General features: G+C 52.8%; 1 protein-coding gene and 1 pseudogene across 1 annotated transcript; one reads left to right on the top strand and one right to left on the bottom strand.

The window, feature by feature from the left end:
* Positions 1-14594: 14594 nt before the first annotated feature.
* LOC136570420 (serine/threonine-protein kinase pim-1-like) lies at positions 14595-18388 on the bottom strand (annotated as a pseudogene).
* Positions 18389-42398: 24010 nt separating this feature from the next.
* Positions 42399-43448, top strand: LOC136570419 (olfactory receptor 14J1-like). The gene has a single exon (XM_066570896.1). The coding sequence runs from the start codon at positions 42399-42401 to the stop codon at positions 43446-43448; it is 1050 nt and encodes a 349-aa protein (XP_066426993.1).
* Positions 43449-70738: the final 27290 nt, after the last annotated feature.

Below are 70738 nucleotides of genomic sequence, written 5' to 3'. Positions count from 1 at the left end.
CTCCAGCTCTCAGTATCTCCAGGCCTTCTGGAAGGGCCCTGGCTCTGCTGCCTCCGGTGCCCGTTCACCTGTGAGGCTGCCTGCGTGTCACTCACGCTCTTACAGCTACGGCCCCCTCACACACCGGGGAACACTGGTCTGGTTTGCAGGTCACACACACTCTTTCTACTGCCCCCTTCCTACCTGCCCGGGAAGTTGAGGCTGACTTTGTTTGTGACTCACTCTCACACACACAACAGACAACAATAAGGTACCTTTGACTTTCACATCACTTATTACAAGTTTAGTGCTACTGTCCAGTCCTAATGCTATTGGATATCCTTCTACCTAGCTGTTTTTGTCTCACCTCAGATGTTTTTGGGTATTTTACTCTACTTTTTGGTACTTTGTTGAGACAGGACTTATCTGCTCCTGTATCCAACCAAAAATTCAAATTCTTCACTTAGGGGTCCCACCTCAATGTTTACCAAGGGCTTTTCTAGATGTTGCATCGGGTCCCCTAAAGTGTAAAGCCCCTGTCACCCTTAATCATCACCTCTAAGAACCCTCTCCAAGGCTTCTTGTTCCCTGGCTATTGCCTCATCGAGACTGAGCTTTCTACAAAACTTCCTGACGTGTCCTGCCTCTCCACAATAATAGCAGTGTCATTCACTCAAAGGGACTTGAGGTCTCTCTATCTCTCTTGTACCTGACAGTCCTGGCCTATCTTTGCCTCCTCCTGGTGGTGGACCCACCCACCCCACACTTTCTTTAGCTATGGCAACCATGATCTTGGCCTTGGCCTTTGCTTTTTCTCAGTCTCTCCTTAAATACACTTTCAATGCTTCTCTTAATAACTCATTTCTGTCCTTCTCTTGCCAATCTTCATTTTTTTCTAGTTTTCTCCATATATCTGGCCAAGATTTGGTAACAAATTGGACTTTTAGTAGCACTTGACCTTCTGTGGTGTCTGGGTCTATTCTAGAGTACAATTGGAAGTTCTGCTTTGGGCGATTAAGCCAAGCAGCAGGAGCTTCATCCTTCTCTTGTGCCCCCTCAAATTCAGTATTAGTTCTAATACTAATTTGGTATTAGTTCCTTTGGGAAATGACTCTTTGATCCCTCGTATTATCAAAGACCTATATTCCATCATGGCCTTCCTCCTTTCCTCCTGGTTAGGGTTCCAGCTGGGATCTGTCAGTGGCAATTTCTGTTCACCTGATGGCACTTGGGACAGTTCTCTTTCTCCCAAATTCTTATGCCAGCCACCCTAATCATCTGGACCTCTTCTGGGGAAAATGATATCTTTAGAATGGAATTCATCTCCCCCCCAAGTGTAGATATTTGGGCCTAAGAATTGATCCACTTGGTTGGCTATGCCCACTGGGTCCTCAACTAAATGCCCTAACTCTTTCTTGAATCTTCTCACCTCAGAAGCTGTTAGAGGAGCATTCACAAAGCCAACACCTCCCACTACTTCTCCTATAGGAACTTCTCTGAGGGGAAAAAGTCTCTTTGCCTTGGAGGTCTTGGATCTGGTACTACAGTACGGCCCATCTTCAGACACCATGCTACTAGTTTGAGGGATATCAGGGTTACCCTGAACTTTCTGCAGATCAGCAGGTGTATTTGGTGATAGCTGTTTACCGGGCAAGGAGACATTTGTGTCCCAACTAGGAGGAGGTAAAGGGACAGCAATAGGAGGGGGAGAAGAGCTTGGGTACATTTTAAGTGGAGCTGGAGAAGGGGTGGAGAATGCAGCAGGTGGAGTAGGCAGGCACTTGTGGTGGTGCAGAAGGAACTGGAGGAGCCAAAGGGGGTGGTGAGGGAGTGGTTACTAGGGGAGATACTGGGTCTACCATAGGGGAAGCCTAAGAGGTGGAAGGAGGAATTTGAGCAGGCGGTAATGAGATGGCAGCCGGGGGAAGAACCGGACCTGCCATTTGAGGTGCCCAAGGAAGAGGATTATAAAGTGGAGGGGCAGAAGGAGGCAAATAATCCAGGGGGTCCCATCTTTTAACAATTCCAGCATCCTCTCCTTCATTCCCCTCTTTCTTCTTCTGTACCTTACAAATATGCACCCCTTCATCCCCAATAGCGTTCTTTAACCAGCAAGCTACATACAATAATTGCTCAGGATCGGTATCTCCTCGAGCTGTCAGACAATGACTCAGTTGTTGGCACATCCACTTGTCCCTTGCCCCACACCAAGGCCATCCTCCTTGCACGTCTAATTCTGGCCAGACTTCTACACAATACTGGATCATATTCACCTTATCTAATCCCTCTGTGGCCTCTATAGAATGCCATTTCTCTAAAAGTTCCCCCAAGGGGCTATTGGGAGGTATATTCCTCAGTCTCTTGCCTGTCTTTTTACTATTACACCCTCCAAATTTTTTGGGTCTCAACAGAAAAAAATCCCAAAGGTGCCTCTATTGACAGGTAATCTCAAGAAAAATTTATTTGCCTGATGCTCAGGACTTTACACTGAAACAACTGCCTGATCTCTAGATTGCCTAACTTTACTAATGTCAGGTCTTATATCTATCAGGACTTGAAAACATGAAACCCTGGCGTAAGAAACCAGTTCATGCCTGACTCCCCTCTGTCAGGAAAAACAACTGCTGATTTCTAGTTTGCCTAACCTTCCAAATGTCAGGCCTCACCGTATCAGGACTTAAAAACAAACCCCAGCTTCCTTCGCTGGGATTTGTGCCTGACCCCTTTGTCAGGACTGAATTTGCCTGCAGGGCTTCTGAGCTTGCCCGAACCCTCCTCGGGACTTGCAATCTGCCTGACTTCCCTCTGTCAGGACTTTTGGGGGTGCGTGGCACTCATACAACTATTTCCTCCGCACGCCCGGAGGGGGGGCCCTCTCTCCCCCTTAGGGGACGACTCACTCACGCTGATTCCATGCGCTTCCCCCTGTTCCCGGCCGGGCCCTTCGCAGGAGTCCGGAAACGCGGCACTGCGGGGTCCACTCTCGCTCCGAGGGCCCGGTCCTCGTCTCACTCACACACACACTCGCTCCTCTCCTACTCCCGCCACCGGATTTCTCACCAGTCCAGAGCTCCTCAGCGTCACTGGCCCCAAGCCGATCTCTCTGGTCCTGATGGCCAGCTGTCCTCGAGGTCCAAGATGGCCAGTCCCGGTGTCCTCTTCTGGCATGGCTATCCCGGACGAGCGCCCCAGCTGAAATAAACAGCACAGGAGACTTTTTCTGCTTTTAATGCCTTTATTAAAAGTGATCAGCTCAAGATTGGAAAGCTCAACAGGTCTGCAGTCTCCATCATCTCTCCCAGGGTGACTCAGAGGAGGAGGATCTGTGCAGCTTTGTCCATTAGGGGCAGAGCTGGGGGTCCAGTCCTCGTGGGAGCCTTTCAGGCACCAATCAGATGTTGATCTCTAAAGCTTCTTTCTCTCTCTGGGTCCCGGTTTGAGAGGATTTTCTGCTCAGGGTGAGGGGCAATGAAGGTTTTCAGCATCTCTGCAGGCTCAGCACTCTGTTCCTCACATCCAAACATCACTCCAATTATCCCAGCTCTATATTGGCTCGTTGTTTTGGGGGTCTTTTCAGTAAGTTTGGAGTAGTAGCTTCTCATGGCATGCTGGTCCTGAGGTTATTTTGCATGCCCCCTTCCTACCTCTCGTCCCTTCTCCTCACTGTCTGGGGAGGTCCCCTCCCTTCACTGTCTCGGGAGAGGAGCCATAAACTTAGCCCTAGCCAGGGCCTTTACTGATACAGAAAAAAGAACCATTAATGACAAGGACTTGTAATTATCATAACAAACAGGTAGCACTTTAGCAGCAACACTGGTCTGACTAGTTTTTGTAACTTTTTTCGCCCCAAAAAAATTGGCAGAGTTTTTGTTTATAACACTCCTGAGCCTCTTCTCCAGACTGAAGAAACCCAGCTCCCTCAGCTACTCCTCATGGGCCATGTTTTCTAGAGCCTTCGTGAGCCTTGCTGCCCTTCTCTGGCCACACTCAGCCCCTCAATGTCCTTTTCCCCGAGGGGCCCAGAGCTGGACACAGCACTCGAGGTGTGGCCTCAGCAGTGCCCAGCACAGAGGGGCAGGCGCTGCCTGCTCCTGCTGCCCACACTGCTGCTGATCCAGGCCAGGTGCCATTGGCCTCTTGCCCCCTTGGGCACACTTTGGCTCACCCTGAGGCGGCTGGTGACCTGCAGGATGTGCCACTTGGCCTTGTGGAACCTCACGCCCTTGTCCTTGGCCCATTGATCGAGTCTGTCCAAGTCTCACTGCAGAGCCTTCCCGTCCTCCAGCAGATCCACACTCCCACCCAACTGGGCATCTGCAAATTTACTGAGGGTGCTCTCAAAGCCCTCCTCCAGATCATCAATAAAGATGTTAACCAGGACCAGCCCCAAAACGGAGCCCTGGAGAACACATTTCAATGCAGCTCAGTTTGCATGGTCTGCAGTTGGAGGCTGCAATGCCCCCACAACAGAAAGAGCTGCCATCCCTTGGCATTGGCCACACACACAGGTGCAGGAAAAAAACCTTTTACTAGGTGAATATGGCTGACAGAACTGAGCTCTCAGGCACACCCTCCCTTTCCCTAATGACCCTGAACTCAAGAAAAGGGATTTCACCTTCCAGCTCTTTGCACCATTGGATCCTCACACCATCAGAGCTCCACCAGCCTCTCTCATCCTTTTGCGCCTTCTCTGCACTCAAGCTGATGAGCAGCTTTGATAAGAAAAAATGCAGTTCTGCTGCCAACAAGCTGAGCCAATTTGCAAATGCAACTTACCCTGCCAAAAACAGCTACTGCCTTTTTCTTTCAGAGGTGAGTCATCAGAAGGAATGAAAATGAGTTGCATTTTAAACCAAAGAGGAAAAGAAACGAAAGCACTCACAGAGGATTTGGTAAAGCCAAGAGATGCCAGTGTGGCTTATCCTGTTGGCTGCTCAGTTATTGCAGCCCTTTGCTACTTTACCATTTGTCTTGTTTGGAGATTGTGCTCAGATCATTCAATTATGGGTGTAGGAGAAATTTAAAAAATCATAGCTGATTGCAAAAGAATACAACTTAGGAAAATTTAAATAGATTGTGAAGTATTTACATCAGGGTGATGACAGTTACCCAATAGAGACCAAAATAAGCCCTTTTAACAAAACTTCATTTCTATCCTTGTTCCTCAAGCCCTACTATCCATTTCTTTGGCTGATGTAGTGTAATGTCAAAATACTGTTCAATATCTTTTATTGTTTATACTTTGCAACACTTCTGTTGTGTTTTCTAAAAGCCCTGGGTATTTTTTAGTTTGAATAAAAGATCTATTATTTTGGTAGCAACATTGCAGTTCTGTGTTTCCTTTTGGTACTCAGCTGAAGAAATAAAGAAAAAAAAGAGCAGAAAAAATTGCAGAGGTGGATAGTAGATCACAAGGAGCAAAGTTACAGGAGATGAGTACATTAATGCTGCCACTGCTTAAGAGCATCTCTCACAAAAAGCAGACTGGCTACACTGTCCCAAATCCATCATTTCAACTCTCCGTGACTTGTTTCTTGCTTTGCAAAGCTGAGCTGATCCATTTTTACCTAATATGAATAACAACTAGTAATACACACTTACAGTTCTCTTGTATTACTGCAACAGCACTAGGTGCCCTTCGAATTTTTTAGGGCAATTGTAATGCCACCCCTGAATTTTAACAGGTTCAAGATATTATTTGTAGCTTATTCTTGAAGGTAATTTGTAGCAAAAGTCAAAAAATTCTTGCAGATGGTCAGTAACCGGACTGTTATGTGTATGGGATGCACACGATGATTTAAGTACTGCTTCATTCTGTGTGACTCCAGGCTTTGAGAAAGAGTAATCCCACTTGGCATTTGGGCTCCCTTTGGTCTCAGGAATTATGGATCCAGAGTAACTTGTTAGAAGCTTGTGAAAAAATGTCTCTGAAGTTTACAGCAGAGCTGAAGTGTACAGAAGGATGAGAATTCAATGAATAATTCAATGAATACTAAGTTTGAAAAGCATATCCAGTTATCCTACTGGCTATGTCCAGTTACTATCCACTGTTACAGTACAGTGCACAATATCACCAGGAAAATTGTGAATGTCATCTTCAGACCGATCTATAAACACATTTTATTTTTGATCAAAGTTATTTCTACAAATTACCAAGCTGTTTTGCCTTTTTGAGGCTCTTGCTTTTTTTGTGTTAAGTATTTACATGTATAACACAGGTGGCTCCTCTGTCTTGGTTTGGAAAGACAGGTGTTTGCTAAGGAAGGCAGGAGCCTTTCTTGAAATGGAAAAATGTAAATCCCTTCCTTCTGAATTGCCATAAATTTTAAATTAAGGGGGGGGGGTCTCAGGAAAAAATATGGGAGCAGGAATAACAGTTCTTTATTAGGAAAGAAAAAAAAAAGATAAAATAAACAATGCAGTAAACCAAAACAGCACTGACAGAGTCAGAATACAACCTGACACCCTGTGGGTCAGGGTGTTGGTAGCAGTCCAATTGGAATTGTGGCTGCAGCCCTCCTGGAGTGTCAGGTGTGGTTCTCTTGGAGCAGGGATCCTGTAGAAAGGTGTAGTCTTCCTCTGAAGATCCAGTGGAAGAGGCTGCTGTTCCTCTGGGAAATCCAGTGGAGAAGCTGTGCTGGTGTTCCAGAATTTCAAGATTATATCTGGGTAGGAATGCTTGGCTCCTCCCTCTGGGCGGAGCATCTCCCAATGGGATGCTGTAGTTCTTATCAGCCATGCAGTGACATTCCATAGCTTATTATCAGCAGATGTCTCCCCTGGAGGGAGGATTGGCTGTGGAAGAGATAAGGAAAACTGCCCAATTAACAGAAGACAACTGGCATACAGGTGGCAAATAGAATCCAAACTGCTTGGCAATCTAGTATATCCTGAATCTGATCAAGGAACCGAAAAGGAGCTTTTAGATTTTCGAAGCTGAGGTCTGTTTTGCCTGTTTCTGAAGCTGCAGTCCAAGAGCAGTGACAGAAAGGTTGCTGCTCTGGGAGCATGCTTCTAGCTTGAATTTAGGCCTGAAGGCATTGTACCAATTTACAGCTCTTACAAGAGCTCTGTCACTGCACAGAATTTCCATAGGCATTACAACACAAAGAACTCCCTTTCCCCCCACAAGCTCTTGATGCAGCTTTCTGTCCCACCCTGGTTATGTCCTCGGTGAGGGGCCTTTCTGCAAAAGGAGAAGGATACTCTTTAGCATAATTGTGTTTTCTGTCGAGTGTTTTATCATAGTCTATTAATATTCCCTTTTCCTCAGTTCCATAGCTGCTTACTACTTTCTATATCATTGATTTTAACAAACCAACTAAGCATGCTGCTGTATTCTATTCTACTCTCCCTGTATTTTTTTCTACTCTCCCTATGGAGGAAAAAAAATTGCCCATAAAACCTATATGCAACAACTGCCTCAATCCAATGAAATGCAAGAGGAAACAAATGCCCAAAGAGCAGAAATCCCCAAACATGTCACATCCAGTCACGGAGAAGCTGATGGGACAGAGCCATGTGGCTGGAGAATGTGTATTGCACTCTGTATTGTTAATTGACTGATGCTGAGTATTTCAGCAGGTAACTTCCAGGGCTTCCAGGACTGTCCTGGTGGCTGTGATCCCAAATTACTCATCGGTAGCAAGTGAACAAGAACAGCCTCTAGGAACAAGGGCGTTTCTGAGGCTCTTGCTTGCTGTGGCGGCAGGGTGGCCGTGGTAAGGGTGTCACAACCTTCCTGAAGAGCCTCCTAAGAAGGACAGCTCAGGGGCACAGGCACATCCTCCTCCCAGAGCAGCGTGTGATGTTCAGCTTCCTTCTTCAGGTGACACGGAGAAAAAAGGCTGGAGCTCTGCATGGCATTCCACAGAGAAGAAGCCTTTATTAAGAGCAGGGCACTCTGCATAGGGAGCCAGGGACAGAAACTCTCCGAACCAGGGAAAAACGGGATTATATAGGGAAGGCAAGGGGCAGGACAAAACTGGTAACCAATGGGATAAGGGCTCAGGGGCAGAACACAAAGGGAAGGACCAATGAGTACTGGGGGATCAACATAAAGTTGCAAAGGCAGCTGCGGGTCATATTTGCTCGCCCAAACTACAAAGTCAGTGGGTCAGGAGTTGGCCCTCCAGGGGAGCACAGCAAGCTCTTCTCTGGCTGGATCTCTGGCCCCCACAACTCCCCCTTCTTTATTTAATAAAAAATCTTCTCCTAGAGACCTTGCAAGGAACTTCTTAGAACAGCTGAACATGTATAAGAAAATAACAACATTTAAAAGGACCCAAAAAATATTTCTTAGGAGATCTTGGGATCTCTAGCTGGTCAGAGTGACACTGATATACGTTAGAAAGTCTCTTTTCCCAGCCCGGCACTCAAAGAAGGAGTCAGAGCTCTTCCGTTCTTGGTCTCAAGGTTGTTTATTGTATCTTATCTATAAAATTCTTTCTCCTGTCCTGGTGAGGTCCACTCAGCAAGACAGTCAGAGGCATTCTGCCTGCCCCGAGGCGGTGTTATCTTTTTATACTAAAATCTACATGTATGATATTTACAATTATTTTCCAATACCTATCACTTATGTTAGACAGTGAGCTTCTACTCTAGACCAATCTAAAAGGGCAAACATCACAGCAGAAGATGGAGGCCAAGAAGAAGAAGAAGGAGAAAGGCTGGACACACCCCGATTGCTCCATCTTGCCCCCTGAATCCCCATTCTAGAAACCCCAAAAATCTATTTTTCACCCCACGATAAATTCATTTTCATCCTACTTAAAACTTTCAAGGCTCGCAATTCTTCATATAAGGTTGGTAATCGTTTTTTCCAAGGGCTAAATCAAAGGCACAGGTGTTGCCTTCTTGTGAAGGCCGTGATGACCTGGTTTCAGAGTCCAGCATGGCGATCTTCTCCTTGGGATCCTTCGGGGCCAATAACGGATGCTAACACCAATGTGGTGGACGGTTAAAGGCGTTTATTGAGGGGTCTCAAGGGTATTTATGGACTAAGGGGTTTCTCTACGTCAGACAGGGGTTTGGCTATACTTTCTAGGGTTAGTATGGAGTGGAAAGTTACTGGCATGCATAGGTTAGGGGGGCTACACGTTTGGCTACATTCCAAGGGTGATCCTTATCTATGGGGAGAAGGGCAAAAGGATTCCTGTAATTTTCCGTCACAGCCCGAAATCTTCCGAACGCCTGTCCCTATGCCTACTACACTTCCCCCCCCTCTTTCACAAATGAACGAGGTAGTCTTATACATAGGCACTGAAATGAGGTAGGAGGTTGAGATCTGACTAGGGAAAAGGGTCTTGGGAAACCTGAGTAAGTTTCTGCCAGGCAAGTCTCTCGTGACTGGCAGTGTTCCCTGTTGAATTCACAGTAAGTGTTGCTGTCCCACGAACAGGATGCTAGCCCGTTCTAGGCGGGCCTGAACGAATGAGACTAGCTTGTTCAGCAGGCATGGCCCGAAGGTAATAGCTAAAAGCAGCATTGCCAATGGACCTATTAGGGTAGAAATTAGGGTGGTTAGCCATGGTGATCGATTGAACCAGGATTCGAACCAGCTCTGTTGGGCTTCCCTGTCTTTCTGTCTCTGAGCCAGTCTGTTTTGGAGTTCTGCCATGGAGTCTCTAACGACTCCTGTGTGGTCAGCGTAGAAACAACATTCTTCTTTCAAGGCAGCACACAGGCCTCCTTGCTGCATGAACAGGAGGTCCAGTCCTCGCCTGTTCTGCAGGACCACTTCTGAGAGCGAGGAGACTGACTTTTCTAGAAAGGAAATGGATTTCTCGATCCTCTGCAGGTCCTCATCGATGGTCATCTGCAGCTGGGACAGTCCTTGGTGTTGAGTTGCTAGGGCTGAGACACCTGTTGCCATTCCAGCTGCCCCTAGGCCGAGCAGCATTGCGATAGTTATACCTGTTAGTATTTCTCTCTTGTGGAGCCAGCTGTTTTCTTCGAAAAGGTGGTACACCTCTTCGTCTGAGTGGTACAGGACTCTAGGGAAGATCAGAACTTGAACACAAAAGTCATTAGAGTTATCGAATTTGGCAAGAAACACGCAGGGACTCACTCCAGATCTCTGGCAAACCCACATTCCAGATGCGGATGGGACTACCCACTTATTATCCTTCCTGTCAGGCTCAACTACTTCGGTGCAGACGTCACCTTTCCGCTTAGCTAAGGTTGCATTGCCAAAGCATCTGCCCTGACCTGTGACTTGACTCAGGGTAATTCCTTTGCGGGGTGTGTCCCATCTGCACTGGCGAGGGGCATCGGCTGTGGAATAGCTGAAGGGGGTATCTAAAGCGACTCCTTCGTAAAAGAGGGGTTTAACATCGTAGCAAAGCCAGAAGGAGTCGGTTAGGTTAGGGTTAGATTCATTCAGGGATAGAAAGGTAGCTTCTAACATGCGAAGGATTGGGTCCGAGCCTGACCTGGCTGAGCGGCCTATCTGGAAGGCTTCCTCATCGCCAGTCGGGACGTCGGTGACCCTTGTGGGTAAGGGTTTGGGGTGGGTCATGTTTCTCCCTTTCTGTGTGCTTTTGCCTGTGGGAGCATAGGGTATGAAGATCCCCTGCCCCACTATGGGTTGGCATAGATGGGCCGTCTCGCATCCATAGCGGGAGGGGGCTGAATCCCGCACCTCCCCTCCCTCTCAAAAAGCATACGGCTTATTTGCACTATATCAAAAGGGAGTAAATCATCATTGCTAAAAAGACCGTCCACGAGAGTGGAAACCACCCCTGAGTTAATTCCTTTTTCTGAAATAGCTTTTACTATTGTCTGAATATCTTTGGAATTAACGGGAGTATACGTTCTTTGCTGGTTCCCCTGGGGTCCTGTAATTCTCACCGGGAAGGCATGCACCGACGCTGCGGGCGCCCACCCCGCGCATTCGATTTTGATTTTGCCCCAATCGGTGAGTTCGTATTGGGGCTGGTTCCCGACTGTGTTAAAAGTTTTATTTGGTTTCGTCCGGAACCACATTGATTCTGTTTTCTCAGCTTCCGAGTCGCTGCTGGACTCGGTGGGCTCCGCAGAGCGGTCTGGGGAGATGTGATTCCCTTCAGAGTCGGAAGTCGACTGCCAATATACTTCCGGTTTCTGCTGCCGTTTTGTTCGGCTTCGGCCCTGCTCCTCCCCTCGGGGGCGGTGCCACTCCCGCCCCCTGGGCTCGCCCTGCCTCCTGCAGGGAGGGATCTCTCCCATATATGGTGGCATCAGTGGGCGCGGCTCCCGGGCGAGTGCCCGCCCTCTGTTGCACCCCCACGCATGCGTGTCTGCTGGGATCCACGGCTCCCGGCCGGGCATGGGCTCAGCGCTAGTTTCCCGCGCATGCATGTCCGCGGCTGGCCACGTTTCCGGGTTCTTCCCGCCGCGGGCCGACGGGCTCCACCCCTCTTCCCAGCCACCCGTGCCATATTCGAACAGGAAAGGCAGCGGATCCCCTCCGCCGCCCGCCCGCGCGCCTGCTTTCTCGATATTTCGGGCTTCTGCTGCCAATCCCTCCCAAAAGGACCGCGCGCGTCCCTCCGCTTCTTGCGCTAAGTCGGCTATCAGCGGGGAAGGGATGGGCGAGGGGCCCGCGGGCACCCCGGGGGGCTCCGGAGGGGGTCCAGGCCCCGGCGGGTTCCCCGAAAGGGTCAGGGGGTCCCCCGGGGGCTCCGGGGGCTCTGGGCTCGGGGAGGGATGGGATGCGCCCGGCCCCCGCGTTTCCCCGCTTTCAATCGGGTCGCCACCAGGAGGGGTTCGCGTTATCGCCCCCTCCCCCAGCTGTGGCGTGATTAACAGACAGGAACGTGCAGCGTTCCACGTCTCCCGTTCTTCTAATGCTTTGCGTAGGGCGGCTTCTGCCTTCCCCCACGCTTTCAGGCTTTTGCTGCTGCCCGTGGCTTTTGTGTCCTCTGCTAACGCGACAGTACATTTCTGCCATGCCTCAGACTGTAATATATCTATGGGTCGGTCAATGACCCCGAGCTTGAGGAGTCTCGTTAAAGCGAGATTAAAGTTCCTGAGTTCACATTTGATTCCCCATTGCATATGTATCAAACTTACGACCTTCGCTATCGCTTCCATACAAATCGCGGGTCCCGGGGCGTCCCCCTGCTTTGCTATAGTCGTTCCGGCGCTGTGCATGCTGTCCCCTGGCCAGGAGTACCCCCGTCGCCCGGACTCGTCGTCCCGGGTTTCGGCATCACTATGTTGCCTTCTTGTGAAGGCCGCGATGACCTGGTTTCAGAGTCCAGCACGGCGATCTTCTCCTTGGGATCCTTCGGGGCCAATAACGGACGCTAACACCAATGTGGTGGACGGTTAAAGGCGTTTATTGAGGGGTCTCGAGGGTATTTATGGACTAAGGGGTTTCTCTACGTCAGAAAGGGCTTTGGCTATACTTTCTAGGGTTAGTATGGAGTGGAAAGTTACTGGCATCCATAGGTTAGGGGGGCTACACGTTTGACTACATTCCAAGGGTGATCCTTATCTATGGGGAGAAGGGCAAAAGGATTCCTGTAATTTTCCATCACAGCCCAAAATCTTCCGAACGCCTGTCCCTTTCCTATCACACACAGGGGTCTTGGGCTCTGTGCCAAGGCCTCTGAGCCCCCTGGACAGGGGCTCGAGTCCTCCAGGGCAGCCAGAGGAATTTCCTGGGTTCTGACAAGTAGCCCTGTTGCAGTCCCTGCATACACGAGTTTACTTGATCACTTTGATGCCAGGGAGCACCAAGAACTTGAACCTTCCCGGAGTCCAGCCCTGCCTGCCTATCACGGAGCAGAGGGAAAAAATGAAGAACCTGGGTGGTGGTTGAGCCAAATTGGCATTTTCCCCATTTCTGATTTCCTCCCAGCTTTTGCAGCAGGGCGACAACCCCATCGCTGCAAAGCACTTCCTTTTGCAAGGCACATGCAGACCTCACTGGAAGGGGCTCTTGAAGGAGCTGCTGCAGTTGGCAAAAGGAGCTGTTGTTGAATTTTTCACGTTGCTTAATCCCCCCCTGCCAAATGCCATCAAGAGGCTGAGGAAGGACACAAAAAGATTACCCTGGATAAAGGGAGGCCAAAAGCTTGGAAAAGGAGGAAAGAAACGCTCCGATGATGACGATGACAAAAAAAAACCAAACAAATTTATTTTGACCGCAAATGAACACCGGCCGCCCTCCAGCCCTCCAAGGCTGGCAGGCCGAGCGGTGCCGTTCCCATGGCATGAGGTGCTGGCAGCCTGCGGAGAGAAACCAGAGAGCCACGGTCAGTGGCAGCAGGCTCCTGTCCCCCTGTCCCACCATGGCCTGTGCCCGGGCCAGGCTGCTGGCTCTGCTCAGAGCCCAAACCTCCCGACCCATTCTCTGTTTTTAGAGAAGGGCAGTGTGGCAGGCCACGTTCCACCTCCTCTGCTTAATCATGGCACAGCAACCTCCTCAGCAGCTGCAAGAGCGGGATGCCCGTGTGCCCGCTGCCATCTGCCCGGAGCCCTTCTGCCAGCCGAGCTGTGGAGCCAGGTGCCCACCTCTGGAGAGCTGCTGCCAGGAGAGGAGCCGATCCCAAACCAGGTCCTCGTCCTTCTGGAAGGGGCTGTCCCTGCAGACCGTGGCCCCTGGGGCAGCGCTGGCACTGGGCGCGCTCCACGGACGCTGCAGGCGCTTCCCTGTCGGGTCTGGGCACCAGGTGTAATCCTCCTGGGAAAACAAAAGAACAATTGCATGAAAGCCAATTCAAAACAAGACCTGGAAACAAGAAAAAGCACAAAACCTGTCACCGTATCACAGGCCTGAGGAGGGTCTGACCACTCCATGTGAGAATTAAACCTGTTCAGAGGTGGGGAAAATCCCCACCTTTCCTGCCCGTAAACGCACCTCTTCCTCAAGGGCCTGCAGAGCAGACCAGCTGGGTCTGCACGGCTTCAGAACCCGTCCCCCCCTCTGCTGCCCCCCATCCACATGGATGGATGCTTTTGTCAGGCTGGCTGCCCCCGCCTCAGCCCGTGCCAGGCTGGCTGGCAGAAGCTGTCAGCAAGGCCAGGAGCCGGCTCCCCTTCCACAACATCCGTCCCCTGTCCCGCCAAAAAGCAGCTCGGCGGCCGGCAGAAAAATTAATATTCCCCAGCACCGCCGAGCAGAGAACCTCCGGCACGTGGCCAGGCCGGGCCCTGCCGTGCCTGGAAGCACCAGCATCCCCCCGCCCCTGCACCGGCTGGGGACTCATCTTGATTTCATCGGAGTGCAGAGCGTGTCCTTCATGCAGGGGCCGCAGCCAAAACCAATTGGCTCTGCCCCGCCAGTGGCCAGCTCCAGGACGGTGTTCCCAGCTCCACGTCGTGCTCCAGAAGAACACGCCAGCTGTGCCTCGGCTTGCGGGGACATCACGATGCCATTGAGCTGCAGGGGGATGTTTCCTCTGTCCCAATCCATGTCACCTTCACTGCACTGCCACCACTTCTCCAATGGGATGGGCAGCACGGAGCCACTCCCTCCACAGCTCACGGGGACCAGCGGAAGCAGCATCTCCTCGGCTGCACTGTCTCCTCCGCACCGCGGCCGCAGGGAAATGCTCCGGGGTTTTCTTCCAGTGCCACGAGACGCGTGCCGCTGCTGCTTGCTGGGCTCCTGGATCCTACTGTGCTCAGGGATGCATCTCTGCTGTCTCCTGGGCCAGGCAGGGCTCCTGCAGCCAAGAATGCTCAAAAAGGTCCTCCAAGCATGGCTTGTGTGTGGGGTCCATGGATAAACACCACCTGATGAGGTGCTGGCACTCTGCAGAGAGAAACCAGAAGGCTCCTGTCCGTGCTCTCCCACATTCCACAGTGCCCAGGCAACACCAGGAGTGCTCAGAGCTGCACCCAAAAGCTTCCTATTGATCCTCTCTTGCGGAGGACACCAGCACAGAGGCACAGGTGCCACCTCCTCCAGCTAAGCCCAGGAGATCCACCTCCTCACCAGCTGCAAGAGCAGGATGCTTATGTGCCAGCTGCCCCTCCCAACCCCGTTCTTCCCCTCGTGCCTTGAAGGCGCATCCCCACCTTGAGACACCCGGGGCGGGAAGACGAGCTGGCCCTGGACGATGTCCTTGTTGGTGTGGAAAGGAAGGTGCCCGCAGACCAGCTCATAGAGCAGGACGCCCAGGGACCAGATAGTGGCTGGCTGGCCATGGTAGCAGCCAAAGAGGATCCACTCTGGTGGGCTGTACTCCAGCGTTCCTATGGGACACGGGCGCAGCTCATCAGGCCCATGTTGCTCCCTCCTGCCTTCCTTCCCTCCCTCCCAGCCAGCTCCCGTTCCACAACAGCCAGCCCCTGCCCTGCCAAAAAGCAACTTGGCTGCAGCTGGCTGAAGAAGGATTCCCCCTCTTTCCTTCCCCCCTCTTCCCCCTCTGCCAGCAAAGCGGGGAACTCAGCTGCCCGGCTGGGCCCCGGCTTGGGCTCACCTGACATCCGGGTGTAGAACGTGTCCTGGAGGATCGTGCCGCAGCCGAAGTTGATGAGCTTCGCCTCACCCGTGGCCAGGTCGACGAGGACGTTCTCGGCCTTGATGTCGCGGTGCAGGACGCCGCGGCTGCTGCAGTGCTGCACGGCCTCCAGCACCTGGCGGAACAGCCCCCGCGCCACGGGCTCCGTCAGGAACCGCCGCTTGTGCAGGAAGTACCAGGGGTCCTCACTGCGCTGCGGACGCTCCATGACCAGGGCGAAGCCCTCGGGCACGTCGAACCAGTCCAGGAGCCGCACGACGCCGTGGAGCCAGGCCACGACACCATCCACAGCAGCGCCAGCTCCAGGGGCACAAGGGTGCCGTTGCGCTGCGGGGGGACCGCGATGCCGTCAGCGGGGCCGATGCTGCGCCGCGCCTCAGGCAGCCCCTGCCCGGCCCCGCCGCGGCTCGCCATGGCCCGGCCCGGGGCGCTGCGCGGCCCCCGCTCACTCCACGCTCGCTGCCCTCGCAGCGTTCCGGCTGCCACCCTGCCAGGCCTCGCCTCAGCCCCGCCCGGCCCGCCCCACTGGCTCCTCCCTGCCGGCTCCTCCCGCTGGCCCCGCTCACTCACCAGCCGCGCCCACTCTGAGATGCGCTCCGGGACACTCGCTTGATGGCCACCTGCGAGCCAAGGTGAGCAGTGGGCTGAGCTTGTCGCCCACCGCCCGCTGCCCGCCGCCTGCCGCTGCCCTCCGAGCCGGCCCCGTCTCTTACCGGGGCGCCATCGGCGAGCCGGGTCCCGGAGTAAACGCTGCCACAGCCGCCACTGCCCAGCAGCGGGCCCTGCCGGTAGAGCTGCTCCAGGGGAGGCTTCTCCGCCCGTGCGGGGGGCACCGCGCTGCTGCTCTTCTGCCCGGGGCACCCGCCCGCCCGGCGCGCTGCTGCTTGCCGAGCCGCCCCGGGCTGCGGCGGCTCGGGGCCGGCGGCCGAGCTGGCGAGCGGCGGAGCTCGGAGCGGGGAAGCTGCTGGCCACGCTCTCGGCCATGGGGCGGGAGCTGGGCGGCAGCGGAGCGGCTGCGGGCGGAACCACGGATGGGGCTTTGTTCAGGGCCGGGGCCTCGGCCGGGGCTGGGCCAGAGCCCGCGCCAGGCCGAGCCAAAAGACCGCGATGCTCCGCCAGCACCAGAGCAAGCAGCTCTTCCTGCGGCGCCACAGCCGGTACGGAGAGAGCCTGGCCCAGGCGGAACCACGGCGGGCCGGGCAGGGGCGGGGACGGGGCGGCCCCGCCAAGGGGCACCTTGCGGGACGCGGCATCAGCCGGGCTGGGAGAGGCGGAACATGGACGGCACAGCCCGGGATGGGACGGGACGGGAATACAGTGAGTGGGAGGGAGAAGGGGATGCGGAGCAAGGGAAAAGTCGAGCTGAAAACTGATCAAGAGAAGCGCTGCTGCTGCTGCTGCTGCTGCTGCTGCTGCTGCTGCTGCTGCGTCTGCTGCTGCTTCTGCTGCTGCTGTGGAGCCGCTGGAGCTCGCGGCCGTTCCTCGTTGCCCCGCGAACCCAATGGAGGAGCCGCCGCGCGCCCCAAGGAACGAAAGAGAGAAACAAACAAATCACACCCCAAAGTCATTCCTATTAGAGAAGTAACCAAAGAAAACAGTGTAGCAATAAAGAAGAGTGTTGGCTTGTGGCTTCTTTCTTCTTTGCGTGAGACAAAACATTTCATGGGTGTGATAAACGAGTTCACTGGATTTAAGGATCATACAATTATTATTTTTTTATTATTATAATTATGCAAGCAAGAATAAGCAAAGTCCAGCACTGGGCAGACGGGAGTCTCCGCTCCTCTAGGCTCGCACCGTTCCTATCCCCAAGGTTTGCCTTTTATTGCCTTCTTCTCCCGGGTTCAGGGATGATGTGGTCTGTCTTTTGCGCTTCCCCGTTCAGTTGCTAGGGGGTGTTTTTCTGCCTTCTGGTGGTCGTGGGATGAAGGCTCCAAGTCCTCCTCTTTTAACCGCTGAGTGAACTTTTCCTTATAAGGCATACCTATACAGTGGAATTTTCAGAACACTATACAATTCCTGCAAGCCTAAGCAATTCTTGTGAGTTTAAGGATTGTTGTTACAGCCTTCCTCTGTGACCTCTGGGTGAACTTTTCCTTATAAGGTATATCTTTACCATGGAATTCCCAAAGCACTATATGATTCCTGCAAGCCAAGCAACCATGTGTGGCTGCACATTTAAGAATCAAGCGGTTTTAGCTATTTAGTTATTGCTTTTATATTGTATAATTATTTAGCTATTGATTTAATTAATGAACAAACGTACTGCTACTTATTACATTCAATTTGTGTTGAATTGGGGCTGGGTTGGGAATTGTTATTTTGGGGAGAGTTGATGGGTGTTTGTTGTGGGTCCTGGGGAGGGGAAGTCCAGGGTTTGGTGGGGGTGATAGTTGAAGGGAGGCGGGAGGTGATTGGACAGGGGACTTGAGCAATCATTCGACACCCTGAGAAAATGATTGGTCCAGAATGAATATCGATAAGGATCAACGAGAACACCGGAAAACGACCAGTCAACATGCGGATCCAAACCCCACCAATCCTGGACCCGAGAGGGGTTATAAAATGAGGGTTTGGTTGGGTTGGGGTTCCTCTCCTTCTGAGGGAGGTACTATATGGGGGGGAACCCAGTGTGTTTGGGACATGTTGTTATCTTTGGGTTGTTGCGTGGGAGTTTGGGCTTATCTCAAACTCCCTGTCCTCTGTAGTTTGTTTTGATAAATGAGAGCCTATTTCCTTCTCAAAATCAGGCCTCATTCGAATTCACAACAGCATGGTTTTTCACCAGCACTGAGTGGGTTCTTCCTTGTCATGGTTGGGCCTTGCCAGGGTTTCCACAGCCCTCTTCCATCACCAGTGGCTTCTTTCCCAACCCCAAGTCTGTACACAAGTCCCAGGTGCTGGCGAGAGGGCAGTGGTCACCCCGTGTGCCACTGGGGCAGCCCCCGCATGCCCAGGGATGGTGGGGCCAGGCTCTGGGAGCAGCAGCATCCCCCTGATGAACTCCATCTCTATTCCATAGGAACACGGTCATACAGCCCCCCGGAATGGACCCACTTTGGCTGGTACTATGGCAGGCCAGCTACCATCTGGTCCCTGGGCATCCTGCTGCACCAGATGGTCTGCGGGGAGCACCCTTTCAGGAGGGGCCAGAACATCAGCTGGGACCATCAGCTCTCGCTGCCACAAGGGCTCTCTCAAGGTGGATCCTCATCTCTGGGCACAGGGGGAATCCCAGTGCTGGGAGACAGCAGCGGGCTCGTGGCCATCCCGCTCTGGCAGCTGCTGAGGAGGTGGCACATGTCCTGCTCTCCTGCTCTCCTCCAAAACAGGGAATTGATGGGAAAGTTTAGGCCCAGCTCTGAGCACATCCAGCAAGGCCTGGGCATGGGAATAGTGGGGCAAAGCCAACAGGAGCCTTCTCCAACTGCCCGGCGGTTTCTGGTTTCTGTGCCCAGAGTGCCAAGATCTGATCTTGTGTTTATCCACGCTGGACATGGAAAGGCCCTCATTGGAAGAGCTGCTCTGTCATCCTGGGATGCAGGATATTCATCTGCCCTAGAAGAAGGGAGAGAGCCACAGGCACACTTTGATGCAGGGCCCTGGTAAGTTACAGCCCCACACATGCCTTGGCAATCAGAAGCAAAGGAACCCAGACTTTTTTGTGCTGCCCGTGTCACTGCCCAGGGCTCATCAGATGGGAACACACAGCCCTTGTGCTGGAGCTGAGCTGCTCTGCCCAGCACTGGTGGCTGCCATCTGAGCTGGTTTTGCTTGTCCTTGTTCCCCGACAGCTGGGGCCCTGGGCAGAACCCTGAGAGCCTGGTCTCATCCCAGGGAAGGAGAAGGAGCCCCTGGAGAAGCTGTACCAGGTGGGGCTGCTGCTGCTGGAGACAGCGAGGACGACACCAAGGATGACAACCTCTTCCTGGACCTGGCCACTGACCAGCTGAAGATGATGGACTTGGATTCTGGCACCTTCTTCAAAACCAGGCTCCACAGGAAATTCGCAGATGAGTCCACACACAGGGGGATGCTTCCCAATTTGGGCATTGCACAGCCTGGCCAGGAACCAAAGGTTCCCCCTTTGCTGGGGCGGGTGCAGCTGATCCTTCAGCTGCTGCCCAGCTGCTTTTGGCAGGGCTGGGGCATGGGCTGGGGTGGGTACAAATGGGAGTGGGCTCCTGGCCCTGCCAACAGCCCCCAGCACCCACCATGCCCCAGTCTGGGGCTGGTGCTGGGGCAGCCAGCCCAACACAAACAAAGCCCCATGGTGGGAGCAGAGGTGGGACTCCAGAAGCTGTGCAGGGGCTGCTTTGCTGTGCAGGCAAGGAAGGGCTTGGGCTGCTCCACTGCCCTTGTTTGCTTTGGGGTCACTGTTATTATGGGGGGCAGTGCAGGGGGAAGGGAGAAAGCCTGGGCTTCCCTCACCCGTGGGTGGGTTTTTCCCTGGCATGCAGGGATTGGGCCTTCCTCAAGCCCCTGGTAGAGATAAGTTTTTTTACCTTTTTTTCTTTTTGCCCCATTGTCTGTAATCTATTTTCAATAATTTGATGTTTCTTTTTCTAGAGGAAGCATTCAAGGGGGGGATGGCATGAGGTGGGTCCCCGTCTGCTTGGCAGGGTGGGATCAGAGCTTTTGGGAGATGGCAGCGAGCACAGGAGCATCCTGCTCTGGGCAGCTGCTGAGGGCTGGATGTGCCCTGGCTGGCTGCAGGCTGGGCACATGTCCTGCCCTCCTGCTCTGTGCCAAAGGCAGCAGGGATGGGCAGCTCTGGGCACCGCTCTGAGCACGGCCAGCATGGCCTGGGCACCGCGGGCGGCTGGGACAAGGGCACAGGAGCCTTCAGCTGATGGGCGGTTTCTGCTTTCTCTCCTTGCAGCTGGGCTCTGCGGGTGCTGAGGCTGCTCTGGGCTCTGCCAGGGCTCTGCTGGAGCTCAGCACCGGGCCGGAATCAGCCAAAGAAGAAATGGTGTGACCTGCAGCACAGACTTGCTTGAGCATTTTGGCAGCACAGCTCAAGTTTGCAGAGTGTACAGCTCCAAGGGAAAACATGACACCCCCCAGAAAATAAACTTGTTCAGTAACTTCGGAAATGAAATCAATCTGGGATGACCGCAAATGACATTTTTCAGCTTGCTCAAGTTGTAGCTCAGCCCTTCTCTGAACAGTTCTCTCCTCCACCTGCCTTTTACTTCCCAACTGCTCCCTCTTTTCCCCCAGTGAGTTCCCAGCCCATTGCAGTCTCCATCACACTGTTGCCTTCCTTGGTGCCCCTCACCATGAGGAAGGCAGAGCCCCAGGTTTAGGGACTCATCCTGTCACTGCCTGAGGAGCAGCAATGTCTCAGAGGTCCAGTGGGATTTTAGTGTCATTCAGAGCTGCTCTCCAGCCCTCAGCTCTCCTCACTGCTGAGCTCCCTCTCCCTTTTCCTCGTCCTTGCAGCAGGATGAGCTCTGTGAATCCCCTTGAGCCTCCCCACTCTTCCCAGCCCACGCACCCACCTCAGTTAGGCTGAAGCTGAAGCTTCTGTGTCTCCTGTGGCACACCAGCCCAGTGCCCTGGGTGGGGAGCCCAGGCCCCAGAGCACAGCACACAACAGTGCAGTCCGGGCTGCAGCAGCTGCCCTGCAGCCCTGGCTTGGCTGTTTGTGGCAAGGGAATGCTCCCTGTGTCCAGCTGTCCCTGCAGCATGGCCCCAGGGCAGAGCCCAGCCGGGCTCCCACTGCAGCCCCTGGAGCTTGGGGCAGACAGTGCTCCAGAGCTGAGGTTCCTGGGGAGCACCCGGAGCTGTGCCTTGCACTCTGTTGCCGTGTGTCACAGTGCAGGCTGGCTCGTGCTGTGTGAATGTACCAGCCCTGGTTTGACTCCAGGGGCCTCGCCCAGTCACATCTCTCCCAGGGCTGCAGCATTTCACTGGCCAGAATCTGACAAGGCACAGAGATCAGAGCAATGAAATTATCCAGACTGGGTTTCTCAAAGGCCCTTTAGAAGGAAGGGCTTGAGAATAAACGCTCTCTGTTTGCCACATGAACATCGGGGTGAGTGCTCTCTCTGTCTCCAACCCACTCCCCCTCCAGCCAATGTTACAGCCACCCACTCCCTCACACATCCCCCTCGTGCCTTCCCACTGCCGTGTCCAGTCAGGGCTTCCCAGCCCTGATCCCTTCATGGCCCCAGCCCCTCAGGGGCTGCCCCAGCCCGGCCAAGCTGCCCGGCAGCAGCGCCGCAGCCCCACAGCAGCTCCAGAGGAGCCCCATCCAGAGGCAGCCGGGAGCCCTCAGCAATCCAGCCAGCAGCACGCGGGCAGGAGGACACAGAGGGTGCTTCCTGCCTGGCACAGGGCTTGTGGCCATCTCCAGGCACTGCTCTCACAGGGATCCCCACAGCTCCGGCCCCTGCCCAGCCACTCTGTCACCAGCACAAAGGTTCCTCAGAAGCACCAAAGGCCAAGGGGTTTCTGGCCATTTTCCCTGCAACACTGCACGCCTGGGCAGCTCTCCGAGCCCAGGCACCCTTGTCCCCCTTTTCCCCTAAGCCCTGCAGAGCCTGGGTAGCAGAAGAAAGCTCCTGGGAGTCTGTGTATTCTAACAAACTCTATATTGATATACTAAAGAACAACCAGAAAGAAGAAAAGAACAATCTGAAAGAAATGGAAAATTCCCCCTGGCTCAGGTAGTCCCAGCAGACAGAGCCTCTGGCATCAGCTCTCTGCAGAGCTGAAGCAGCGCAGCCAGCTGAGCGCCGAGAGACGAGGCCGAGTCCTCCATGCCCTGCGGAGCTGATCTTGCAGCCTCTGGAAGACGGAATATGGCTCACTCTGCAGTGCCTGGAGGACATGCAATGTTGCAAGTGCCACGTCTGACACGGCACTGCTGGTGTCCTCTGTCAGGTGTTGAAGGGCTGAAAGAGAGAGGGACAGAGCCATGGTCAGATGCCACATCTGCGGGGAGCCGAGGAGAGCGCCCTGGCACGGCCATGGCAGCCGGCTCTAGCCATGGCCAGGAGGGAGCAGGCACCAAGGGGACCAGCCCGAAGCTGCTGGCCACGAATCCCCCGAGTGGCCCTGAAATCTGTGTGTGCTCTGCCCACGCCGGCCCTGGTGCGCACAGGGAGCAGAGCCCTCGGCAGCCGGGGCAGGGCTTGCAGCTCCCCCGGCAGCCCCCGCTGGCCTCACTCACCGTTGCAGATGAGCCGGAGCTCTTCCGTCTTCCCCCTCAGGTGCCGCGCGGCCATCCCTGTGAACACAGAGCCTGTGAGGGCACCAGCGGCACAGCTCCCTGCCAGAGGCGCTGCCGGCTCTGTGGCCACACAGGCTGCTGGCCCGGCAGGGCTCAGCCCGGCCCTTGGCGCACGCTGCCGCCCCAGGGCATGGCTGCCAGAGGGCGGCAGCAGCAATGCCCAGGCCAGGCGGGGCTCCAAGGCGCCGGGCCCGGCTGGCGCTGCCGGGGCAGCAGGCGGGGCTGGCGCCGAGATGCGGCGGGCTGGGCCTGGGAGGGAGCCCGGGCTCGTGGCTCACCCGTGAACCTGATGGCCGCCGCTCGCAGGGACTCCTGTGGGCTCTGCAGGTAGGGCAGGGCTTGGCGCAGGTGCTCGGCCGCTCTGCTGCTGTCCTCTGCCAGCTGGAGAGAGCGGCAGGAGGGAAGGCTTGGAGCAGGCTCAGCCCCTGGGTCGGGCGCTGCCTACGCCCGGCCCTGGCCTCCCCTGGGCACACAGCCCTGAGGCGCGGCCAGCAGCCGCTGGCCAAGGGCTCCCGAGGGGAGGGGGCAGAGGGGGCCGGCTGCTGCCCGGGGAGCCGTGGTGCCGGCCCGCCCTGCAGCCCCGCTGGGCCGGGGCTCCATCGGCCCCCTGCTCGGGCCCTTGGGGGCCTGGAGAAGAGCCTGCAAGGCCTCTGGCTGCAGCAGCGGGCAGGGGCACAGCTGCCAGCCCCACACTCTGTGCACCTCCCTCAGGGGGCTTCTCTGGGCTGAGGCTGGGGCTTGCAGGCCGTCCTTACCAGGCACTCGCTGAACTTCCACAGATTCTGGCTCTTCAGCAGTCTTTCAAGATCCTTCCTCTTCAGGAACTCGGCCACACAAAGCAGCGATTCCTGAGAAGCCTGGAGAGCAGCAGAGACGCGGAGATGGCCTCACAGCCCAGGGCGCAAGACCCGTGTCCCTGTGCCAAGGCCTGCAGGAGGCTGCAGCCCGGCTGGTGCCAGGCCAGGAGGCAGCCGAGCCCCTGCCAGGGGGACAGCAGCAGCCCACGAGTCCTCACCTGTGCCACAAGCTGATTGCCATCATGGCAGTGGAAGAAGAGGGGCAGCAGGCTCTGGTGCAGGGGTGTCTTCAGGGCCTTTTTTTCATTTTCCCTTTCTGGAAGAGTCACCAATGTTCGGAAGAGCAGGATGGAGAGCAGCTGCACCTGCCAATTGTTCTGTATGGAAGCAAGAAAAAAAGACCTCAGCATTGTGGCTGCACGGGGCTCAGCTTGGCGCAGGCCTGCAAATGCACAGGACACAGTGTGCGGGCAGCAGCCAGTGGCCGTGGCTGGGGGCAGTGAGCCTTACGTGGTCAAAGAGTGGCAGGAGCGCCTCAAGCAGCTGCAGTGTGATGGGGCCAGGCATCAGTGTGTCATTGTCCAAGATAATAAAGCTCAGTAGCATGACTGTCATGCTAACTATCTCTCCATCTGCGTCCCACAGGAACTGCACAAGACTTTCAGTCAGGCTCAACATTTTTTTGGTCTGTGCGGAGCACAAGTTTGTGAAATGCCATCCTGCTGCCGCAGGGCCCAGAGGCCAAAGGCCTGTCCCGAAGCACTGGGGCAGCTGAAGTGGGAGGCAGGAGAGCTGGGAGCAGCTGCCCCAGCACCCAAAGCCCTGCCAAGCCCAAGTGACTGCATTCCCCAGCTCAGCCTCAGCCGCTGCCCCCTTCTCACCATGAAGGGCTCCTCAATGAGCTCGAGAAGGGCCCTGAGCGCCAGGCGACGCCTCTCTCTGCACTCGCTCTGCAGCTGCCTTGACAAGATTTGCAGGACTCTGTTAGCACCACGTTGACTCAAGTCCAGGAACTGGAGGACCTGAAAGGCACAGGGCAGTGACAGGGGAGCCGGCCGGTAGCAGCCTGGAGCCGCACAGGCCTGGGCCCGGGCAGCAGCACAGGGCGCGGGCACCGTCCCAGGCAGCTGCGGCTCTGAGAGGGCAGAGAGCTGGCAGGCAGCTCAGCCAGGCAGCGCTGGCCATCAGGCTCACCTCCACAAGGAAGGCCAGGGCGGGCAGCTCCCAGCGTGGCTCCTGTGTGCTGAGCAGCCGCAGCAGGTAGCGAGCGATGCGGGAGCACAAGGGGATGGAGACACAGCACATCTCCCTGGCAGGAGAAAAAGGAGCCAAGGCTGTGGGCCAGGGGGACAAAGCTCTGCCAGGACTGACAGCCAGAGCTCTGCTCTTTCCCCAGCATCCTGCAAGGGGCCCTGGGCTATTTGGGAGGCAGCTCCTGCTGGGCACCCTCCTCTGCCAGCCTTTTCCAGTCTGCTTGGCCATCCCTCGGTGACAAGGCCCTCTGGCCCACGACTCGGGGACTGTGTGGAGCTCCCTGGGCCCGCAGCACAAATGTCAGAGGCAGCGGGGAGAAGGGGCTCTCACCTGGCCAGCAGAGCCATGGCATCGTGGTGGGTGTCAGCACACAGCAGTGTGTCCCAGCCACAATTGCCTTCCGCTGCCACCACCACATCCTCGTGCTGCATGCGGCAGAGCAGGGACTTCAGGGTCCGCACTGCAAACCTGCGTGCACAGCAAAGGCCAGGTGATGCTGGGAGCACTGGCTCCTGGCCAGGGACATGGCAGGGACAGGAGGAGTGGGATGGAGCACCTGTTGGGGCTGGTGGCAAGGCCGTATTCCTCCTGGCAGCCCTTCCAGAAGGCATGGACCTCCTCTGGCATATCCAGAGTGCTGAAGAACACTTGGGAGAGCAGATGCACAAAGAGGCGGGGGAAATAGACCGTCACCATATGTGGGACACAGGGCACCTGGAGGGTCTTCCACATCACCACGGTTGCCTGCAAAGGACAAAGCCCCCCGAGACAGCGCTCAGTGCCCAGGTGTCCGTGTGGCAGGGCCTGAGCTTGGCAGGGAGAGGCTCGGAGAGACGCAGGGAGAGCACGGGGCCTGCTGGGCCTGGAGCTGCCCCTGGGCCAGGTTTCAGCCCAGTGCCTGTGGCAGGGAGATGCTGTGGGGGAACGGGGATGGAGAGCTGCTGGAGAGGCGGCCTTGGGGCCAGCAAAGGCCAGTTAGAGAAACTCACAGCCAGGACAAAGACACCCATTTTGTCGCCGTCGGAGGTGCACGTGCTGTGCTTGGGCCAGCTGCCCAGCACATGCAGGAGGATCAGCAGTGCCGGCTCTGCAGTCCTGGGCGAGCACATGATGCTCTTCCACATGGTGAAAGCAGCTCTGTGGGGTTAGAGCTCTGTCTCAGGGGGGTCTCAGACACAGCACGGGGGCCTGGGCAGCAGTGGGGAGCTGAGCTGGCTGCCAGCTCTGCCTCTGCCCACTGCAACTCGCCAGCAGCACCCAGGCAGCCCAGGCCTGTGGGGGCAGGCCCCTGAGGGGCAGCAAGGGAGCATGGCAGCAGGCTCGAGGCCTGACGTGCCAGGGCTGGCAAAAGGAGCAGCCAGAGGGCCCTGGAACTCTCTGTTGCTCGGACACCTGGGCCAGGCTGTACAGGCTGATGGGCTGGGGAGCCCTGAGCCCTCTGGGCAGGTGGGCCACATACCTGTCACAGGACGGGGCCACACGCAGGAGCGTCACGACTACGTCAGCAGGCTGTGCTTCCGTCAGATCCAGCAGGCTCCTGTTCAGCCTGTGCTCAGCAAACTGATTGGCCAGGAGCCGCTGTTGTACCTGACCAGGGCGGGCACCTGGAGAAGGCATGGGGACACTTGGAAAGCGGCCAGAGGGAGGAATGTGCCCAGCTTCTCCAGACAAGTGCTTCCCTTGCCACCACGCTGCCATGGCCTCCAAGAGTTCCAGTGACCAGCAGGCATGGCTTGGGAGAGCAAGCAATTCCTGGGAGGATCAAAGCCTGGCCACAGGCTGCTTACTCGCTTTGGGTTGGAAAAGCCCTCCTCTACCAGCATATCCAGCAGAGCAGCACTGGTCTTGGTTTTGAAGATGTGCGAATAGTCTCTGAGCCCATGCCCATGGGGCTGGTCTCTTCCGCCCGAATTTTCTTGATGAATTTGCAAAGCAGCTGTAGGAGAAGGGCAAGAAGCCAGGGATGTTGCAGGGAATGCTGCAAGCGTGGTGCCAGCAAGCCCAGCCCAGGTGAGGATGGCTGCAGGTACCTGCGCTGTTCTGCGGAAGAGGCCACGGGCGGGCTCCTGCTCTTGTGTGCGCTCCAGGGCTGCACCTGGCAAAGAGCGAGGGCAGCCAGAGCTGAGGGGCTGCGGGAGAGGCCGGAGAACATGGCCCAGCCCTGCTCTCCCCAGGCAGGGAGAGCCCCGGGATGCCCCAGGGGATGGAGCACGGCCCCTGCGGGGTGTCTGCCGGGCCCCTCTTCTGTCCTGTCCATGGGCATGGCCCAGGGGATGGGATGGGATGGGATGGAATGGGATGGGATGGGATGGGATGGGATGGGATGGGATGGGATGGGATGCAATGTCACCAAGCTGGCTGCAGGCACCACGCCTGTGGCCCAGCTCTGGCCCTCACCCTCCTGCGGTAGCTCAAACGGCACCACCTCTTTGGTTTCCTGTGCTGGGGCAGCTGCAGGGCCTTCTTCCTCCTGTTCCCCCCAGGCCACCTTGGGTGCTCTCAGGGGTCTCTGCTCCATGTTAATGGCTGGATTTGTGGCTACTTGCAGGAGAGATGCCTGGGAAAAGCTCCGAGTCAGCAAGTCCTGCAGTTGTGCCTGGAAGGCACCTTCAAGACAGAAGCCTGGGGAAGGCTACAGGACAGCAAGTCCTGCACTCTGGTCTCCAGGGCTCCTGCCACAAGGACAGGAGATTCCTGTCAAGGATTGTGGTCGGGCCTTGAGGGCACCGGTGGCAGGGATGGGAGATGCCTCTGGGGCACCAAGTGCCACGCTCTGCCCTCGAGAGCAGCTGCAGAAGAGAAGCCTCGGCAAGGCCACGGGTCACCAAGTCCCGTGGTCTGGCCTCGAGCTCAGCTGCAGGAATAACGCATGGGAAAGGCTGCGGGTCAGAGAGGAATGAGTGCGCTGTGGGGGGGCTCCTCACGGCACCGCTCTGTCCCGTTCTGCCCTGTTGCCTATTCCCAGCAGCCGGGCAAGCTTCTATTTCCCATGTATCACAAAGGGGCCTTGGTCACTGGGTTCCGTTCCATGGCATGGTGACCGTGCTGCAGCGTGCCAGCCAGGGCCCTTGCACACACTGCCTTCTGCCCTGGGGCTGCCCCCAGCCCAGCCAAAGTGGCCCAGCTTAGAAGGAATGCCTGGCCCCAGGTGTCTAAGACAGCCCGCACAGGATCTTTAGCAAGGGCTCAGAGCATCAGCAAACGCTGCCCGGCTCTGCGGGCTCACTCCTATCCCCATATCTTTCCCTGAGAGCATTTGAATTTCTAAATTAGAATCATTTCAAGGGAGGGCATGTTCATTTTCCATTTCAGAGAAGCCTTCTGCCTTCATTAGCAGACGCCTCTCTCTTCAAAGCAAGCCAATTGTTTATCATCTTGCAGATCCGCAGTTGCTGGGGAGCCCCATTTTACACCAGGGACCTGGAGAACCATTGCCAGCAATTGGAAAAATCCTAGCTGGTCCATCCAGCCATAGATGAGCTCTCTAAATTTGCCCCAAAATTGGGTCCAGCTCTTAGAGGCCACAAAGAGCAAGTCCAAGTGACTTGATGATATTTTTAGCCCAGAAAGCCCTGCATCTGATGGCACACTTGACAATCAGCAGGGGACACAGCTAGGCCAAAGGCCAGATCTCTGCTGGGAGCCTTTCTCCTCAAACACCCTTCAAAGAAACCTCCATGCAAGTCACTTGGGAAAGTTTCTTCAAATGATCCATTTCTGGCACACAACTACACAGCCTTATGGGAAAGATCCTAAAGCAGCTGCTCTGCAGTCAAAGAGCCAGCACTAAGAGTCCTTGTCATCTATTTGGAGCTAAATGCCACTTTGGGGGATTTGAAGGAGTTTGGAAGGAGCTAGAGAGCGGACCTCTGAGTTTTTTAGATGATGCCATTGCTTTTTCTTCTCTTCTACCTAGCCAGGAAGGGTGACTTTGGCTCACATCTCCACTGCATGACTCACAAGGCCGCAAGACTTGTAGTTCCAAGAGCTTTGAAGGACTTCTTGGCCAAGAAGACACTGCCAACAAGGATATTTCTGTTTTGGAGCCAATGCTTCAATATTTCCTCTTCTGGACTCAGGCTTCAGTGGAAGCTTCCTTAGCCAATCATGTTAGGACACACAAACCTTCAGCACTGCATCCTAAGCTTCTTGTTTACCATTGGAACTACTTGGATTTTTTCTACATCTTCAGCCCTAAAACTCTCAACTTTCCTCCACTTCAACTTTCCTCCCCGTGTCTCTGCTCTAATCAACTAGAAATCCGCATGCTGGCTTCTAGCACCTAAGTTTGGAAGCCCTTTCCAAGGTCTCCAATCAAATGCTGTGTTGAATTCTAAGCTTTGCTGACAAGACCAAAGGTCTGAGATTTCCCTGTGTTTGGCTTTCCAACAGCGCTGATGCTGTTAGTTGCACAGTGCCGGGGATCCCTCTTGCAAGTCAACTCTGGCAGGAAGAAGGCGGCTGCCAGGGGGCTGCTTGTGGCCTCTGACAGCCCCATTGCTCAGGGCTTGCCAGCGCCCCAGCCCCTCAGGGGCTGCCCCAGCCCGGCCAAGCTGCCCGGCAGCAGCGCCGCAGCCCCACAGCAGCTCCAGAGGAGCCCCATCCAGAGGCAGCCAGGAGGCCTCAGCAATCCAGCCAGCAGCACACGGGCAGGAGGACACAGAGGGCGCTTCCTGCCTGGCACAGGGCTTGTGGCCATCTCCAGGCACCGCTCTCACAGGGATCCCCGCAGCTCCGGGCCCTGCCCAGCCGCTCTGTCAACAGCACAAAGGCTTCCGCAGAACCATCAAAGGCCAAGGGGCTTCTGGCCATTTTCCCTGCAACACTGCACGCCTGGGCAGCTGGCTGAGCCCAGGCACCCGTGTCCCCCTCTTCCCCTAAGCCCTGCAGAGCCTGTGTTGGATCGGCGGAAGAAATGCAGCTCGCAATATGCATGATCAGCAAGTCTCCAATTTTATTGATAGTTCACACATATCTATATTGGTGTTAATGAAGCTTATACATATTGCAGGTCTGAGCTCATTATTGGTTAATCACTTATCGGTCTACCATGCCTACTTCTATACTCTTATGCTTATTTTGTTTCTACTTTTACCCGATTCTACCTGTAGGTTCCCAGTTAACCTCCGCAACTCAGAGAGTTGGGAGTGAATGGACTGTGAATGATCAGAAAGATTCATGCAACACATGCCCTCAAATTCTTCACAACCATGGCCTTGCGTAAGTAAAAGAAAATCGATTGCAGCTCTATTTTGAAGTGTCGCATGGCGAATAGAATCAACATCAAGCAAAAGGCTAGAAAGTGCTAAAGAGGTGGCATTGGTTTGCTTAGCAAGCCAACATCCCAACTTGTTTAAAATACCATGAGCACGTGCTGCTGATGCGCCTGGAGTCAAGAAAGATGCTGCAACTATGGCCTCTGGGGACCAGAATTTTACATCATCCCTGCAGTCTGCAGCAAATGCATGAGCCATTCGTTTATTTTGACGATGGTGGCGGCTCATGTTCAGTATCATGGGCATGTTGGGTGTGAGTAGAGACAGCCATCCAATTGTACATGGCCCGCCATGCAGCATTGATGGGACACCGGCCCAAGCATGGTCCCCACATATCAGGAAGTATCCTGCTGGCAATTGAATAGGCTCATTTGATGAGATTGACACTTTCTTTGTGGTATAATTGCACCAGGCTGTTGCATTACGGTAGATAGCCATGCTGGAAGTTACAATATTGGAATGGTTCTTGGCTGGCAGCTGGCTTCTATGGTTGAAATTAAGACATGCATCTGCCATCACTGAACCTAACAGCTCCAATTCTTGGGGTTCCTGCGGTGCTATGGGAAAAAAGGAAACCCATTGGTCCCAATTATCTACACTTGCCCTAGCATTGTTGACTCTACAGGTGGGTACATGTGAGGGGCATGGCCAGGGATCTGCTGGTAACCCAACCAAACAGGTTGTAAATGGATTGCCAGGAGAAGACAATGACAGGCAAATAGCCTCCTGGTTAGTTAAGTTTGCCAGGGTGACCCAGATGTTAGTCTTGGGCTGAAGTGGGGCCCATGCCTGATGGTCTACACTGTCCACAAAAAGAGCAGAAATTAATAAAGTAATAGCATAAAGTCTCCACATCAAACCGATCTTTCCAGGCACTACTTTGAACCACCCAGACATTTTGGAAACAAGCATGTCTGTCACAAACCGTTAAGAATATCTCTTTTTTCCTCTTCTTTCCTTTCCCTTTGACCTGCCCAGATTTAACCCTTTTAGGTCTTTGAAACAATCATCCCACACTTGGTTGGGATCCTGACCTCCTGAAATCGGACCTATTACACTTGACTGTGACAGGGGAATACCCTGACCACACTTAGACTGTAAAATACACGACTGAGATTGCCCTAAAGCGCGTTTGACTAAGTGCTGGGTTTCCCACCTAAACCATGCAAGGATTTTCTGCTCTGGGGATTCATACAACTGTAACCCTTGGCGGCCAGGTAGCCCTGTAAATGCTTCAGGTTCTCTCTGCCAGGAGTTTGACTGCCAATAGAAACCACAGCTCCTACACCACAACTCAGGTAATTGGGATTGCTGTACCCACTTAGTTTCCAGACAACCCCCACAAAAAAGCAGTATCCATGCAGCACAATGTCTATTTTGACACTTAATACAAGCTAAAATCCTAGGCCCTCTAGATTCAAATGTAGAAAGCACCGAAAGCAAGCTTAATATATTATCAACAGATTTGCACCAATCAACCACTTGGTCGATGGCAAAATCACACTGTCCTTTCAGTTTAAGAAGTATTGGTTGAAGAATGATCAACAGCCTCGTCTCCACTCGCTGACGATCCTCTTCGCTCAGTTGATTGAGGTCTTCCATCAAACACAGCTGCTCGGGTCCATTTAGTACCCACAAAGATCCTGTAGGGGTAGAAACACAAAGATATCTGCGGCCCCAATATAACACCTTAGCAGGACTTGCCATTGTCCTGTTTTAGGATCCCTGTATCTTACCCATACATCTTGTTTCACATCATCTTTTTCCTGTACATAGTGATGAATTACAGCAGGAACTTTACTTTCCCCAAAAACATACAAGTGATTCAAAACAAATAAACACTTTAACAATCTTTCTTGTGGCTCTCTGATATCTGTGTATTTACTCAGATATCTTTTCAAGGTACCATTTGCTCTCTCTACGATTGCTTGCCCTGTTGGAGAATTAGGGATGCCTGTCACGTGTTCTATCCCCTACATTTGCATGAATTGCTTTATTCTTTTGCTACAGTAAGCAGGCCCATTATCTGTCTTGATGCGCTCTGGCACTCCCATTACTGCAAAACAACTGCTGAGATGTCTCTCTACCTGCCCTGCTTTCTCACCAGTCTGTGCTGTGGCCCTTATAAAATGACTATAAGTATCTAAGGTAACATGCACGTACTTCATCCTTCCAAACTCAGCAACATGTGTGACATCCATTTGCCAGGTCTCATTTGTGCTCAGCCCTCTTGGGTTAACTCCCAGACCTAACCCGCAGCCCCCATTATGATGACTACATATAGGACAGGCTTTGACTATTGCCCGTGCCTCCTCCATAGATATCTGAAATTCTCTACGGAGGCCTTTTGCATTTTGGTGGAACATGGAGTGTGCCTCTCTGGCCATAGTCTGCCTGGGAATTGGAGTTGCTTGTGTGATTGAGACTAACTTATCTGCTCGCGCGTTACCCTCTCCCAGACCAATCTCCCACTTGTGACTTCTGATATGGATAACAGAGAAAGAATGTTTCCTCAGCTTAATTGCCCTCTGCAACTGTACAAACAGCTCATGCAACCTCCTGTTTTGAACCTCTTTTATAGAGGCATCTTCTATTCGTTCACACACTCCTGCAACATACAAAGAATCTGTTACTATTTTGAGAGGCCCAGAGAAATGCATCATGGCCCATACAACAGCCAATAGCTCCATCGTTTGTAAAGTATCCAACTCGGTAGCCTGGAGTATTTGATGATGCCATTGTCCCTCTTCCTGCCAGGTCACTGCAGCAGTTTTGGATTTTCTTCCTGCATCCGTATAAACTGTTATAGCATCCAATAAGGGCTTTTGTGATCTTTTTGGGCATTGAATCCAACCCCACTGTCCTATCCAATTCAACGGTATATTGGGAATATCATCAGTGGCAATCACACTACCAGCTCCCAACAGAGCCTCTTGTAATTCCGTACTGTTTGTCAGGTACCAGGTCAATGGATCCTTCTTCATTGGTATCCGTATCTGATCAGGTTCCTTTCCCGTAATCTGTAACACCCGTTCACAACCCTTTTTGAGCAAATCAGCCAAAATTTCAATATTTTGAAGAAGGGTTTTATGTTGTTGAAGTGGAGAAGATATCCATTCCAAGGCCCACACCTCCCCCGTTTTTCTGACTTGCTGAGTAAGTGCACCCAGTAAAAATTTAGTTCCACACCAAACTGTCAGCTGTATGGGGAGGTTAAGATCGCGTCTCCAAACACTGCCTTGTGTCACACAGTCCAGAATCTGTTGCAGTGTCTTAACCTGCTCAGAGGTTACATGAACAGGCTGTGCTGGATCAGTTCCTTTCAGCAAAGGTCGAAGTTCATCTAACAGTTCATTAGGGATACCAACAATGGGGTGCAGCCATTGCAGATCACCAAGTAACTTTTGAGCATCATGCAATGTATGTATTTTAACATTTAATTGCAATTTCTGGGAGGTAACAATTTGATCAGTAAGTATCCATCCTAAATATTTCCAAGGCGCAGATAATTGAATTTTTCAGGTCAACTGTATGTTGACACAAGGTGGCGCTGTTGCGCCTGCCCTGGGGAAGAGAAACCCATTCAAATCCCTTGTCCGGCTCTTCCCTGTTTAAAGCTGGCGAGCTAAAGGCAAACCTCCGAGTGTCTCGAGGATGAAGAGCAATAGTAAAAAAGCAGTCCTTCAGATCAATAATCAAAAGTGGCCAGTCCCTTGGCAACATAGCCGGGTTAGGTAATTCTGGTTGTAAGGCTCCCATAGGCTCCATTTGTTCATTTACAGCCCACAAATCATGTATTAAGCGATACTTCCCCAATTTCCTTTTAATAACAAAGATAGGGGCATTCCATGGACTTGTTGACAACTGTAAATGAACTTGTGTATATTGTTCATGTACTAGTATATGAACTTGTTCCAGACTTTCCCTTTTTAACAGCCGTTGCTTAACCCACACTGGAACGTCCGTGATCCAGGTTAATGGGATTGGGAAAGTCCACGCAATGGCCATTAGCCTAAATGGTGCTCGTTTGTCAGTACTACTCCCATTTGAGCCAAAATGTCCCGACCAATAAGGCATTGTACAGTAGGGGGCAAAGGTACAATTGATAAAACACTCTGCAAAGTTTTTCCATCAATAGTTACAGATAACATGGGTGATTTTCTTGCAAGTGTTAGGCCTCCAACCCCGGTAACTGTCACTGTGGTTGGCTGTAATGGCCAGTTGTGGGGCCAAAAATCCGGACTCACAATGCTGGAGTCTGCTCCAGTATCCAATAATCCTTCCAAGGTTTGCCTTTCACCCCGATAATCCAGTATTACAGTGCGCTTTGGTCGATCATTCAGGTTCATTGTTAATAAAGTGAGTCCTCCAGTGGAACCAAATCCTCGCTCCCCTCTTGACCGTGATTGACGAGGGGGTAAAGTTTTAGCCATTTGTTCCAAAGGAACCAATTGAGCTATCCTTTGTCCTTTCTCGATTTGTATAGGTGGAAAAAGAGTATGCACCATAACACAAATTTCCCCCGTATAATCAGCGTCTATTACCCCAGGTAAAACAAATAATCCCATTATGGTGGCCGATGATCATCCCAGAAGCAAAGCTCCCATAGGTAATCTATCAATAATGATTGGTCCCTTTATTCCAGTCGGAACCTTTTCCGGTTGGGTGGTCATCAAGGTTACTGCTGCTGCGGCTGCCACGTCCAGCCCGAGGCTCCCGGTGGTGGCTGGTTGAAGGGAAGCTGGGCTGAGGTGTTGACAGCAGCTACTTGTGTCTGGGCGCGGCGGCTGGTGGACGCGCTGGCTTTCCCGTTTCCCGAGCGGCGTCGGCAGGCTCCAGTGTTGTGGGTATCCAAGCGCGAATTTTGGCACCAGACGCTGGCTGCTTGACAGGCCCGTCGCGTGTGTCCTGTGCCTCCACACCGGTAACATTTGAATCGGCCAGTAGATGGAGCCTGTGGAGTATTTGTTGCCGCTGCTTGTAGGGGGGCAAGAGCAGCTAACACCTGACTCTGTGAGGCTTCTGCCTGTTTTTGTAATCCTGCCCCTAACTCCATAATAGCATCTACTAACATCGCTTGATTCCCTACGGGCACATTCACCAATTGTTCTAAAGCTTCTTCTATAGACCAATTAGCTCCTAGGGTATTTAATACATTCTTTGTAGCCTGATTACTGTTCGGGAGTGCACATTGTTTTAACAAAGTACCCTTCATGAAATCAGGGACTCCTGCCCGCTCAATAGCATTGGCTACCTTATCTATAAAAGATCCAAATGACTCATCTCTTCTTTGCTTTATTCCCATATAAGAAGGAATCCCCCCTGGCTCTTTTATCCTATCTATAGCCAACCGCACCAGACGCATTGCCTCCCGACACTTATCAGGACCCAGTAACGCTTGTGCTTCTGTCCGAAGAAAAGGCCCGAGACCCATTAACTCCTCTAGGGTTATCCCGTGTAACGGGTCGCCTGGCTGCCGTATTACTGCTACACATTCCTGGCAGAGTGACTGCCAGTGTGCATTAAACAAGAGCTGCTGATGCTGAGTGAAGATAAGCTTCGCTATTCCTCTGCAATCAGCCGGCAGCAAAACCTGAGTCCCCCAGATATAATCCAGCATTTGTTTTGTGGGCTCACTGGTTACCCCAAATTGACTAACTGTGGACTGTAATTGCGACAACAACTCCCAGTCTAGAGCAGTTATTGTTGCTTGAAACCCGCCCCCTGCCATGGGTGAATATATCACCGGACAAGCAACATCCATAGCTGCTTTTATAGCCTCCTCATCCCCCGTATCCATGATATCTTTTGCTACCGCTGCCCATGCCTCCCTTCACCCCTGTGCAATGGCCCCTGCTAGGTCACTCTCTGACCCAGGGATCGGCTCATTACTAGGAGGAGGATATGGAGGGTTTGGCACAGGCGGTGCGGATGGTGCTGTTGTAGCACACGCAGGGGGTGAGCTGCTGCTTTAGGCAGGAGCTGATGTTGGTGGCAAAATGACTGTGGATGTGGCAGGGGGTAACGGACAGTTAAACCAGTCCCCATAACCCTTATTCTTTTCATGTGCCACACTAGCTTGCTGAGCAGCCTTTTCTTCTGCCTGATATTGTCATAACTCATCATGCACAACTCGCCACAGCTTTCCCAACTTTTTTGCAGTTTTATCATCTATGATTGCCTCCCACAGCTTATCCCCAAATTTGCACCACTCTGTTAACTCATGAACTGTATGAGGATTTTGAAAAACTCCCTGTTCATACCCATAAGCTAACAACCCAGGAAGCTCTTTCTGCAAATCTATGCCCTTAACCTGACACTTTTGTAAAAAGCTAGTAAATAAATCATATGCTGCTTGCATTTCTCTATCCATTTTAAGAAGGTCAGCGCTGTTGCAGCCCTACAAGGTCTCGGCAGCACGTATTGGCTGGGCTCTCCGTTAAAGTCACCCAGGGCACGGCACCTTCCCTTTTTCAGCGGTGCTTATTTGCTGTCCTTGCTGCGACAGGACCCGAACTCCTACACCGATCCACCGTGGTTGCCGTTGCCGGTATCACGTTGCGGGGTCACCAATTGTCGGATCGGCGGAAGAAATGCGGCACACAATATGAGTGATCAGCAAGTCTCCAACTTTATTGATAGTTCACACATATTTATATTGGTGTTAATGAAGCTTATACAAATTGCAAAGCTGAGCTCATTATTGGTTAATTACTTATCAGTCAACCACGCCTACTTCTATATTCTTATGATTATTTTGTTACTACTTCTACATTCTTGTGGTTATTCTGATGAAACTATCATATTTTTGGCAAAAGATCTTCTCCTCTATCCAGTTGTTGCACCAAGGGCACAATGTCCTTGTCAGTGGTTGGACACTGACTGCTGAATCCTAGACTTGCCTCCTTCTAACTTAACCAATGGTATTATGTCAACGTGACCTTTCTCAGCTAGCCAACTCTCCACAAAGCTCTCCACACTTCAGGACCCACTGGAACCAAGGGGCCATTGTGACACTGCAGGGCCTCATGGAATCAAGGGGATCGTAGTGGGGCTCCATGAGACCAGGGGACATTCTGACTCTGGGGAACCAAGGAGACCATTGTGACACTACAGGGCTTGGTGGAACTAGGAACTCATGTGACAGTGAGAAGTCCAATGGAATCAAGAGCCTATTCCGTACTTCATGGTTTCAAGGAGCCAAGGAGCTCTTTGTGAAACTGCAGGGACTCATGGAAGCAATGAGACCATTCTGGCACTCTGAGTCCCCATGGCACCAAGGGGCCAGTGTGACAGAGCCAGGCCTTGTGGAACCAAGAGTCTGTTGTGATCCTGGGGAGCCAAATAGAACCAAGGGGCCATTGTGGCACTGCAGAGCCAAGGAGACCATTGTGGTAGCACTGGGCCTTATGGAAACAAAGATCTGTTGTGATACTACAGGGCCTCATGGAACCAAGGGGCAATTGTCATACTGTAGGGGCCTCAAGGATCCAAGAACATGGAAAAGTTCTGGTTGGCTTGGCTCAACTGGTCCAGCTGACCTTGGCATGTTGAGGGTTGCTTCTCATCTGCCCCTGAAGCCCTGGAGTTCTGTGCTTTCCTTCCTGTGGGAAAGAACTCTCCTTTTCCTCCAGGGGTTCATGGCTGAAATTGGGATTCTACCTCCATATTTGATTATATCCAAAGATTATCCCATATGAAACCTGCAAGAACAGACAGCTCTGGATGGCCTTGGCATCCTGGGGGCCATCTCCCATCGGCCTTCAAAACACAGGGGGGCCAAGCTTTTCTATCCATGGAAAAAACATCTTTCATATGCAGGTGTCCATAGCCAAAATTGAGAATCTGCCTCCAAAATTCCCTATATCCAAGGATAGCTCCCAGACAAAAGCTGCCAGGACTGTCTAGGTGCCCTTGGCTTCCTGAGGGCCAGCTCTCATCTGCCTGTGAAACTGGGGCTCTGTACTTCCCTTCCTATGGAAAAGAACTGTCCTTCTTATCCAGACACCCATGGACAAAACTGGGATTTGGCCTCCCAAAGTTCTTCTACCCAAGGACTGCTCCCAGACAAAAGCTGCCAAGACAAACAGGTCTGGCTGGCCTTGGCCTCCTTGGGGCTGCCTCTAATCAGTCTTTGAAACAGTGGGGCTCTGCCCTTTCCTTCCTGTGGAGAAGAACTGTCATTCTGGTCCAGGCACTCATGGCTGAAATGGAATTCCACCTCCAAAACTCCCCAAATATCCAAGGGTTGCTTTCAGACAAAAGCTGCAAGGACAGACAGGTCTGGCTCACCTTGGCCTCTGGTGACTGCCTCTGATCTGCCTTCAAAACCCAGGGGCTCTGTGGTTTCCTTCCTGTAGAAAAGAACCGTCCTTCTTGTCCAGGCAGCCATGGCCTCAAGCACATGAGCAGTGTACAGGGACAGAGGAGCTCTGTGCTCAGTGGGGTGGAGACTGAGGACAGCAGAGGAGAGCCCTGGGAGGGACTGAAGGGTGCTTTCAGAGATGGTGGATCCTTTTGACATAATAGAAAAAAGACAGAAAAAGAAAGAATTAATAAAAATAGTAGCTGGGGAGGTCCAGACTGGACATAAGGAGACTGGAATTTCCCTCCCAGGCCAGGGCTGTGGTGCAACACATCCCTCAGACGGAGTCTGGGACAGTCCAAGGCTTTGTGTGGGCAGGCAGAGGCAGGCAGGAGGCAGAGCTGTCAGCAAAGGAAGGGCCCAGCCAGGTGGGGCAGCCGGGGGATGAGTTTTACAACATGAATTATGTGGTCCAAAACCTGTTCCACATTGTCAAAAGATGGCTGTAGCCTTGGGAGATATTTTTTGGCCAACACCCCTGTCAATCACTGTAACATAAGGTGACCAGGAGATATTCACATCAGACCTCTGTCAGTAGTTTGGTTCCACTGAAGGACAGAAGTTTATTCTGTATTATCTCCATTTTGAAAGTAAGAGCAGTGATACTGGAGTCTTCTGTAGCAGGGGACATGGTATACCATATGGAACATGTGGACCACGGTAAAAGATGCTAAATAAATAAATAAAATACATTAAATTTAAAAATAAATTTCTAAATAAATAAATAAAAACATTCCCAGATGTTCCAGGAGCACCTCAGCCTCATGGTCTGGGAAGAAAACTTATCACCATGAGTCAGCAGAGTGGCTCTCCAGATGGCTTTGCAGAATGGCTGGTATTACTGCCTAGTGTTACAGGGTTAATATTGGGGTGCAAGGAAGCAGCATTTTTGAATTTCACTAGACTTAATATGGAATCTTAGGGGAAGAACCAGAGAAGGAAAAGGGAGGGATCAAGGTGGTTTGGAGAGAAATAGACATAGGAAAATAGAGGAAGAATACAATAAGTGGGGTCAGTCATGCTGACAGATGCTGACAAATGCTGATGAGTGTGCTTGTAAGGCCAAGCCTGCACTGTTCCACAGTGCCCTGTTTCCTCATTAGACTCAATGTGTATTTTCTGACTGCTCTACAGAGCCAGTGGGATCTGGTGGAGTCAGATGAGAAACCTTTTTGCATTCTTGTCTGTGTGTATGAACATGTCTGTATGAGGCAGCTGAAAAGTTGAGTGTCCAAAGGCCAGCTGTGGGGTGGTCCATATGGTGTTGATAAAGGGACCCTTTATCAAGGTATACCATGATAACTTATCCTTTGGAGCTCAGTAATCTAAAGATTTATAGAATGTCTGACGGATAGGCCTTAGTTACCCTTAATCACCTCTTTTTTCCTCTAAAAATACAAGTGACATCAGATTAGTTATAATTGTACACACAAATTTGTTAAAAAAGAAGCAACATAAGGCTGCAGGACAAAGTCACTTCCCAGTTATCCTCTTCAGTTATGTTTCAAGCTTCCAGAACAATAGTTGTATTGCAAAACTCATGGATTCTAACTTGGCCCCTTACTGGAGTGCTATGGTCATGATTTCCAATGCCTAAAATGATTCCAAATTATTTTTACCTTTGTATTAGATATTACACACAAAGAAGGACACCCTTCTATTCAGAAAGGTCAGTTTCATTATAATGAAAACCACCAAAGGATAGTATAGGGACTTATGATCCTATATTTTCAGAAAAAAGGGATGAGAATGTATGTTTTGGTGCTCTGTAGCCATCCATGTGGACAACATTCCAATCTGCCAAGGTGTGTGTCCAAAAAAATACAGGGGGAACTGTTCCCAGAGCCTGCAGGGACAGAGGCACAGGGCAGGGACAACGTAGGACAGCCTGGGCTGCACAGGGCACAGGCATGGGCAGCAGCTGCATGACAGCCCTGCCAGAGCCAACCTGGGCAGCACTTTGGCCATGGCTGCTGGGCCTGGGCCTGAGGCAGGAGCAGGAGACAAGTGACCTTTGCAGGCCTGGGGCCTCATGGCCTCCTTGTCCCTGCTCAGCAGCCTGGCAGGGGCCGCCCCACGGTCCTGCCCTTGGCATTGCACATCCCCACATGCCAGTGCCCATCCCGGCAAGAGCCCTGAGCAAGGAGGGAGGGACAGGATCTGCCTGGCCAGGCCCTGGGGCTCAGGCCTTGGCCCTTGGCATTCCTCAAACACATCCAGCTTTGCTCAGCACCAGAGACACCTTGGCCTTGTTTGTCCCCAGCTGTCATCACTGCCTCCAGTGTTCTGCTCTAACTGGAACCTGGGGACACTTGCTCAGTTGTGTCTCTCAAGTGGGACCCATTAAAACTTCAGAAACTTTGGAGTCTAAATTTTACTTTGAGTTCTTGAGAAGTTTTTTGAAGACACTCTCTCAGGGACTGAGTCTGATGTAAACAACACCAAATCCCCGAGAGGCTCATTAAAGTCCTTGTGCTGTGTCTGTGCTGCTGAGCTTTAAAGGAACAGCTCTTCCCAGGGCCAGCTCCTCTCCCAGCCCAGCAGGGCTGAGGGCTCTGCCTGCAGGCACTGAGGGCACAGGAGCCAGGCAGAGACAGGCTGAAGGCAATCAGGATTGGGAAGACATTGAGCTGAGACTTCACCTGGGGAAAGATCTTCACAGCCCTGTGCATGGTGAGTGTGGGTGCAGGGCAATGTCCCCTGTGCTCCTGGAGGGATCTCCTGAAGCCAGCACACCCCAGAGCATGGGGGATGTGTCAGGAGGACTCTCCCAGTTTCTCTGTGGCACAGGAGGAGCAGGAGGAGCAGGAGGAGCAGGAGGAGGAGGCGGAGGATGTGCTGCAGAGCGGGGCTGCCCTAGGCACCGTCAGAGGGACAGGGCAGGACGGCTCCTGCTGCCAGGGACGGCTGCAGGGGCTGAAGCTGGGGCTGCAGCCAGGGCTGCCCAGGGCTGTCCTGCAGAGCAGCTCCTGCAGCCCTCAGGGCTCTTGGCCAGCCCAGGGCATGTGCCACCTGCCAGGGGCAGCTCTCAGCCTGCCTGGCAGCTCCCCATGGACGCTGCAGAGGAGAAGTTCCAGGTGCAAGGAGCCACCCCCATCAGGGCAGATTTCTCCTGCTCTGGAGATGGTGCTGCATGGCCAGGGCTGCTCTCAGCTTTCTCCTAAAGGGAAGGGAAAGGGGCTGCCAGCTTTGGCTGTGTCCCTGAGCCTCCTGCACTGTCAGCCTGGGCATCAGCAGATGGGCCTCAGATCTCCCTCAGAAAGTGCCTCCTCAGCCTCCTCTCCCTACAGACAGCAGCAGCAGCACCTTGGCTTGCAGCATCTCTGTTTGTCTGGCCTGCCCTTAAGGCCCTGCTGCCAGGGAGATGCCCCTGGGCAGTGCCCTGTGCTGGGAGGGGTCTGCAGGGCAGAGCTGAGCCCCCAGGGCTGGGCTGGGCTCTGGCAGCACTGGCTGGGACAAGGCTTGGGTAGAGAGAAACAGCTCCCAGCAGGCAAAACTCCAGGCAGCAGAGGGCCAGACCAACCCTTGGTATTCCATCTTGTCCAGCTGCACAAGGAAAGAGAGAAGAGTTGGAGAGCTTGATTTTGGAACTGGAGTCTTCAAAAAGGCCACGTTTCTTTTTAAATGCACTTTTAAATTTGTACATCCTGTACTAGAGGAAGGTGAAATAAGCAAAGGGCACCTTTGTGGGACCAGCAGGCCTGACTGCAGTGGGGCACGGGGAGCCCTGTTTTCCCTCTGGGCTCCCGGCTCCCCAGTATTCAGCCTGAGAGCATTGCTCAGGACAGGACTTCTGTACGTTCTAAAAAAAACAGAGTTACTTAGCTGTCCAAACCTACACTCAAAAAAAAAAAAAAAAAAAAAAAAAAAAAAAAAAAAAGAAAGGTAAATGAAATTTTCCTAATAAAGAGAAGCAATTTTCATTGCTTGTGTAATAAAATAGCATAGGATTGACTCAAGGTACTCAAGGTACTTTGTCCAAATTGTCAATGTTGTCTTTGAACAGCTCACAATGTCCAGAATGAAGAAATGTCCAACAGCAGCTCCATCAGCCACTTCCTCCTGCTGGCATTGGCAGACACGCGGCAGCTGCAGCTCCTGCACTTCTGCCTCTTGCTGGGCATCTCCCTGGCTGCCCTCCTGGGCAACGGCCTCATCATCAGCGCCGTAGCCTGCGACCACCACCTGCACACGCCCATGTTCTTCTTCCTGCTCAACCTGGCCCTCAGCGACCTGGGCTCCATCTGCACCACTGTCCCCAAAGCCATGCACAATTCCCTCTGGGACACCAGGAACATCTCCTACTCAGGATGTGCTGCACAGGTATTTTTCTTTGCCTTTTTCATTGCAGCAGAATTTGCATTTCTCACCATCATGTGCTACAACCGCTACGTGTCCATCTGCAAACCCCTGCACTACGGGACCCTCCTGGGCAGCAGAGCTTGTGCCCACATGGCAGCAGCTGCCTGGGCCAGTGCCTTTCTCAATGCTTTGCTGCACACAGCCAATGCATTTTCCCTGCCCCTGTGCCATGGCAATGCGCTGGGCCAGTTCTTCTGTGAAATCCCACACATCCTCAAGCTCTCCTGCTCACACTCCAGCTTAAGGGAAGTTGGGCTTCTTGTCGTCACTTTCTGTTTAGGTTTTAGTTGTTTTGTGTTCATGGTTTTCTCCTATGTGCAGATCTTCAGGGCTGTGCTGAGGATCCCCTCTGAGCAGGGATGGCACAAAGCCTTTTCCACCTGCCTCCCTCACCTGGCCGTGCTCTCCCTGTTCCTCAGCACTGACACATTTGCTCACCTGAAGCCCCCCTCCATCTCCTCCCCATCCCTGGATCTGGCAGTGTCAGTTCTGTACTCGGTGGTGCCTCCAGCCCTGAACCCCCTCATTTACAGCCTGAGGAACCAGCAGCTCAAGGAATCTCTCAGGAAAGCTGTGACTGGATTCTTTTCAGCCTTTTCATTGTCCCATAAGGGCCCGCACAGTGCTTTGCATTGGGAGCCACAAAGGAGCTGGAAACACACCCCTGGTTTGGCTCCTGCTGTTTCTCAGCACTCTCTCTCCATCAAGGGGCTGTAAGTCGGTCAAATCCTGGGAAAGGACAGCAAGCCAGAGACCCATATTAACCAAACAGATATTCCAGACTGTATGATACTGGTTCTGGTATAAAAGCTAAGGCAGGAGGAAGAATAGGGGGCATTTTCAATTTACAGTGTTTGCCTTCTTGATCAACAACTCCACCTGCTGAAGTTCTGCTTCCTGGGAAGTGGCTGAACATCACTTGCTGACAGAAGAAGAGAATAAAATTATTGGGGTTTTTCCTTATTGCTGGTGCATGTAAAAACTTCCCCTTTTGCTCTAGAAAACTGCCTTATCTCAGTCTACGATTTGTGTCCCATAATATTTTCTCTCCCCTGTCCAGCCAATGAGGGGAGTGCTAGAGTGGCTTGGTAGGCACATGGACTCCAGCAGAGGTAACCCACCAGAAGAAGCCACAGAAGGCCTGCTTTCCTCTGTCAGCAGCTCTCAGTGCATATCATGAGAGGCCAAGTCTGCCCTTAAGTATATTTTAATTTTTTTTCTGCTTCTGATTCTGTTATTTTAAAAGAAATGCTCTTATCCACCCCCTTCAACTTAATTATCCCTGCTGCTTGTGTGACCCAGAGAAATTGTGTAAGAAGGGAGTCTCACATTGTATTAGGGTGAAATAAATGAATATGCAACCACTTTGTAAAAAATTTTGTGCTATCCTTATCACAGCAGGAATGAACAGAAATGGGCACAGCTTTGTGGCTGCCCCAGCTTTGGGATGGGCCCTGGGCCTGGAGCAGGAGCAGCTCTTGAGGGCCCCAAGGCCGGGGCTCTGGTGCTGCCCTGGGCAGATGGGATGGCAGCAGGGGCTGCAGAGCTCTCAGCATCTCCTGCAGAGGAGAGCAGGGCAGCCAGGGAGCCTCCTTTCCCTTGGCCAGGCACCTTCCCCCATGGTGGGGCTGAGTCCTGTGGCAGCTGCAGCTGCTGCTGTGCCCTTGCCAGGGGCTGAGGCCGTGGGGCAGTGCCCAGAGCAGCCTGGCCTGAGCAGAGCTGTGGGGCCAGAGCCGGCTGGGCTGGGCTGGGCTCAGAAAGGCCCTTGGTGCTGCCCAGAGCTCAGGGCAGCTGGCAGAGCTTGCAGGGAGCTGGGCTGGGCTCAGAGAGCCTGGCCCAGAAACCATCAGTGTCCATCTCAGCCTGGCTGAGCGTGCAGGGGCCAAGAAGAGCAGCCCAGGGTCTGCAAGTTCTCTGGGTGGGAGCTGAGCTTGTGAGCCCCTGAGCCCTGCCCAGTGCTGGGGCTGCACCTCCAGCTCCAGAGGAGATGGGACAGATGGGAGCAGAGACAAATCATTCCTGCTGCATTCTTTCTTGTGTTTGCTTGTACAGGTGACCTGGATCCATATGTAGAGGAGGTGTTTTGTGCAGATAACACTGATAGAGTGAGAAGAATAATATTATGTAACTGAAAATATTATTTCATGCATAATACACAATGAGGAAAAAAAGACACAAATGATCAGAAGAGCATCTGAGTTTTTCAGAGGAGGAGAGACTCACAGATGTTCCAGTGGTCAAAGCTGTTGAAATACTTTCCTCAGGGCTTCCTTGAGATGAGAGGTGACCACCAGAAGCCAAGGCCAGCCAGAGCTCTCTGTCCTGGCAGCTTTTCTCTGGGAGAATCTTGCATATAGGGAATTTTTCAGGGGGAGTATCAATTTTGGCTGTGGGCACCTGGAAAGGTGGGTGGTTCTTTTCCATAGTGCTGTTTCACACTGGCCCCTTGGAACCATGCAGCCCAACAGTGCCACAATGATTGCCTTGATTCCATGGGGTCCCCACAGTGTCACAATTGCCCCTTGGTTCCTTCATGCCCTGATTTTTTTTGTTACCATGATCTCCACATGAAGGAAAGCACAGAGCCCCAGTGTTTCAGGGCTGATGAACAGCAGCCACCAGAGGCCAAGGCCAGCCTGAGCTGTCTGTTCTGGCAGATTTCATTTAGGAGCAACCAAATAAATATCTTGGATTCTGAATTTCAGATTTACGGAATTTTGGAGACAGAATCATGATTTTAGACATGAGCACCTGGAGGAGAAGGCCAGTTCGTTCCCACAGGAAGGAAAGCCCAGAGCCCCAGTGTTTCAGGGGCACATGGGTAACAGACCCTCAACATGCCAAGGGCAGTTCAGCCAGTCAGGCCAAGCCAACCAGACCTGTTCCCTGTTCCCTTGGATCCACAGGGCCCCACAGTTTCAAAATGCTGGTGTCACATTAGATCCTTGGCTACATGAGGCTCCGCTGTGTCACACAGGCCTCTTGCTTCCATTGGGCTCTGCAGTGTCACAATGGTCCCTTGCTTCCATGAGGCCTTGCAGTGTCAAAACGATTTCCTTGGTTCCATGGAGCTGCACAATGGCACAATGGCCTCCTTGGTTTCATGAGGCTGCAGAGTGTCACAATGGCCTCTTGGTTCTTTTGAGCTCCTCAGGATCCCAGTGGCCCCTTGGCTGCATGAGGCCCAGCTGTGTCACACTGGCCCCTTGCTTCCATTGGGCCCTGTAGCATCACAATTGGCCCCCCTTGCTTCCATGAGGCCCAGCAGTGTCACAGTGCTCCCCTTGGTACCGCTGTATCACAATGGACCCTTGTTCAATGAGACCCTGCCATGTCAAAATGGTGTCCTGTATTTCATGGGGTGTCACAACCTCACAATGGACCTTTGGTTCCATGAGTCCCACATTTTTCCATGAATCCTTAGTTCCATGTGGCCCTGTAGGGTCACAATGGTCCCTTGGTTCCATGGTGCCACACAGGGCCACAATTGCCCTTTGGCCCAACAGGGCCTCATAGTGTCACAATGGACTCCTTGCTTCCATGGAGACACAAAGTGCCACAATGGCCCTTTGTTTTCACAAGGCCTCAAAGTGTGAAAATGGCCTCCATGGTTTCATGCAGCCATGCTGTGTCACAATGGACCTGTGGTTCCATGATGCCCCATACTGTCACAGTGGTCTCCTTAGTTCTGCACTTTAAGAATGCCCCCTTGGTCCCATGGAGCCCCACAGTGTCACTGTCGTGTCCTTGCTTCCATGAGGCTTTGCTGTGTCACAATGGCCCCCTTGGTTCCATGATGTCCCATAGCAGAGCAATGGTCTCCTTGGTTCCACAGTGTCAGAATGGCGCCTTTGTACCATGGAGCCCCACAGTGTCACTTTGGCCCCATTGATTCCATGAGGCTCTGCAGTGTCACAATGGCCCCTTGGTTCCAATGGGTTCTGAAGGGTCAGAATGTTCTCCATGGTTCCATGAGGCCCTGCAGTGTCACAATGGACCCTTGGTTCCAAGGCCCCCGCAGTATCACAAGGCTGCCTTAGTTCCACGAGGCCCTGCAGTGTCATGGTGGCCCCTTGGCTCCATGAGGCAAAGCAGAATCAGAATGGCCCCTTGGTTCCATGGGGCACCACGGTGTCACCATGGTCCCATTGGTTCCACAGGGCCCCACAGTGTAACAATGGACCTTTGGTTCCATGAGGTTCCTCAGTGTCTCAGTGGCCCCTTGGCTCCGTGTGGCCCTGCTGTGTCACAGTGCCAGGTGGTTCCATGAGGCCCCACAGTGTCCAAATGGTCTCCTTGGTTCTGGAAGCCCCACAGAGCCACAAGGGACCCTTGGTTCCAGGAGGCCTTGCTGTGTCACAATGGACTTTTGGTTCCAGGAGCTTTCACACTGTCAACAATGGTCCGAGCATTGCAGTGTCACCATGGATCCTTTGTTCCATGAGGTTCCAGAGCATAACACGATCCCCTTGATTCCAGAAGGTTCTGCAGTGTCCCAATGGACCATTGGTTCCATGCAGCCCCACACTGTCACAATGACCCCATGGCTCCAGGAGCTTCCACACTGTCAGCAATGCTCTCCTTGGTTCCCTGAGGCCTTGCTCTGATACAATGGACTTTTGGTTCCAGGGGGTTCCACTGCATCACCAGGGACCCTTTGTTCCATGGGGTTCCACAGTGTCACAGCTGACTCCTTGGGTTGTCAGCCTCTGCTGTCACCAAATGCTTGAAATATCAGAATAAGGCTCCATAACACTTCTTCGGTGTTTGAGAAGGCATCATTTATTCAGACCTGAGGTCCAACAGGGAATAACTCCTAACCTTATGTGGACATGTAATTCTACCAGTGTGTTGCTAATACACAGTCACTAAATGCCAATTACAATTTACCCATTTCCATAAAACCCACCCCAAGTTCCCAGATTCACTCCTTGTTTTCTCTATCCCTGCACCCTTGAGCCAGATGTCTTCTTCTTCTATTCCAACCATCCTTGCAGGGAAAGCAGCCCCTGCATGCCTTGTTCCTGTGCTGAAAGTTCCCAGGCAGGGTAAAAATGGAATGAACCCTTTTGGTATCAGCCCCAGGCTTTGTGTGGGCAGGCAGAGGCAGGCAGGAGGCAGAGCTGTCAGCAAAGGAAGGGCCCAGCCAGGTGGGGCAGCCGGGGGATGCCGACAGCCTGCAGGGACAGAGGCGCAGGGCAGGGACACCGTAGGACAGCCTGGGCTGCACAGGGCACAGGCATGGGCAGCAGCTGCAAGACAGCCCTGCCAGAGCCAACTTGGGCAGCACTTTGGCCATGGCTGCTGGGCCTGGGCCTGAGGCAGGAGCAGGAGACAAGTGACCCTTGCAGGCCTGGGGCCTCATGGCCTCCTTGTCCCTGCTCAGCAGCCTGGCAGGGGCCGCCCCATGCTCCTGCCCTTGGCATTGCACATCCCCACATGCCAGTGCCCATCCCAGCAAGGGCCCTGAGCAAGGAGGGAGGGACAGGATCTGCCTGGCCAGGCCCTGGGGCTCAGGCCTTGGCCCTTGGCATTCCTCAAACGCATCCAGCTTTGCTCAGCACCAGAGACACCTTGGCCTTGTTTGTCCCCAGCTGTCATCACTGCCTCCAGTGTTCTGCTCTAAATGGAACCTGGGGACACTTGCTCAGTCGTGTTCCTCAGTGGGACCCATTAAAACTTGAAGAAACTTCAGAGTCTAAATTTACCTTTGAGTTCTTGAGATGTTTTTTAAACAGTATCTCAGGGACTGAGTCTGATGTAAACAACATCAAAGCCCTGAGAGGGTCATTAATTTTCCTGGTCCAGCAATGGAGAATGATTTCAAAGAACTTGTCAGAAATACACATTCCTGTTTTAAAGGGTGTATTTTATTTTATTTCTCTTTAGACCAGAGGTAGTTTCAGCATTCTGTGATTGATATTGACCCAGGGTCTCTCCTCAGTAGCTCTGGCCTGCTCACAGAAGCTGTGCCTGGAGCTCTGACCCAGTGTGGAAAACCTTGCTCCACATTGCCCAGCCCCATCCTGTCTGTCCTCACTCCCCTGGGACCTGCTGTGCCTGGAGAGCTGGCTGCACTCAGCCTAAGAGGGGTTTTCCCTTTTTGGGGTTTTTTGAAGCAATCTGAAACTCCTGAGTTTCCCCACTGCAAACAGACACACTGCTCAGGTGTGTGCCAGCCCAAGGGGCCACCAAAGCCACTGCAGAGCTGCCCTGGGCCAGCTGGGAGGGTGGATCATCAGCCCAAGCTGCACTGGGCCACTGCAAGGGGCTGTGGCCAAGGGCACTGCACTGACCCCACTGGTGGGTTTGGCTGCCACGGCCACTGTGAGAAATTAAACTGTCCTTGGAAACACTGGGGAGGACTGGGACATACTGGGAACACTGGGAACGCTTTGGGAGTCCCTGGACATATTTGGAGTGACACTGGGGGATACTGGGACAAACTGGGGACACTGGGGCGATTGCAGAGAAGACTGGGCACACTGGGACATACCGCAGATGACATTGGGAGGAACTGGGATGACTGGGAATGAACTCGGGTGTATTGGGAGGGACTGGGCTGTACTGGGAGGGATTGGAGGAGCACTGTGTTTGAACTGGGTTCTACTTGGGATGAACTGGGCTTTACTGGGCTTATGCAGGTCTGTACTGGGAATGAACTGGGCTGTACTGGCAGGGACTGGAGGAGGGTGATTTGGCTGTTCCCACCTCCACCGCATCCCATTTGCCGAGGCCCCCGCCCATCACCGACCACAGCCAATCAACACCAGTGATCTGGGTCTGGGGGCGGTGAGTAGATGGGCGCCATCTTTTCTTTTGTCTACAACTCCCATCATGCCCCGCGGCCGGATACAGCCCCATTGCAGCCAGGACTACAATACCCGTGCTGCCCCGCGCTCCACAGAACCCCGGGATCCCCCCCACATCTGTCCCATAAGTGTCCCCCAGACCCTCCAGGATCCCTCAGTGCCCCCTCAGCGCCCTTTTGGGACACCTCAAAAGCGTCCCCGGACCCCCTGAGTGCTGCCTACCCCACAGATGCCCGGTACAGCCACTTCTGGGAATTCATCTCCCCTCATCCCCCGCCGCCCCAGAGCCCCGCAGAACACAGTCCCGAGCCTAAAACTCCTGCCCTGCCTCGCCCCCTAAAGAGCCCGGTTCGATCTCCCTGAGCTCCCCTCTAGGGCTCCCGAACCGTTTTCGTTTCCCCCGAGGACCTCAAGTCGCGGCTCGGACGTAAAAGTGTCCCCCAAGAGCCTTCCCGGACTCCCAAACGTCGCGTTCCAACCACTTCCGGGACTACAGGTCCCATGATGCTCCGCGGCGCAGGAAAGCGGTATCCAGCCGGGATTTCATCTCCCGTCATGTCCCGTGCCCCTCCGAGAGCCATTGCAGCTGCGCCTCAAACTCCCGTGATGCTCCGCGGCCCCGTTAACCGTATGACACTCGCGCCTACAACTCCCATCATCCCCCCGCGCCCCAGAGAGCCCCGTTCGAGCCCCTCAAGGGCCCGCCCGGACCAGGAAGGCCCCCAAATTCCTCTCCCTGACCTCCAAGGGCCCCCCTGGACCCCCTTGAGGTGCCCCGGACCCCGAACTGTCCCTCAGAATCCCTGAGTGCCCGTCCAAGTGCCCACCCGGCTCCCCCAAGTGTCCTCCAGACCCTCAAGTTCTCTCTGAATTCCATCCCCAGACCCAAAACTGCCCCAAATGTTCCCCAGAAATGTCTCCACGGCCCCCAAAGTGCCCCCCGCCTTGACACTATCGGAGAAAAAGATTATAAATATGGCACAAAAACTACTACAAATATTATTAGTTACTGTTATGAAAAAGAAGCTTGACTAGGCCAATATTCAAGCAGCAATCAATTTCTTCTTTAATATGGTAAAGTATGAGCAATACAGCGCTGGGTACAGTGGGGGAAGTTTTCCCTCCAACTGCACACCAATAGTTGAGGCTTACAGGTATTTGTAGGGGTACTCATCAGATTTTCAGCAGTTTCTATTTCCAAATTTTTACTCATCATCAATTTTTATTCCAAATTATTCCATAAGAATTCTATACACTATTGTGATCTTAGTTTCTCAGGATGTATCTCAAAAGGAGGATCCCAGATGGTGGCGGTCCAGTTTCTAAAAGAAGAAAGACGAATCCCATCTGGTGGAGTCCAGCTCCCCAGATGTGGGTCCACCTTTTAATTGCAGAGAATATAAATCTAACAACAGTGATGTCCAGCTTCCCTTTGGTCGAAACCATAAATCCTTGAGGTGATGTTCATCTTCCTTTCTCAAGCTGTTTTTCTCTGCTTCCATAAGGCGTGAGATAAGCATATTTCCTTTATATATATTCCAAGGCTATAGTTTCAAGGATACAAGTAATATTCTAAAATTATACTTCAAAAGGTTATTATTGCAGAGCTCTTTGTGGATTAAATGCAAGCAAAAAGCAACATCCTTAACACCTTAATTCTAATGCTCCTATATCAACCAGGGTTAATTGCAAACAAAAGATAGGTTCAAAGGCCTTTTTCCATGCATTATTTTCCTCAGTTATTATTAGAATTCAGAGCTCTCCCATTGTCGGGGTCCACACATTTCGCATTCACAAATACACACATCGCCTGTTTGTACCTGACACGAAACACAGCTTTGCATCTCACAGTCCCCCCTCTGCTTGTATAAATTTTCATTTATCTTACTCATTCGTGTCTTGGCTTCAAATCTGGCCAAAACTTTGGAAGCTTTCTCTTTTTGGTCTCTTTTCATCATCTTTGAGAAGGTTGGTTAACACAGGCCCATCTTTGGGAGAAACCTTCAGTCTATGTTTTAAATTTTTTCCAACTCAGTATAATTTGCTACCTATAGTGCATATCTTTAATTGGTTATGGTCATAGCACACTTCACTAACATGGGAATGTGCCATGAACATTGATTCCACTTTTCCCCCAGTCCAGACAGTGTGATTGCATTTGTCAGAGACAGCTGGAGCAATAGGCTCTGATCCTGCAGCTCGCTCGTGGATTATGTGGAGTTCAGGAGTGAGGCTATTAATGCCCATTGGCTGGGATGCCATGATCAATACAGTGAAAATAATCCTCAGGGGGTTTAACTCTCTACCTCTCTCAAGGCCCCTTGGGTTGCATCCAAGGGCCGAGATGTAGATCTTCTCGGTAGCAGAGTTTATACCTTGGGATTTAGTCACTGATATTTTTTTCTTCATTTTTGCCTTTTTCCTCATGAGCCTTCAGATCTCTATTTATCGTGGTTGTGGCTCGATTCTTTTTAATTTAGGCCAATTGGCCCCTGAGTTTGGGGAATGTGTGACTACAATAGGGTTGGTGTATGTGCCTCCCCCTCTTCCAGTGATACTTGGCTTCCTGCCACTCTTTTGCTTTAATTTGATATTCGTCCGGTATCCAATTGCCCTTGTCACACTCTACTTTTTCTAGTTTGGCCTTTGGTACTTCCTGCAAATCAATTCCTGCTCTTGTTCCGTGTCCCCATGTTCTCCACTAATCTTTATCTCCTGTTTTAATATATCCTTTCCTTACTGCAGCCTACAAAGTTTTATCAGTTTCTTTCTCTATTTCTTTCATACAATTACAGCAGAGAGCATTAGGGATCTGTCCCCTTGGTAGGTTTGTATACCAAAATTCTTCACACTCTATACACTTAAAACAACCCCATGGATAACACAGTTTGGAGTAGCACATTCTACCTCTCGTGAGTACAATTGGTTTTGCAGCTTAAGGTAGGAGCGTTTTCGTGACATACATCAATCCCTTTTTAACTTGATTTTCAGTTCTCCGGGCGTAGATGCAATTCTCCACTGGGACTCAGCAGGCGTCTCTGTCGGTGGTTCCGTCTCTGTCGATGGTTCCACTGGTCCTTTGACCCACGACGCGTGGGTCCAACCTTTTTCCGCAGTTGGGACAGCTGTATCAGTGGTCAGCAGAGTTAAATATGGACCTTCCCACCTAGGAGACAAACTTTCTTCCTTCCAGCTTTTAATCAGCACCCAGTCACCCGGTTTTATTTGATGTATGCTAAATCTGAGAGGGGCTGATTGAGCAATTACCCCTTTCTCCCTTAGTTCTAGGACATGTTGTCCCATCTTCTGGATGTATTTTTGAATAGTCATATCGGCTATGACTACTGATGTTTGGGGTACTTCCTGGGAATAAGGCATTCCATAAAGCATCTCATATGCAGAAAGTCCCGTATCTGCATTTGGAAGTGTCCTTATATTAAGCAATGCTAAAGGTAAACATTTTACCCATGACATTTGGGTCTCAATCATTAATTTTGTTAACTGCTGTTTTATTGTTTGGTTCATTCTTTCCACATTCCCAGTGCTCTGGGGGTGCCAAGGGGTGTGATATTCCCAGGAAATCCCCATGGCTTGTGTTACTCCTTTTATGATGCTGGAAGTAAAGTGGGAGCCCTGATCAGAATCAATGGCCCAGATAACCCCAAATCGAGGAATGATTTGTTCCAACAATATTTTAACCACAAACTTCGCTGTGGCTCGGGCAGCCAGGTAGGCCTCCACCCAATGAGTTAGTTGATCTACTAATACTAACAAGTATTTCCATCTGCCCACCCTTGGTAATTCAGTATAATCCACCTGAACCCTTTCAAATGGTCAGTAGGCTATTTTTCTACCACCGGTTGGAGCTTGTCTCATAACTTTTTTGTTAACCTTTTGACATGTCAAACACCCCTGTGTTATTTGTTTCGCTATTTCAAAAATTCCAATACATCCATAATATTTTAAAAAATGATCACATAAGGCTCTTGTTTCCCAATGAGTATGTTGGTGTCACTGGATTAGAATCCTTCTAGCATAAACTTTAGGTAAAATCTCTCTCCCATCTGGCAGTACCCATTTTCCCAGCTCTTTCTTAGCTTCTAATCTTTTTATAGCTTCCTCCTCTTGAGTACTATAACTGTTTGGCAGCTCCTCTTGAATTTCCGCTATAGTGTTCAGCTGGATAGTTTCTTTTAATCTACAGGCTGCATCCTTAGCAGCTTGGTCAGCTGTGTTGTTTCCTCTTGCTAAGTAGCTTGGCCCTCGTTGATGACCTCTTACATGTACTACAGCTATTCTCTTAGGCCCTTTCAGGGCTTCAAGCACTCTGATTATTAACTCCTGATGGATCAGTTTCTTCCCTTGAGTGTTTATCAAACCTCTTTCCATCCAGATTTTTCCAAATGTGTGTACAATTCCAAAAGCATATTTTGAGTCAGTGTAAATAGTCCCCACCTTATCTTTTAAAAGTTCTAAAGCTCGGTATAAAGCAAATAATTCACAAGCCTGAGCTGACCAGCTAGCACTTATTTTTCCTCGTTCTATTACAGACAGATGTTCTCCTTCTACAATAGCGTATCCTGGATTTCTTTTCCCTTCTATCACCCTTGATGAGCCATCGATAAAATATTTTTCCCCACTAGATAGCTCTGTCTCACTTAAATCTGGTCTCACTTTTGTTTGTAATTAAATTAATTCCACACAGCTATGAGCAAGCTCTTCAGCTGGCTCCCCATAGAGAAATTGAGCAGGGTTCTTAGCCGGAGTAACCTTAAGTTCCAGTTCAGGGGAATGTATCAAGATAGCTTCATACTTTAAAATCCGGCTACCAGTGAGCTATTTCTCTGCTTTTTGATGCAATATGCTTCTAACATTGTGAGGGGTATGTACTGCTAAGGGAGCTCCAAATGTAACTTTCTTTGCTTCTTCTACCAGAAGAGCTGTTGCTACTATAGCTTGTAAACATATTGGCCATCCCCGACTAACAGGGTCCAGTAATTTTGAATAATACCCCACCGGCTTTTTGTCTCCTCCCCAGTCCTGGGTGAGCACTCCATAAGCAGTTTGCTCAGCCGTATTTACAAATAATTGAAAAGGTTTATCTAAGTTAGGTAGGCTGAGTACTGGGGCTTGAATTAGAGCATCTTTCAAACTCTTAAATTGTTTTTCATCCTCCTGGTTCCATTTCACTGTATTGACTGTTAGTTTTTCATACAAAAATTTCACCTTTTGACTATATCCATCTATCCATTGTCTACAATATCCCAATAACCCTAAGAGTTGTCGCACCTCCCTTTTGGTATTAGGTGAAGGTAGACTTAGTATTCCCGATATTCTCTCAGGATCCAATTTCTTTGTTCCTTTACTCAGCCAGTGACCTAGATATTTCACTTCCTCTTCAGCAAATTGTAACTTAGCCCTCGAAACCTTTAGGCCTCTCTTTCCCAAGAAATTCAACAGACTGATTGTTGCTTCTCTCACTTGCTCCTGATTCTCTCCTGCAATTAATAGATCATCTACATATTGTACTAGTTTAGTTCCTTCTGGTCTTTCAAAATCCTGTAAAATTCCTTCTAAAGCCTGCCTGAAAAGATTTGGGGATTCAGTAAAACCCTGTGGAAGTACCTCCCACCTTAATTGTTGTTTTCTCCCTGTGTCTGGATCTTGCCACTCAAAGGCAAAATAGTCTCTGCATCCCTCCTCTAAGGGACAGGACCAAAAGGCATCTTTCAAATCCACTACACTATACCAGGTATAGTCAGAGGAAACCTGACTTAGTAATGTATAGGGGTTAGCTACCACAGGAAACCTTGTGGCTGTTGGTTGATTAACAGCCCTTAGGTCTTGGACTAGACGGGAGCTGCCGTCACTTTTCTTCACGGGGATTATGGGAGTATTGTGGGGTGACACACATTCTTCTAACTTGCCCTGCCTTAAGAGTTCTTCAATCACTGGCTTCAGCCCTCGCCTCCCATCTCGTGGAATAGGGTATTGTCTCACTCTTATAGGAAACTCAGGGTTTACAATGGTGATTTTTAAGGGCTCTATATCCAATTTACCAATCTCCCCAGGAGTGGACCAGACATCAGGACATATTTTACTCTCATCCTGCTCTGTCAATTTGTACAGCTGTACCGTTAGTTGATCATTTTGGGGTTGGATGCAAATTTTTAACAAAAGAATCAGGTCTCTCCCCAAAAGATTGCATTCTGCTTCTGAAACTAGTAATAGATCACTAATATCCACTTTTCCTTTTGCTTCAATTAATACTTGTTCAATCATGGGAACCTTAAAGGCCTCCCCTTTTGCTCCAATTACTTGAGCTGTTTTCCTGCTGATTTTGCATCCTTTTGTTAATCTTTGTACTGTTGATCTTTCAGCACCTGTATCAACTAAAAAGGTGAATTCTTCACCTTCGGGACCTATTCTTAATTTTATCAAGGGCTCTTGCAATGGTCTGGTCCCTAATAAATAGAGCCCCTGACATCGTCAACCTTCTACAAACAGTTTTTGATCTGCCTCCCGTTTCTTGCAAAACCTTTTAACATGTCCTTCCTTACCACAGTAAAAGCAGGTAGGTTTTTTAGAACCTTCACCTGTTACTTTTCTCGTGATTTTAGCCTTCCCTGTTGATGCACCACCCTTCTGTACTTCCTTTACCACAGCCACAAAGACCTTAGCTTTGGCTTTGGCCTTCATCTCTGCAAATATAAATTCTCTGTGCTTCCCTTAACTAATCTTGCAAACTTCTCTCTTGCCAACCATCTAACTTTTCAGTTTCCTCCTTATATCCTCCCAGGACTTCGCCACAAACTGAGTTTTGATTAATGCTTCCCCCACTGCCGTATCAGGATCTAATCCTGAATACATTTGTATACTCTTCCTTATCCTTTCTAACCAATCTGTGGGTGACTCATCTTTCCCCTGACATTCATTCAGGGCCTTGCTAATATTTTGCCCTCTGGGGACTGCTTCTCGGATTCCCTGAATAATTATATTCCTGAGATCCACCATATTCTGCCTGTCCTGGTCATTGTTATGGTCCCAGTTAGGGGCTGCCAGGGGCCATTTCATTTCTCCTAAAGGTGCCTGCTGGTGATCTCTATCCCAAATTCTCATGCCAGCCTGTCTTATCAGCTGCCTCTCTTCTGCTGTAAATAAAATACTTAAAATTGACTGAATCTCCGTCCAGGTGTAAATACTGGGTCCTAGAAACTGATCTAACCTTTCAGACATCCCCAGGGGATCTTCAAGTAACCTTCCCATTTCTTTTTCAAAAGCCCTTACATCCCCGGTGTTCAGGGGTGCTGACACATACGCCATGACTGGTCTCCCTTGATTTCCTACTAATGGTACTTCCCTCAATGGGTACAGCTGCCCCCCCTGCCCTTCTTTATTGCTATCCCCACTGCTTTCTGCTTGTGCCCTTTCCTGGCTTCTCATTCTGTGTGCTGGTGGTGAATCAAGTACCGGGAGCGGAGCCACTGGGGCTTGTGGCAATGGGAGCGGAGCCACCGGGGCTTGTGGTGCAGGGGGTGCTGGAATGGGTGCAAAGGGTGCTGGGTTAGGTGCTGGATGAGGCACCTCTGCCAGTGCAGCTGGCTGTGGTAGATAAGGGGGGGGAGGTTATCTAAGGGGTCACACTGATTCTTTTCCTTTTGGTTTTTCATGCATACAGAGGAGTAGGCCAGGACCCATGCCATAAAGCAGCATAATCGCTTTCTTCTTGGTTAATAGGGTCCTTTTTATTTACGTAGGCATTCAAGGCCTTACAGATCCACCCTTCAGATGACCTGTACATTGGCCAGTATAAATTATCAGGTCGTATCATTTCTTTAGTCCATTCTACCATACAATATTGTATCATTTTCTCTTTACTTTTCCCTCTCCTGGATTCACATTTGTCCCACAATTTTAACATTACCCTAAGGGGGCTGTCCTGGGGTATATCTGGCAAAATGCTCTCTCTTTTTCCAGTACTTTCAGTTCCTTTATTTTCCAGCTGATTTATACCAGCTCCTGGGTTTTTGCTTTGGCATTGACCCATTTTTCCCCAACGGGTGTTCCCTCATTCGCTTTGACCTCACTTGTTCAGACCTTAGTCCCTTCTTGTCAAGAATTTCCTTAATAAAATGTCCCTTCTAACGCCTGGCACCTCTGACTCTTCACTAGGAAAAAAAATCTTCTCTGTACTATTATCTTATCTCACCCCCCTTCCCCGACCTCTTACATACAGAGAATCCTTTTCCACACGCTTCCTTCCTTCACCTGCCGCTCCCCTCGTGGAGTAGCGAAACTGAGGTTAGAAGAACTCCACTCTCGTGTCGTGACTAGGTCTCGTCTCATACGCACACCATTCACACTCTTACACACCTACACCTGTTCTTATCCCACCTAACCAAGCGATACTCACAGCCTCCTTTTCTTGCCTGGGTCTTCGTGCACGAGTTTTACAGGTGAATTTACTGCAGTCTACTCCTGCTCAAAAGAGCAAGGAGCTCAAAATTCCTTGCTCATAATTTACCTTATGGATTTCCTCTTCCCTGAGAGTTTGCCCCGTCACTCAGGGCCACTGGAGGCAGAAGCCTCCAAGGTGGGGCGCCTCCCTGAGATCAGGAGTCTCCCTCAATGGATTTGGAAATTCCCAGCCAACGCACCAAATTTGTTATGAATAAGAAGCTTGACTAGGCCAATATTCAAGCAGCAATCAATTTCTTCTTTAATATGGTAAAGTATGAGCAATACAGCGCTGGGCACATTGGGGGAAATTTTCCCTCCAACTGCACACTGATAATTGAGGGTTACAGGTATTTGTAGGGGTACTCATCAGATTTTCAGCAGTTTCTATTTCCAAATTTTTACTCTTCATCAATTTTTATTCCAAATTATTCCATCACAATTCTATACACTATTGTGATCTTAGTTTCTCAGGATGTATCTCAAAAGGAGGATCCCAGATGGTGGCAGGATCGTCTTTCTTCTTTCAGTTTCCGAAAGAAGAAAGACGAATCCCATCTGGTGGAGTCCAGCTCCCCAGATGTGGGTCCACCTTTTAATTGCAGAGAATATAAATCTAACAACAGTGATGTCCAGCTTCCCTGTGGTCGAAACCATAAATCCTTGAGGTGATGTTCATCTTCCTTTCTCAAGCTGTTTTTCTCTGCTTCCATAAGGCGTGAGATAAGCATATTTCCTTTATATATATTCCAAATCTATAGTTTCAAGGATAAAAGCAATATTCTAAAATTATACTTCAAAAGGTTATTATTGCAGACTCTTTATGGATTAAATGCAAGCAAAAAGCAACATCCTTAACACCTTAATTCCAATGCTCCTATATCAACCAGGGTTAATTGCAAACAAAAGATAGGTTCAAAGGCCTTTTTCCATGCATTATTTTCCTCAGTTATTATTAGAATTCAGAGCTCTCCCATTGTCGGGGTCCACACATTTCGCATTCACAAATACACACAACGCATGATTGTACCTGACACGAAACAGAGCTTTGAATTTGACAAAAAGAATGTTCCTGGGAGTCTGTGTATTATAACAAACTCTATATTCATATACTAAAGAAAAACCAAAAAGAAGAAATGAACAATCTGAAAGAACTGGCTCAGGTGGTCCCAGCAGACAGAGCCTCTGGCATCAGCTCTCTGCAGAGCTGCAGCAGCGCAGCCAGCCGAGCGCCGAGAGACCAAGCCGAGTCCTCCATGCCCTGCGGAGCTGATAGCGCAGCTTCTGGAAGACGGAATATGGCTCACTCTGCACTGCCTGGAGGACATGCAATGTTGCAAGTGCCACGTCTGACACGGCACTGCTGGTGTCCTCTGTCAGGTGTTGAAGGGCTGAAAGAGAGAGGGACAGAGCCACAGTCAGATGCCGCATGTGCGGGGAGCTGAGGAGAGCGCCCTGGCAGGGCCGTGGCAGCCGGCTCTAGCCACGGCCAGGAGGGAGCAGGCACCAACGGGACCAGCCCGAAGCTGCTGGCCACAAATGCCCCGGGTGGCCCTGAAATCTCTGTGTGCTCTGCCCACGCCGGCCCTGGTGCGCACAGGGAGCAGAGCCCTCGGCAGCCGGGGCAGGGCTTGCAGCTCCCCCGGCAGCCCCCACTGGCCTCACTCACCATTACAGATGAGCCGGAGCTCTTCCTTCTTCCCCCTCAGGTGCCGCGCGGCCATCCCTGTGAACACAGAGCCTGTGAGGGTGCCAGCGGCACAGCTCCCTGCCAGCGGCGCTGCTGGTGCTGTGGCCACACGGGCTGCTGGCCCGGCAGGGCTCAGCCCGGCCCTTGGCGCACGCTGCCGCCCCAGGGCACGGCTGCCATAGTGCGGCAGCAGAAATGCCCAGGCCAGCCGGGGCTCCACAGCGCCAAGCCTGGCTGGCGCTGCCGGGGCAGCAGGCGGGGCTGGGGCCCAGCTGCGGCAGGCCGGGCCGGGGAGGGAGCCCGGGCTCGTGGCTCACCCATGAACCTGATGGCCGCTGCTCGCAGGGACTCCTGTGGGCTCTGCAGGTAGCGCAGGCCCCGGCGCAGGTGCTCGGCCGCTCTGCTGCTGTCCTCTGCCAGCTGGAGAGAGCGGCAAGAGGGAAGGCTTGGCGCGGGCCCAGCCCCTGGGCCGGGCGCTGCCTGCACCTCCCTCAGGGGGCTTCTCTGGGCTGAGGCTAGGGCTTCCAGGCCCTCCTTACCAGGCACTCGCTCAACTTCAACAGATTCTGGCTCTTCAGCAGTCTTTCAAGATCCTTCCTCTTCAGGAACTTGGCCACACAAAGCAGCGTTTTCCCAGAAGCCTGGAGAGCAGCAGAGACGCGGAGATGGCCCCACAGCCCAGGGCGCAGGACCCACGTCCCTGTGCCAAGGCCTGCAGGAGGCTGCAGCCCGGCAGGCGCCAGGCCAGGAGGCAGCCGAGCCCCCTGCCAGGGGGACAGCAGCAGCCCACGAGTCCTCACCTGTGCCACAAGCCCATTGCCATCATGGCAATGGAAGAAGAGGGGCAGCAGGCTCTGACCCAGGGGTGTCTTCAGGGCCTTTTATTCCCTTTCCTGTGGAAGAGTCACCAACGTTCGGAAGAGCAGGATGGAGATCAGCTGAACCTGCCAATTGTTCTGTATGGAAGCAAGAAAAAAAGACCTCAGCATTGCGGCTGCATGGGGCTCAGCTTGGCGCAGGCCTGCAAACGCACAGGACACAGTGTGCGGGCAGCAGCCAGTGGCCGTGGCTGGGGGCAGTGAGCCTTACGTGGTCAAAGAGTGGCAGGAGCGCCTCAAGCAGCTGCAGTGTGATGGGGCCGGGCATCAGTGTGTTGTTGTCCAAGATGATAAAGCTGAGTAGCACGACTGTCATGAAAACTATCTTTCCATCTGCATCCCACAGGAACCGCACAAGACTTTCAGTCAGGCTCCACATTTTTTTGGTCTGTGCGGAACACAAGTTTGTGAAATGCCATCCTGCTGCCGCAGGGCCCAGAGGCCAAAGGCCTGTCCCCAAGCACTGGGGCAGCTGAAGTGGGAGGCAGGAGAGCTGGGAGCAGCTGCCCCAGCACCCAAAGCCCTGCCAAGCCCAAGCGACTGCATTCCCCAGCTCAGCCTCAGCCGCTACCCCCTTCTCACCATGAAGGGCTCCTCAATGAGCTCGAGAAGGGCCCTGAGCGCCAGGCGACGCCTCTCTCTGCACTCGCTCTGCAGCTGCCTTGACAAGATACGCAGGACTCTGTTAGCACCCCGTTGACTCAAGTCCACGAACTGGAGGACCTGAAAGGCACGGGGCAGTGACAGGGGATCCGGCCAGCAGGAGCCCGGAGCCGCACAGGGCTGGGCCTGGGCAGCAGCACAGGGCGCGGGCACCGTCCCAGGCAGCTGCGGCTCTGAGAGGGCAGAGAGCTGGCAGGCAGCTCAGCCAGGCAGCGCTGGCCATCAGGCTCACCTCCACAAGGAAGGCCAGGCCAGGCAGCTCCCAGCGTGGCTCCTGTGTGCTGAGCAGCCGCAGCAGGTAGCGAGCGATGCGGGAGCACAAGGGGATGGAGACACAGCACATCTCCCTGGCAGGAGAAAAAGGAGCCAAGCCTGTGGGCCGGGGGGACAAAGCTCTGCCAGGACTGACTCCCAGAGCTCTGCTCTTTCGCCAGCATCCTGCAAGGGGCCCTGGGCTATTTGGGAGGCAGCTCCTGCTGGGCAGCATCCTCTGCCAGCCTTTTCCAGTCTGCTTGGCCATCCCTCGGTGACAAGGCCCTCTGGCCCACGACTCGGGGACTGTGTGGAGCTCCCTGGGCCCGGAGCACAAATGTCAGTGGCAGCGGGGAGAAGGGGCTCTCACCTGGCCAGCAGAGCCACGGCATAGTGGTGGGTGTCAGCACACAGCAGCGTGTCCCAGCCACAGTTGCCTTCCGTTGCCATTACCACATCCTCGTGTTGCATGCAGCAGAGCAGGGACTTCAGGGTCCGCACTGCAAACCTGCGTGCACAGCAAAGGCCAGGTGACGCTGGGAGCACTGGCTCCTGCCCAGGGACATGGCAGGGACAGGAGGAGTGGGATGGAGCACCTGTTGGGGCTGGTGGCAAGGCCGTATTCCTCCTGGCATCCCTTCCAGAAGGCATCGACCTCCTCTGGCATATCCAGAGTGCTGAAGAACACTTGGCAGGGCAGATGCACAAAGAGGCGGGGGAAATAGACCGTCACCATATGTGGGACACAGGGCACCTGGAGGATCTTCCACATCACCACGGTTGCCTGCAAAGGACAAAGCGCCCCGAGACAGCGCTCAGTGCCCAGGTGTCTGTGTGGCAGGGCCCGAGCTTGGCAGGGACAGGCCCAGAGAGACCTTGGCAGGGGGAGCACGGGGCCTGCTGGGCCTGGAGCTGCCCCTGGGCCGGGTTTCAGCCCAGCGCCTGTGGCAGGGAGATGCAGTGGGGGAAGGAGGATGGAGAGCTGCTGGAGAGGCGGCCTTGGGGCCAGCAAAGGCCAGTTAGAGAAACTCACAGCCAGGACAAAGACACCCGTTTTGTCCCCGTCGGAGGTGCACGTGCTGTGCTTGGGCCAGCTGCCCAGCACATGCAGGAGGATCAGCAGTGCCGGCTCTGCAGTCCTGGGCGAGCACATGATGCTCTTCCACATGGTGAAAGCAGCTCTGTGGGGTTAGAGCTCTGTCTCAGGGGGGTCTCAGACACAGCAGCGGGGCCTGGGCAGCAGTGGGGACCTGAGCTGGCTGCCAGCTCTGCCTCTGCCCACTGCCACTGGCCAGCAGCACCCAGGCAGCCCAGGCCTGTGGGGACAGGCTCCTGAGGGGCAGCGAGGGAGCATGGCAGCAGGCTCAAGGCCTGACGTGCCAGGGCTGGCAAAAGGAGCAGCCAGAGGGCCCTGGAACTCTCTGTTGCTCGGACGCCTGGGTCAGGCTGTACAGGCTGATGGGCTGGGGAGCCCTGAGCCCTCTGGGCAGGTGGGCACCATACCTGTCACAGGATGGGGCCACACGCAGGAGCGTCACGACTACGTCAGCAGGCTGTGCTTCCGTCAGATCCAGCAGGCTCCTGTTCAGCCTGTGCTCAGCAAACTGATTGGCCAGGAGCCACTGGTGGATGTACCTGACCAGGGCGGGCACCTGGAGAAGGCACGGGGACACTTGGAAAGCGGCCAGAGGGAGGAATGTGCCCAGCCTCTCCAGACAAGTGCTTCCCTTGCCACCACGCTGCCATGGCCTCCAAGAGTTCCAGTGACCAGCAGGCATGGCTTGGGAGAGCAAGCAATTCCTGGGAGGATCAAAGCCTGGCCACAGGCTGCTTACTTGCTTTGGGTTGGAAAAACCCTCCTCTACCAGCATATCCAGCAGAGCAGCACTGGTCTTGGTTTTCAAGATGTGCGAATAGGCTCTGAGCCCAGTGCCCATGGTGCTGGTCTCTTCCGCCCGAATTTTCTTGATGAATTTGCAAAGCAGCTGTAGGAGAAGGGCAAGAAGCCAGGGATGTTGCAGGGAATGCTGCAAGCGTGGTGCCAGCAGGCCCAGCCCAGGTGGGGATGGCTGCAGGTACCTGCGCTGTTCTGCGGAAGAGGCCACGGGCGGGCTCCTGCTCTTGTGTGCGCTCCAGGGCTGCACCTGGCAAAGAGCGAGCGCAGCCAGAGCTGAGGGGCTGCGGGAGAGGCCGGAGAACACGGCCCAGCCCTGCGCTCCCCAGGCAGGGAGAGCCCCGGGATGCCCCAGGGGATGGAGCACGGCCCTTGCGGGGTGTCTTCCCGGCCCCTCTTCCATCCTGTCCATGGGCATGGCCCAGGGGAAGGGATGGGATGGGATGGGATGGGATGGGATGGGATGGGATGGGATGGGATGGGATGGGATGGGATGCAAAGGCGCCAAGCTGGCTGCAGGCACCAAGCCTGTGGCCCAGCTCTGGCACTCACCCTCCTGCGGCAGCTCAAACGGCACCACCTCTTTGGTTTCCCATGCTGAGGCAGCTGCAGGGCCTTCTTCCTCCTCTTCCCCCCAGGCCACCTTGGGCGCTCTCAGGGCTCTCTGCTCCATGGTAGTGGCTGGATTTGTGGCTACTTGCAGGAGAGATGCCTGGGAAAAGCTCCGAGTCAGCAAGTCCTGCAGTTGTGCCTGGAAGGCACCTTCAAGACAGAAGCCTCAGGAAGGCTACAGGACAGCAAGTCCTGCACTCTGGTCTCCAGGGCTCCTGCCACAAGGACAGGAGATTCCTGTCAAGGATTGTGGTTGGGCCTCGAGGGCACTGGTGGTGGCAGGGATGGGAGATGCCTCTGGGGCACCAAGTCCCACACTCTGTGGCCCAGCTTGGAAGGAATCCCTGGCCCCAAATGTCTAAGACAGCCCGCACAGGATCTTTAGCAAGGGCTCAGAGCATCAGCAAACACTGCCCTGCTCTGCGGGCTCAGGGCAGCAGAAGGAGCCCCAGGGCTGCCGATGCAGCCGCACTGGGAAGGGCACAGGACCTTCCACAGAAGCTGGCACGGCCTCCTTGGGACACGTCCCAACATGTGGCCATCCTAAACCCACGGGTGTGACATGGACAGGGAACGTGTGGGCCAGGGCACGAATGCTGCTCTGACCCCTGGGGCCCGGGCAGCGCTGACATCAGCAGGTGTGGCAGAGTTCCTGCCCAAGCAGAGCTGCCACCCCCCGAGCCCTGGCAGCGCTGGTGCCCATCTCCTGCCCCAGAGACCTGTGCCCCCGGGGGGCTTCTGTGCCACAGGGAGCCAAAGCCCACGTGCATTGGGGGCTGTGCTCCTTCCTGCAGGGGCTGTTGGCAGCAGCACCTGGAGCAACTGCTGGCAGCACTTGGTCTCTTACTCCATGCTGAAATTATTTTCTCATTGAAGTCATTTCCTTCAGCACAAAAACACCTTAGTGGCAAAGGCACAGAAGAACCTGGCATTTAAGAATCCTCAGTTCAGGAAATCTTTACTTCCCATTGCTCAACTCAAGTAGTTCTAAAAAGTTGCAAACTTCCGAAATTCTTTGGGATGGCCTGAGAAGGTGAAGACTTGGAATTTTGCTTCCCTTCTCAAAGCAGCAACTCATTTGCCTTAACATCATCCACTGAGAGTCACTTTACAGAACATTACACTACACAGAGGCAAACAAAAGGCCATTCTTTGGTTTGCAAACAGTTTCCTATGAAGGGATGATAATATCCTAAGTCTCTTAAGGAATAAAAGCTCTCAAGAAATTCAAGTCCACTCAGTGTTACAAAAGTAGCCCAAGCAAATGAGTAGATGGCAAAAGGGCTAATCCTCCCCCTGGTACAGATATCTAAGTGGCCAGTAAAGTACAGCTCTCCCCTCTTGTTCCCTGCAGGAGAATCAGGACCATGAAGAATAAAAGTCACAGATATTCTTTCTGCCCTCTCTAACCAAAGCTGTGCCAAAGCACAGATGCTGCCTTCAGACTGACTCAAATTCCAGCCTAGACCTCTCACCTTCCAGACAACGCCTCCCCCAACACCCACCAACACCAATCCCCCAAATTCCCACACAGAAGCCCTCAACACCCCACCAGGACCCCCAGCTGTCCCTGTCCCTCCGCAGAGCTTTCCCAGCCTCCAGCAGACGCCCTGGCTCCCTGCACGTGCCGTGGGCTGGCACTCAGGAGGATCTGCTCCAAGGCCTTTCCCGGTGGCAGCTCAGGCTGCCAGGCCTGTGGTTCCTGGATCACCCTTCCCACCGAGCCTTCCTGGGCACGGCTGTTCCATGGGCACCTCTGCGCTCAGCTCGGACTGCTCCACTCAGCCAGGGCTGCTGGGAAAGGATCCAGAGCAGCCTGGCCAGCTCTTTCTCCAGCTCCCTCTTTACTCTCCGGGGAGGCAGAACATCCCACAGCAAAGCAACCGGTGCCACAAGGAGCAGGGGGCCTCAGGCACCTTTGGCAATGGAACAAGGCCTTGGTTTGACATAAGTAAGCACAAGCAATTCACATTAGTAAACAAGTGCTTAGCACAGACAGACATAAGTCCTTAGCACCAGCTAGCATAAGAAAACCATGGCAGGCCTAACTTGAAAAGAGAGTGACATGACAAAAGTTTTAGACATAGTCTGCCAGAAGAACTAAGGGCAAGTGGCGAATCAGCCCAGTGCAGGGAAGCCATGAGGAAGACTTTGTGCTGCTTTAGGGCATCAAGAGCGCTCCTGGCCAATGCCTGGACATCAGCTTCAAGTACAGGAATCTGACCCAATGTCTTTCTAACCACCTGCCTATCAAATCACCTCAGCAGTTTAAAAATGGATGGTATTTTTGATACAATTCCTACATCAACCCACTGAAATTTATATGTGGTGGAGAAACATTTTAGTAGGATGCAGACTCCTGCCCTCCTGTCAAGTCAATAAAAGGGCTTTTGGCAGACAATGCATTTGTCTGCCGATTTCTTTGATTGAGGAAGAGCCCTCAGGACTGCTATATCCTGAGGGAACACCCTTGGCCTTGACCTGTAGGCACCTGCACAAGCTTAAAATCAGCTGCCTCAGCTTCCAGGACCTCTCTTGGCCCGCATCCTGACGTGGGTGCAGGGCTGCTGTGAGGCACTTCTGGGACCCAGCAGGACAGGAACGGCTGTCTCATGTCCATGTAGCACCCCTGACACAGCCAGGGCCATCCCAAAACCAGACAAACGCTCACGTGTCAGCAGAGGGGAGCAAGGAGCACTGGGCTACTCTCAGGTATCTCAGCTGGGCTCGCTCCACAACATGCCCCCATTTTGAGGCCTGCTGATGCCCAGCTGCCAGAAATGCCCACCTTGCTCTCTCCAAGATGCACAGGGAGAGCCAATGAGCAGGATGCCTGGGGAGGCAAACCTTCCAAGCCTTTTGTGAGGCCAGGGACACACAAGATCAGCCAAGGCTCTCCACGCTGCCTGGCCCACACAGCCCAGCTCTGTGCCAGCCCTGGGCCACAGCAGCTTCCACCAAGCAGGAGGCAAATGCACATTGCCAAGAGTTGAAACACAGCAGACAGGGAAGATGAGAAAAGTGTGTGTGTAAAGGCCTTTTAATTCACAGCTCTCAAAGAGAGCTTTGGGGCGCGTGGCTGGACAGAGATGCTCCTGCTCACACCTCTGTCCAAAGGGAGGAACACGCCCTGCTGCAGGTGCTTGGGTTGGTCTCTGCAGGTCCAGGCAGATGCCAAACCTGCTCTTCACAGCCTTCTCCCTTGCCCTGCCCCTCTGCCAAGTGCAAGGGGCCTCAAGGACTGAAAGGAGCACAGAGAGCCAAAGGGGGACACTTGCACCTACCTCACTGGGAGCTCCCTGGGAAGCACTTTGCTTGAGAAGCAAGACCCTTTCCTCCAAAGGCATTTCCCCAAATGTGTAGCTTTCCTGGGGAACACCAACACACTCTTTAGAAAAGCTGGCAGGGCTGAATGACTCCAGGTCCTTTCAGGACAGGCACTCCAGCTCTAGCTCATATTCCCCCAAGTGTGTGTCCAGGGGGAGGTTCAGATGTGCAGCCCCTGGCCCTCTACAAACACAAGCTGCCCGCTGCCTCTTCACCTGCCTCAGCTCCTGCCTGCGCTCACAGCAGCAAAACCAGGCTGTTCCCAGCCAGAGCCCAGAGCCCTGTCCCTGCAGGATGCTCTTGCCAGCACCTTCCAGGACTCTCTGCTGTGCACACAGCGCTTTTCATGCCCGCTCTCAACAGGCTTTGGAACACAGAGCACAACCTGGCTGGCTCTGCCACCAGCACACCCCAAACACAGGCGGAGGAAGAAGCAGCAGGGGCTGTTTTGTGGCCATGCCCAAGAGAAACTGGAAGGGTGCCCTCCCTCTGGTCTCACTTGGTTGGCTTTCTGACTGAGTCTGAGCCTGGGGCTGCCATTCCTCAGTTGTGGGGACCAGAACCACAGCCAGGATCCCGGCACTGCCTGACAGCGCTCCAGGCACCAGCACGGTCGCGCGTCCGAGTCTCGGGCACCGTGCTGCTGCTTCATTTGCTCTTAGGCACACCCAAAGCTCTCTGTTAAGCCCAGATGGTCTCTGGTTCTGCCCTCTTCCTGATCCAGGGCAGGGATGGAGCACTGCTGTGCTTTCAGGAAGCTGTTCCTGAAACCTTCCAGCATTCCAAGCTCCTTTGCCCTCCATGGATGCTCGCCATGGAATCCCTCACAGCTGGGTTCAGAGCATCCTCGGGTTGGCTCTTCCAAAGTCCAGGGGCTCCAGGGTGCTCAGCAACATCTCTAACTCCACAGTGTTGTGGAACTGGACCTTCAGCACAGGGACCTTTCCAGCCTCATCTGCCCTCGTTCCTCTGTGTCTCTGCACAAAACACGGCGTGGAGGAGAACGGCAGGAGGGGCCTGAGTGTCCCGGGGCCCTGAATCTGCATCGGTCCAGCTCCACAGAGATGCAGGTAAAGCGAAGAAGCCAAACTGTTTATTAATGGAAGGCGAAGCAAAGGGATGAGCTGGAAGGGAAGAAAGGGGATGGGCAGGTGTGGAAGGGCTCTGCAGCCACGGGATGGAGGTTCTCTGGCTGGCACACCCTTGGTGGCCGAGGGCACACTCGAGAGTGGTCACCCCCTGATCTCTGCCGAGACCGTCCAGGGTGGCGGTAATCGCTACGGCGTGGGTGACACAGCAGGAGCATGGCACGAGAAATCAGAGGCAATGGAAACAAGGAAGGATCACTTGTCTGAGTTTGCAAGGAAGGTTTATTCCCAAAAGGGGTCAGATGCAAGTCACAAAGCAAATGGGTCCGACTAGCATTTTTAAAGAGGGGATCATGCAAGGGGTGGATGCAACTCTCACCCAATGAGGGGATCTTAGGGGAGGAACAGATCACTCAGCAACTCCAATAAGGATCATTCAGGGGAGGGAAGAAGCCTCACAAAGCAATCAACCATCGAGACATTGCTGACACAGAACATTTGAGAATACAAGGGGAGTGACTACAGAGACTGACAAGAGTAAGGGGTAGCACAACTGAGATTGACAAGGGCTTCTAAGGGAATGAGGGGAGGAGCAGGGAGACTGACACACTGATGGGCAGACAAGTGGCAGAAAACTTTGTGGTGAACAACTTAGGACTGAACCATTAGGGGGAACAAAATGGGGTACATGGGAGAAACCATTATAACTGACTAACACAGGAAATCTATCTTTTGTATTAAAACAACTGTAAAACACCAACTATCACAGGCAGGGTCTGAGGGCTGGAGAGAGGGAGCTGTCAACAGGGAGGGAGAAGGCAGGAGCTATGGGAGCTTCCCCAGGCTCAGCTGTGCCAATCATCAGCTGTGCCTGCAGCTCCAGCTGGTCTCCTCTGCTCTCCAGGTGGTCTCACCTTCCAAGGGATCAGGAGGACTTCAAGAGACACTTGTTCTTCTGAGCCAGCAGATGGAAATTGTTCTGCAGCTCTTCCCTCGAACATCACCTGAACAAATGTGCTTATGTGGGAGGGGCTGTTGTCTTCACTTAGGGCTTGAAGGACTGAGGAGAGGAACAGAGCCATGGTCAGAACCTGGATCTGCTGGAATCCATGGAGACCTTTCTCCCAGGGCCATCCCACCCAGCTCTTGCCATGGCCACAAGAGAGGAGGGGCCAAGGGGATCAGCTGCAAGGTGCTGGCCATGAATCCCCTCACCCATGTCCCTGGAATCTCTGTGTGCTCTGCCCACGCCACCCCTGGTCCACACAAGGAGCGAAGCCACCGCAGCCGGGGCAGGGATTGCAGCTCCCTGCCCAGGCACTGCAGCTCGCCCGGCCAGCCCCCGCTGACAGCCCACTGCCCTCATCACCCTCACAGAGGGCCTGGAGCTCTTCCTTCTGCCCCATCAGGAGCACCCCGGCCATCCCTGGAACACAGGCTAACCATAACTAAGGCTGCTGTGGCTGTTACCCAGTTTGCTTTATGGCTTAATGAGGTGAGGAATTCATGGATCTTTAACTTCCACTGGAAGGCAGGCACATGGATTCAGAACTATCACACACTAACTGTATGGTTTTGGGGTTACTTTAATAATGGTACCCACTGTAAGGAGATTACACCAGAGGAAATTTTCTCCCAACCCTTCACCCAGCTCTTTGGGTCTGCCCCACCAGTTTTCAAAGGGCTCAGATCCACTCTAAATGCTAATGATATCATACAGTGGTTGGTGTTGCTGATAGGCCTGTTCTATTTAGCATTCAGAGATAAGGGAAGATTCACCTGGATAACCACCCTGGCACCTACCCCAGAGACAAGGGATGCTGCTGCCCCAGAGCCTGACCCTGCCCCACAGCCCAGCTCAGAAATGAACCACCCAGACTGGGTGGGGGCTCTGGTGAAGGAGATGGGCCAGATGCTGAAGGAGCACATTTCCCCAGCTGGTGAGAAACCCTCCCCCTGCCCCAAAGAGGGAGAGTCTGATGGTGCAGCAGTGAACCCACAGATGTTACAACCATCCAGGTTCCAGCTGAACTGCAAGGGCAGTCACCGCCAGCAGCAGTCGCCCCTGTGGAAACAAGGAGGTCTAAGATGAAATCAGATCACCCAAGATAAGGGTAAAAATGGAGGCCCCTCACAACCCGCAGGGGAGCCAACGGTTGAGATCATCACTGAGTCCCTGATGTACAAAAGTCTCTGTAATCTGCACAAAGACATTGTACGACGGGGACGTGAGGCTTATACAACCTGGTTACTCCGGGTCTGGGACCTTATGGGTACAGGCCTGATTTGGAGGGTGGTGAGGCAAGGAATTTGGGACCCTTGACCCAGGACTCA

The sequence above is a fragment of the Molothrus aeneus genome, unplaced genomic scaffold (assembly GCF_037042795.1).
Source record: "Molothrus aeneus isolate 106 unplaced genomic scaffold, BPBGC_Maene_1.0 scaffold_34, whole genome shotgun sequence".
NCBI classification, from domain to species: domain Eukaryota; kingdom Metazoa; phylum Chordata; class Aves; order Passeriformes; family Icteridae; genus Molothrus; species Molothrus aeneus.
Note: the sequence above shows the minus strand (reverse complement) of the source record. Positions and strands in the feature narration are given on the sequence as shown.

Excerpts from the sequence above, each read along its gene's own strand:
- LOC136570419 (XM_066570896.1), top strand. The coding sequence starts at position 42,399 with ATGTCCAACAGCAGCTCCATCAGCCACTTCCTCCTGCTGGCATTGGCA.